The sequence below is a fragment of the Galleria mellonella genome, unplaced genomic scaffold, assembly GCF_026898425.1.
Source record: "Galleria mellonella isolate WM207_F2 unplaced genomic scaffold, CSIRO_AGI_GalMel_v1 utg35, whole genome shotgun sequence".
NCBI lineage: Eukaryota > Metazoa > Arthropoda > Insecta > Lepidoptera > Pyralidae > Galleria > Galleria mellonella.
Window position 1 is genome coordinate 4,307,546 of NW_026442082.1, and position 66,875 is coordinate 4,374,420.

The following is a 66,875-nucleotide window of genomic DNA, read 5'->3' on the forward strand; positions in this document are numbered from 1 at the left end:
ATATATTCTAGGATGGTTACTACTATAAGCCTTCTATCGTAGCAGGTTCTGTAAACATGCACTTCTTACTAATCTACGACAGTATATAATTAAGTCTACATAAAACCAATACTTGTAAATTTTTATTGTATTTCTGTTTTTTTTTTTTTTTCAATAAGTACATATTACAGAGAATTAACAATATTATATAAATTTATACAGTACAATAATGTTTTTTTTTCAAACTAACCTTTAAAAAATATGTGTAAACAGCGTGATTAATTTTTTTTTTCAATGGGTAAAAATGGTATAGTAACCCTGCCTGCGCTAACGGGATACGCTGGCGGAGCACCAGTGAAGGGTGATAGATGAGAATGAAAACAAGCCAGTTAGCTCATCATGATGAATTCATCTGGAATTAACCATGATAGTTTCCAGGGAGAACCGCGAGAAGGTAGACCTAGTTAGGTATATTACTAGCAATGCGATTCTCAGTCTCTATTACTAACAATCCCTTTCCCTCAGCGTGATTAAATTATAAACTGAAAAGAATTGTCTATTCTTGCTCTATCTAAGTAAACATTTTTAATCTATGGCGCGGCCATTTGTGGTAACGTCAAATTTTAAATTCGTAAACATTGAAACAAAAATTCGAACAATGTGCGACGTATTCCCCGAGTTCCAAACATGTTGTCTTATAATATCGTTGCGTCTCGGAATGCTATTTATTTCAGTGTTATGTATTGTAAGTTACTTAAATTTGTCATTCGTTTATAGATTAGGTAACTTCATCACGTTATTTTTCCCAATAGAATAGTAAATAGTATATATTTATATTTTTTACCAGAGGGACACTTTGTACAAAAATCGTTTGCTTGACACCTCTGTTCCATTTGTGTTTCAACCGTGAAACAGTTGTGTTTGCATGGCTGTGTTTCGGTTTGAAGGGTGGGACATGGCGTGAATTTACAGGATACAGAGAAATAACACCTGAGTCCTCAGGAATGGTAACGCATAGGAGGTATCATGAGCGAAACAGTGTACTCTGTTATGGCCATGGTACTGTTCATGCCTATAGGCGACAGTTACCACTTTTCATCAGGTGGGCCGTCAACTTGTTTACCATTCTAAATTGCATAAAAAAAATATTGACTACAAAAAATTATCAATTCATCAGCCGTTAACTGTCCGCTGCTGAACATAAGCCCCGCCCAAAAGGGGGGTTTGCCAGTAGTTGCCACGCTTGGCAGGCAGGTGCAGTTAGGTTTTGGTGATGATTTAAGGAGGTCGCTGCTGCCCATCCCTTTACCATAAGCTTCCTTAGTTGCCTCTTACGACACCCACGGGAAAAGATGGGGTGGCCTATTATATGCCAGGACCTGGACTGCTACGACAAACCATTGTTACAAAAGAGACAAAAAAATTACCAAAAGGTCCTTATTTATTTATTTTATACAAAAATACACAGCTCTTAAAAACACAACTTACATGCTAAGTCTCTTATGAATACAGCCAATAACGGATTTTATTTATACAAACAAAAATTATAATTCCAAAGCGAGGTAGGCAAGTTAGAGTGGGTGTATGCAAGTAATATAAGCACATGTATGAAAGAAAACATATATAATAATGAATGTCCATAAAGTCAGTTTCATTAATACATAAAATAATTAAAATCTATGTTGCTACAGTTCAGATATTGACAGCAATGATTAAGTACCAGAGGGAGACTTTGTACAAAAGTCGTTTGCTTGGGTACCTCTGTCGCATTCGTATTTCAACCGTAAAGTAGTTGTGTTTGCATGGATGTGTTTCAGTTTGAAGGGTGGGATATGGCGTAAATTTACAGGATACAGAGGAATAACACCTGAGTCCTCAATATATTGCTAGCAATGGAACTATTAGACCGCATTACTAACAATCCCTTCTCCCCACTTCTGTCTATACAGTTACAAACAAAACAAGAAGTAGCCAAATAGGTGCAATCATTCTGAATAGGAATATTTGGATAGCCGTGCGAAACCGGGGCGGAAAGTTAGTTAATAATAATGTAGTTCATTGCGCACATAACCATTCAGTTCAATGGTTATTTGCGCAATGAACTATAGAGAAAAGCATTTTGTAACGTAATAAAATTGATAAACGTTTCAATTTGCGTCGTGCTGATACATTTATTGTTGTTGGTTTGACGCCTTATTTACAATTTTATGCTGAACATAGTTTTACAAATGGACGTGTCGCATTCAATATGACGTGTATTATATACTTTTTTATTGTCAATGGATAATAATGTCATAGTAATCCCGCCTGCGTTGACGGTATACGCTGACGAGCCACCAGTGAAAGATGATAAGTGAGAATGAAAAGGCAGGTCAGTTAGACCATCGTGACGAATTCAACGATAAATTAGTCACGATGGTTTCCAGAAGGAACATGGGGAGGTCAACCTGACAGGTCAACCTATTCCGCATTACTAACTACCCCCCCCCCATCCTGTACTAATACACTTCATTAAATTGGCGGTGATATTTCGAAAAATGAATCTTTGTGTGTTAAAATAAATATGCATATCGATGCAACATTACCATATCAGCCGTTGGCTGCCCTCTGTTGAACATTAGTTGTCAACAGTAGTTGTCACTTGGCAGGCGGATTGGCAACCGCAGTTAATATTTGGTGATGTTTTAAAAGAGACTCTCGACCTATTAATTAAAATCACATAATTTACTGGGTACAGAGGAATAACACCTGAGTCCTCAGGAATGGCAACGCATGGGGGGTATCATGGGCGAAACAGTATACTCTGTTATGTCCATGGTACTGCTCATGTCTATAGGCGATGGTTACCACTTTCCATCAGGTGGACCGTCAGCATGTTTGCCATTCTAAGTTGTATAAATATATATATATATATATATATATATATATATATATATATATATATATATATATATATATAATCAATATACATCGCGTGTGGTCCCGGCATGGAATGGATTCTTCCTTTCCCGTAGTTGTCGTAAGAGGCGACTAAGGGAACTTAATAATTGAGGGAAGAACAGCAGCGTTTCTCTTAAAACGTCACTAAAGCCTAGCTGCGGTTGCCAACTCGCCTACCAAACATAGCAACTACTGGCAAAACACCCCACGCGATTTATTTCCAGGCCAATTAACAGCTGATATGATTTTTTTTATACCACTGAGGTGGCAAACAAGCATACGGCCCACCTGATAGTAAGTGGTTACCGTAGCCTATGAACACCTGCAATGCCAGAGGCATGATGATGAGCATTGATTACTACGTCAATGATAGATAAAGTTAAGTTTACTTAACAAGTAACTGTCCTTTAAGGTACTGACAAAAATCCAACTGGAAAATTCATCTCATAAATTTACTGAGAGTTTTACATCCACGTTTAAGGGTGGAGTGATAAAGTGCTTTCAAGGGCTAAGCCCTCTCGTTCACTTTACATCTAGATTAATTGCCGAAGTTGATTTTTGAATCGATAATGGCCGATGGCACGAACTAAATCTGGTAACGATCCTCATTCTAGATCAGTGTTTCCCAAAATTTTTTGTTCCCTTACCCCACTTGAACATATCTAAAATTTTTATACCCCATATATAATTTTTTCCGACAAAGTTTACTTGACGACTCTAATCGCCCAGTTGATATTTTGGTAACGTCCAACAAAATTATACCTAATAAATATTTACAGCATTTTTTTTTTATTTACTTTTTTGTTAAATTTGGCACAGATATCTACTCATAGCATTGCATTTAAATGGCTCGGAGCAAGAAGATTAAAATTGCTTCGAGTCCATTTTTATAATAGTTTATAATTGCCCCTCTTAACTATCAAATTACCCCCTGTGGGGCGTGGGCCTCACGTTGGGTAACACCGTTCTAAATGATGTACTAATTTTTATTTATTTATTTATTAAACTTTAATACACTTAGTGTAAATGGCGGACTTAACACTATATGGCGTTATCTACCAGTCGACCGTAGATAGAAATAACAGAAAATATAATTGACAACGTAACGAGAAAATAAGTACAAAAACAAAAACTATTAAATTGAAACAATAAATCTAAATAATATTTTTTTTATGCAACTTAGAATGGCAAACAAGCTGACGGCCCATCTGATGGAAAGTGGTAACCGTCGCTTATAGACATGAGCAGTACCATGCACATAACAGAGTATACTGTTTCGCCCATAACACCCTTCATGTGTTGCTATTCCTGAGGACTAAAGTGTTATGCTTCTGTACCCTGTAATTTCATTGTCATATCCCACCCTTCAAACCGAAACACAGCCATGCAAACATAACTGTTTAACAATATTTGTTAACCCACAGATGACTGGTGTAACGAGTCTTTGCGCCGTAGAACAAAATTTCAACGCCAGCTTCGATAACCTCAAGAATATTACTGATATCAAAAGTAAGATTTTTTTTATATCACAAAAGTGACAAGCATACAGCCCGTATGATGGTAAACGGTCACTGTAGCCTATGGACACTCATATGTTATATATTTACTTATTCCTAAGCAAAGCGGGGAAGGGAATCGTTAGTAATAGAGACTGCTAACCACATTGCTAGTAACTTATCTTTAAAAGAGATTTCTTCCAGTCTTCCGTCCATCAAGCATCAACATGATCAACCATAATCATGTTGATTTTAATTAATTAATATTCTAATTTTATTTATCCCAATTATTTATTTGTGGCCAGAGCAATTTACCTCTTCCATTCTTCTATATCCACAGTCGTATCCGCATTCACTCCTGTTCTGGCCATAACATCTTTCACATAGTCCATCCTTGTAGTTTTGGGTCTTACTCTACTCTTGTTACTATCCATACTAATGTTGTTACTATTTCCCAAATACTTTTCAGAACCTGAGGACGTGATATCTAGAATCAGTAACATAATATCGACGGGTATTACAACTGTGTCCTATCTATTTATGATCGGTGGTCTTGCTCTATTCTACGGCACTATATCGGTAAGTGGATTCTCATATTTAAAAATATATTATTATATTTTGTAGCTCCTGTAAATTTTAGATTGTGTTTCATAAGAAAAATCGACTTAAATCGTAATAAAACCACGGTGGTATTTTTATTTAAAAACTAAACTGCTGAACAGGTTTTGATAAAAATTCTAGAAACCAATCTGAATGTATATTTTTTCAGATAAGAAAAATATCCGAATTGATTTATAAATGACGGAATTATGAGACAATAAACGTAAAAAATTACCGTGTAAGTCCCGGCATAGAATAGACCACCCCTTCCTTTCCCGTAGGTGTCGTAAAAGGCGACTAAGTGAGGACGAGGGATGGGCAGAGTCCCTCTTAAAACATCTCCAAAGCTTAGCTGCGGTTGCTAATCCGCTTGCTAAGTGTGGCAATTATTATTAAGATATCTCAAGGAGGAAGCTTATGTTCAGCAGTGGACAGTTAAAGGCTGATATGGTGATGACGATGAGACATGAAAAATACAACTAATTTGAGTACCTCTTTTTTTTAAGTCGAGTGAAAATTTTCAATGTCTCTTTATTAATAAGGGTATATTATTCCTCCATTTGTGTACTGTAAATTTTTCTATTAAGCGTTACAGCGTTAAACATCTTTACAAAGTAACAGCCAACAATATGGGTATATAAGTATATACAGATTAAATTAGGTTATGAATTTTGAATGGCTTCCAAAAGAGAAATCTTAATTCGAAATTTTTTTGTTCAATTTTATCTTAACATTTTTGATATGATAGTGCTCAGGACTTTATATTCACACGAATTCACAATTTGAGTAATTCAAGTTTTTGAAAAGCTGTTGCATATAGCTAAGTTTCTTACGCGATCTTCTTAGTTGAAATTGCATTTCGAATTAGCGGTACAAATATAAAAGAAATTACTATTAAAAATTCTTAATTTAAATTTATTCAAATAATTAACGAAAATATACGAGAAGTAGCCGTAAATAATTTTAAAGTCAATTTAAAACGTTGGCTCCAGGAAAATTATTTTATTCGATAAAAGAATTTGTATCAAAGAGATTTTGACATTTTAATTATTCAAATAAATTAATTTCGTATATAAATAAATTTAAAAAATTTGACATTCTATTTACTATTTATTTATTTATTGTAATTAGAATTAATATTGTTACCGTGAGGTCTGAAATTATCTAAAATGTATTCACGGAAATACATTGTGCATGTTATTAAAAAAATGTGGTTAAATATGTGATACTATGACACTAATTAAGATCTGTTTCAACCATATTTATGCAAATTAATTATTATTATATAATTTGTTTCATGAAAAATCCCCCGACTTCAATTCTTAGAGTAGCAAAATCATTTATTTAAAAATAATAAAATTCAAAAACTAAAGAATTGAACCGATTTTGAATCGATAAAATTTCTAGAGGACAAATTAAAAAGTATATTATTTCAGATAAAATAAGAATTCTATGTGAAAAATTAAAAAGTATATTATATACTTTTTAATTTTTTCCCCTCAAAGAGAGTTGACGTCAAACAGGCGGGCGGTCGTAAAGCTAGAAGCCAAATCTTTTTGTAATATGGATATAAAAAATTTTATGCACGAAAAATTATTAATTCACTCTTACGCCACGTGCCCTTTTCTATCTGTTCTCCTTTAACCAAAGGTTATCTGTAAGAGATTGCCCTAGCAATAAGGTCGCCTTTTGTACCTTTATGTGTATATTTCAATCTGTATTTATGTTACTGTATTTCACTTGTCATTGTATATTTTTATTTATGGTGCAATAAAGAGTTAAATAAATAAATAAAACGTATTACGCCGACCCCAAATAATAATTGGGATGAGGATAGGAAGGTGATGATAAAATATAATAAGAATTTCTCAAATCGGTTTACAAATAGACAAGTTTTGAGATGACAAACATTAAAAAATATAACCGAATTGAGATCCACTTTTGTCGAAGTCGGTTGTAAACTGCTTGGTTTCTTTCTCTCAATAATTCTTTTTTTTTTACAACACAGGTGGCAAACGAGCATGCGGCTCACCTGATGGTAAGTGACTACCGCCGCCCATGATCACCCACAACACCAGCGGCATTGCAGGTGTGCTGCCGGCCTTTTAAAAAGGAATATACTCTTTTCTTGAAGGTTATGTTGTCGTATCGGTTCGGAAATACTGCTGCTGGAAGTTGATTCCAAAGAGTGGTGGAATACCGCCACTCAATATTTCAATAGTTTCAATAATTCTTCAGCTGTTCTTCGTATTTCACAGGGCGACGAAGGTGTAGTTCAGATCTTTGTTTGGCTGACGTTCCTGGGTGTGGTCATCGCGTATCTTTTGATTACTATGATCGCTGTCGAGTGTGTCACGCAGTCCAAATGCTTGCTCAGCGATATGGACTGGCTGTCAGGATCTGCGACACTGGTATTTGCTGCGTCATACCTTTGCGGTAAGCCCTTTACATCAATCAATTAATACATGTAATAAAATCGTAACTGGTTGCTGTCCGTACATTATCGATATATAAGAAAAACTATTATAGGGGCGTTTAATGAACGAAATATAACCCAAAACAATGATTTTTAGAATTTTTGTCTGTTTGTCTGTACGTTTGTGCACGCTAATCTCAGAAATGGCTTGACAGATTTGAATGCGTTTTTCGCTAATACGTTGCCATTTGCTCCACTTAACATTTAGTGTTTGTTTTATTTTAATCGGTTCATAAATAAAAAAGATATTACAATTTAAAGAATCACATATAAAATACTATAAAATAACCGATCAGTTGAATTGGCTGAAACTTTATAAAAGTATTAGGTACGTGATTATTATTTAAGTATATAATACAATATAAAACCCGATTCATGAAAAGTTCCAATGGGAATGATATACGAGAACTACATAGTTAGAAGCGGACAACGCCGCGAAAAACAGCTAGTACAATAATATATAAATAAAACAGCCAGTAAAACCAAGATGCTCGTTATTAGAATTAAATGGCAATTTTTTTTTTATACAACTTAGAATGGCAAACAAGCTGACGACCCATCTGATGGAAAGTGGTAACCGTCACTCATAGACATGAGCAGTACCATGGATAGAACAGAGTATACTGTTTTGGCCATGATACTTCCCATGCGTTGCCACTCCTGAGGACTCAGGTGTTATTCCTCTGTACCCTGTAAATTCACGCCATATCCCACCCTTCAAACCGAAACACAGCCATGCAAACACAACTGCTTCACGGCAGAAACACGAATGGGACAGAGGTACCCAAGCAATCGACTTTTGTACAAAGTCTCCCTCTGGTATTTTTTTTTAATTCCTTCCACACACCATCAAAATTATCTCCTGAAATATCGAAAAGAGATATAACATTGTCGTATTTAATATTTCATAAAACAGACAACTTCATTAAAAAAAATCTTACCTTATTTTTTATATTACGTCAAATTTTTCGAACAATCCATAACAATATTAATTCACTCAAAATTATTAATTATTCCTTACAATTATAATTTACTCCGTTTGATCTCTGTGTGGGTTCAAAACTCGTCATAAAGCATTAACCTTATCTAAAACTCGGACAAATTTAATTGTTAATTACATTACGTCAAGTCGGTAATCCATGTGGGGAATGGAGTAAGAATTAAGGTACCTCTGTCCCATTCGTGTTTCAACCGTGAGGCAGTTGTGTTTGCATGGCTGTGTTTCGGTTTGAAGGGTGGGATATGGCGTGAATTTACTGGGTACAGAGGGATAACACCTGAGTCCTCAGGAATGGCAACGCATGGAGGGTATCATGGGCGAAACAGTATACTCTGTTATGTCCATGGTACTGCTCATGTCTATAGGCGACGGTTACCACTTTCCATCAGGTGGGCCGTCAGCTTGTTTGCCATTCTAAGTTGTATAAAAAAAAATCCGAATGTCACAGTACACTTTCATCCTCAGAATATCGTAATACGAAACTACGAAAACAAAACAAAATAAACTAGTATAATAAGAGAAAAACTAATAATAGAATACGTACATAAATCAGTAACTTTAATAACAAAACAAAATATGTAGGGAGTAGAGGCCTTTTGCATTCTTTTCTCTCTCTCAACCCCACTTGAAAGGGGGAAAAGGATTGTTAGTAATGCAAACTACTAGTCCCTTTGCTAGCTATATATATATCCTGGCATGTCGACCTCCATGTAGTCCTAAATGGAAACCATCGTGCTGAAATATAAGTGTATTCATCACGATCGGTTAATTGACTTGCCTTATCATTCTCACTGTAACAAGTGTTGGAATTGTATGGATTGGTGTGGCAACACTGGACTTATAGATTATTGAAAATGGCTTCCTTGTACCACGTCTTGTATTCTGCTACAATAAAAGTATTAATAAAATAACACTATCTATCATTATAACATGGCGCAGTCGATGACTTAAACTGAAAAAAGCGATAGAAAGTGATAATAAATAAGTGATATTGAGTAAATAAATAAAAAAATATGGATTTGTTAAAGCCGCCGCCATCATTGTCGTTTACCGGCGACATTGCAGAAAATTATAAACGATTTAAGCAAAGATATCAGTTATATGTGAAAGCGTCAGGAGCTGATGTAAAATTAAATGATGAAGGACAAATAGCATTATTTCTTCACACAATAGGTGACGAGGTAATACAAATATATAATACTTTTGATTTAACCTCTTCTACAAAGTTCGATGACCTCATAAAGAAATTTGATAATTATTTCATACCCCAGAAAAATGAGTCGATGAATAAACATATTTTCTTTAGTAGAGTAATGAAGGAAGACGAATGCATCGACGATTACGTAACAGAATTACGTATATTGAGCAACGATTGTAATTTCGAGTCACTGCGAGACAGTTTAATTAGAGACCAGATTATTCGAGGAATAAGAGAGAAGAGCCTACGTGAAAGATTATTAAAAGAGCATGGTCTTGATCTAAATAAATGTATACAAATATGTAAAACGTTCGAAATAACTTGTATACAGATGCAGAAATTTGAAAAAGAGAATAAAATAGAGGTAGCAGAAGTAAAGAGAAACAGTAAGTATGAGTACAACAAGAACCAGTCAAAGGGAAAAAGTCAAACAGCACAAGGTAGACAATCTGAGGTATCAATACATAATGCAAGTAAGAAAAATAGTTCGTGTTATAAGTGTGGTTATAGTCATGGGTATAAATGTCCAGCATACAATGTACAATGTAGAAAGTGTGGACGCCGTGGTCATTTCGCGCGAGTGTGTAAAAATAAAAATAAAGTGCAAGTGATAAATGAATCCCTATCATCAGACATTGTGATTAGTTCTGTAGAGGTTGGAACAATAAATAAAAATGATTTATATGAGTCTCTTCAAGTAGGAAGCAAAATTATAGACTTTAAGTTAGATACAGGATCAGATTATAATGTGTTACCGTTGAAAATTATTAAGCAGTTAGGTTGTAATACAATGATTAAAAATAGTAATATTAAGTTACATAATTATGACGGGTCACAAATTAATAGTTTAGGTTTTATAGACTTGAGATGTAAACTGATCAATAATAGGCAAGTTAATTTGAGATTTCAAGTAGTAAAAGCAAATTGTACACCAATATTAGGTTGGAATACTATGAAACATTTAAAACTGTTTGAACGTAAATATCTGAGACAAATAAAATGTAATAAAAATATGCAGTGTCATGACATAATAAATAAGTATATAAAGATATTTGATACAAATAAAATAGGATGTATTAAAGGAATAGAATATGATATCAAGCTAAAAGAAGGTGCTCAGGGTAAAGTTGAACCCTGTAGAGGGGTACCAATTGCATTACATAAGCCATTAAAGATTGAATTAGATAGAATGGTACAGATGGGTATCATAGATAAAGTCACAGAACCCACAGATTATGTCAGTAATGTAGTTATTGTTAAAAAGCCAGATGGTAAATTAAGAATATGTATAAACCCAGGTAATTTAAATAATTGTATAAAAAGGGAACATTTTAAGTTACCCACGTTTGAAGAGGTGTCCTCTAAAATGACTGGAGCATCTATATTCAGCAAAATAGATGCAACAGCAGCATTTTTTCAGATTAAACTATCAGAAGCTAGTTCTAAGTTGTGTGTATTTAATACTCCTTTTGGAAGATATTATTTTAAAAGACTTCCATATGGCATAAGTTCTGCCCCAGAAATTTTTCATAGGCACTTCAAAGAATTGTTTGAAAATATTCAAGGTTGTGAAGTATTTATAGATGATATAGTTATATATGCTAAAAATAAAGAGGAACATGATTTTATTTTAAATAAGGTACTGTATACTGCGAAAGAAAATGGTGTAATATTAAATTTAAATAAATGTCAATTTGGAGTAAAAGAAATAAATTATCTTGGTCATATATTGTCAAAGGATGGGATTAAACCCGATCCTCAGAAAATTAATGCTATAATCTGTTTAGATAAACCTAAAAATGTAAAAGAGGTACAAACTGTATTAGGAATGATAACATATGTAGCAAAGTTTATACCTAACTTGTCACAAACATGTGAACCTTTAAGAAAACTCATTAAAAAAGATTCTGAATGGGTATGGGGTAAGGAACAGGAATTAGCATTTAAAACTTTAAAGGAAATATTAATATCAGCACCAGTTTTACAATATTTTGATCCGGAGAAGTCCTGTAAGTTATCAGTTGATGCGTCTAAAGATGCATTAGGTGCAGTATTGTTGCAAAATAATCTTCCTGTTGCTTATGCTTCAAAGGCAATGACTGAGACACAAAAAGTTTATGCACAAATAGAAAAAGAAATGTTAGCAATTGTCTTTGGATGCACACGTTTCCACCAGTATATCTATGGGAAAAGAGTGCAAGTAGAGAGTGATCATAGACCCCTAGAGACTATTTTTAAAAAATCTTTATGTGATGTCCCACTTAGGTTACAGAGAATGAGATTACATTTACAAAAGTATGATATAGATGTTAAGTATAGGCCTGGAAAAGAGTTATTAATTGCAGATGCATTATCTAGGAATTATATTAAAAGTAATGATGATATTAAGGAAAAAGAAATAGAGGCACAGGTAGGTATGATTATAGAAAGTATTCCAGTTAAATCTTGTAGATTAGAAGAAATTAAGAAAGAAACAGAAAATGATAGAGAATTTCATTTATTAAAAAAATATATTATAGATGGATGGCCAGATAATATAGAGAAGGTACCAGACAGTTTAAGAGATTATTGTACATTCAAAGAAGAACTTTTTGTATAAGATGATTTAATTTTTAAAAATAACTGTGTAGTAATACCAATACCAATGTCAATGAGACAAAATATGCTTGAACAGTTACACTACAATCATTTAGGTGTTGAAAAATGCAAGGCTAGAGCTAGATCATGTATATTTTGGCCTCATATGAATAAAGAGATAGAAAATAAGGTACAGAATTGTAATACATGTTGTAGATTTAAAAAACGTAATAGTAAAGAACCTATGACCATAAGAGAAATGCCTCATAAGCCGTGGTCAGTTTTAGGAAGTGATGTTTTTTATTATAAGGAAAAGCCATTTCTAATTATTGTAGATCATTACAGTAAATATTTTGAAATTATAAGTTTAAATAATTTATCTGCAGAAGTAACAATTGCTGCATTTAAATCAGTATTTGCTAGATTTGGTATTCCTGATATTTTATATTCAGATAATGGTACAAATTTTTGTAATCAAAAGTTTAGAGAATTTACTAAAAATTGGAATTTTACTCATAGAACTAGTAGTCCTACATTTCCTCAGTCAAATGGTCTTGCTGAGAGATATGTGCAAACGGTTAAAAATTTGTTTAAAAAAGCTGATTATGAAAAGAAAGACAAGTATTTAGCATTATTAGAGTACAGAAACACTCCTAATGTAGATATGGAGAATAAAACTCCTTCTGAATTGTTAATGAATAGAAATGTTCAAGGTTTGTTACCACAAAATTCATGTCCAAGTAATGATAATATAAAAATACAGACAAAATTGTATAAAAACAGTTTTAGACAGAAAAAATATTTTGATAAAAACACTAAAAAGTTACCAGAATTGAACATTGGGCAAAAAGTTATATTAGAATGTGATAAAAAACCTTTTACATATGCTGAAATAATTAAAAAAGATCATAGACCTAATTCATATAAAGTAATGTGTGAAAATGGACAAATGCTAGATAGAAATAGAAAGTATTTGCATAATTGTAAAGATCAGTCTAAGCTTATTATTAAAAAAGAAAGGAAAATAGATGTAGATTGTGATAGTGGTCAAAGTAAAGATTGTGATGATAAAGAGCAAACTGTAATTAAAGATAATAATATTGAGTTACAAGTACAAACTGAAAGTGACAACAATTAAAGTCATTACTTTACCACTAGGTCAGGTAGAATAGTAAAACCTCCAAGTTATTTAAACGATCATGTTTATTAAGTTCATTTATAGTTAAAGAAGGGGGATGTAACAAGTGTTGGAATTGTATGGATTGGTGTGGCAACACTGGACTTATAGATTATTGAAAATGGCTTCCTTGTACCACGTCTTGTATTCTGCTACAATAAAAGTATTAATAAAATAACACTATCTATCATTATAACACTCACCTATTGTCCCGCCAGTGTATACCGTTAGCGCAGGCAGGGCTACCATTCCATTATTCACCCTTTAGAAAAAAAACCACTTGAGACATAGCGTAAATATAGATAGATATAATAATAATAATAATAAAATCAGTGTAGGATAGGATATGGATAATTATTTATTTATTTATAAAAGTCACACCAACAATATGCTCACAACAATTAAGCATACAATGTGCAATGTTATAAGTAAGTAAAAGTGAAAAACTAATATTAAGAAATGCTTAAATCTAAGTTTACCTGAACAAAAATATCTCACTCCTCACTACCAAGCTTAAGGCCATATGAACACATCAATTAAAGGTGTATACAGCTCTCACAGATAAGCGTCAATGTACACTAACTAACAATTATACAATTAGAGAAGACCTAATTACCAATCCATATTATTAATAAGCCTAGTAAACTGCACTAAAGAATTACCAAAGGTGTCGATATCATGGTCAACGTTTACAGCTTTATTATACATTCTGTTGAGGGGAGAATTGGATCCTAAGTTAGTACGACAAGCGTATGTTGAAAATGTGTTAACTATTTTAGCAGTTCTAATATTGAAATTACGTGGTACTATAAAGCGTATATGATTTGATACCAGGCTTTACTTGTTTCTTATATCATAAGTACTGACTGGCCATTGCTGTCACTAAGCTGGTAAGGATAATAAAACGAATACTAAACTCAATACTGGATTGATATATAGATACTGGACTAGTGACTAGACTAGATATAAGACTGATTACTGGTTTGGATACTGGGCCAGTTACTGGACTGGACTATATATTAGACTACATACTGGACTAGATACTAGAAATCTACTGGTCTCTCCTTATAAGAAAACAATAATAATTTGGCTGGCAGCTTCGTGATTTATTAATTTTTTATTTACCAATTGGAATATTGCTAATGATTTTACCAAGTATAATTAAAAAATATTCTTTAGTGAAGGTGTTTTGTCACCATGCATGATCACCAATATCAGTCCAATATTTTCTAATTTGTATTATAGCATATTGTTAATCTAATACGTATGTTAGTTATTTCCATCTTCACCGTGTGCCATTAATTCCCTAAATTATTTTTCTTATTCCTTTACGTCTCAATTCGTGTGTTATCTTTAAATAACTCCAAAAAAAATATCCTTAATTCAATTATTTTTTTATACGTATGTTATATGATATCTATTCAAATTCTGGAGCAACTTTGATAAATTCTATTGTAACCGATAGGGTTTACTCCCATGTCGATCTCATTATAATTTTGTTACTAAAAAATCCTGCTTTTAAATACAGGATGTAATCGAAATTATTAGCATCATTTTAAGAGAGTGTTCTACCACCAGAGGGAGACTTTGTACAAAAGTCGTTTGCTTGGGCGCCTTTGTCCCATTCGTGTTTCTACTGTAAATCAGTTGTGTTTGCATGACTGTGTTTGAAGGCAGATTTGTACAACTCATCAGGTGGGCCATCAGCTTGTTTGCCATTCCAAGTTGCGGGATTTTTTTTTCCAAAAATATACGAGTCGAATATGAAACAAAAGTGGTAACCGTCTCCTATAGACATGGGCATAACAATGTATACTGTTTCGCCCATAATACCTCCCATGCGTTGCCATTCCTGAGGACTCAGGTGTTATATGCCTCTGTACCCTGTGATATTTTAGGAGGGGCACTACTGCCCACCCCTCGACTTTTATGTTCCCTTCGTCCCTTTTTACCATGCTTACGAGAAACGAAAGGGTAGCACATTCTATATTGGAACTACACGACTTTGTAACAATTAATACATATAAAATACATTCTAACACATTATTATGATAATAATAAAGTAATACTCTAAAGAGCTTATCAACATTCGTCCCTTTTATTTGTTCAATACGTTTCCAGTCGTAACACAAACAACACTTTTTGTAACCAAACTTTGTAAGTTATGCTCCAACTTCGACAGGCGTGCAGCTGCATTTCATTGCAAGTTCTCCCGCAATGATCTCGAGTTTATATATCTAATGTCTAATACTTGATCGCATATTGAACACTCGTATTTACCGCGATCGAAAAAAGAGATAATCAAATTCTCTCAATATACAGAACTCGGTATTCGTAAACGAGTTTTGAGTGCTTACAAAACTCGAATACTTTTCGAGTTTTTATCATACTATTAATTGTTTATGTTTACTTTACTTAGTTTTGAATTCGGGGATACCTGACTAATTTTGAACAGCACTGCGCGACCAGCGTGCTGTTTGTCACTGTACGCGTGCTATTTTAGCTAACTAACATAGTTTCGGTTGGGGCAATTTTACAGGACTATATAGTTGTAAGTAAAGCTGACATAAACTCATTCACTCATGGTAGTTATTAATCAATAATGTAAATGTAAATTGAATTCTCTTTTCTGCGCTAAGCCTTTCATTTGGGCCATTGGGTGTATCAGTCGAGGCTAGTAAAGCCAGCCCAGCTCCAGAACCAGTCTCCGTAAGGCCGAATACTCTTTAGGCCTTACGGAGCGACCACACTGTTCCGAGGATTTTTAAATATTGAGAGGCCACAGCTACACATTCCGGGTTTATGTGAACAGCAATTTTTTAGGCGATTATTCATCAATAAGCTTTATTATTTATGTTTTAGAATTTATTAATAATTTCCTCAATTAGCAAAAGAAAAATTCATAGATTTTTGAACATCTATATTACTATCATAAAAGCAAACTTGAAAGTCAATTGAAAGAGTACTCAAGTACCTATAATAAAATACTCGAATATCCGTACAAGTACTCGAGAACTTACTCAAGCCCCAAAACTCGAATCAAGATTCGATTTTTTCTCTAATAAAAAATACTTCATTACAAAAAAAGCTGTGTAGGCACATTACTGTTAGGCGACATCATACCATCATATTAGCCATCTAATGTCCACTGTTAAACATATGTAAGTCTCCCCCAAAAGGGAAGTTTTGCCAGTTGTTGCCACGCTTGACTAGCGGATTGGCAACTGCAGCTAGTTTTTGGTAATGTTCTAGGAGGAACGCTACTGCCCAACTCTCGACCATTATTATATTATATTACCAGAGGGAGACTTTGTACAAAAGTCGATTGCTTGGGTACCTCTGTCCCATTCGTGTTTCAACCGTGAAGCAGTTGTGTTTGCATGGCTGTGTTTCGGTTTGAAGGGTGGGATATGGCGTGAATTTACTGGGTACAGAGGAATAACACCTGAGTCCTCAGGAATGGCAACGCATGGGGGTATCATGGGCGAAACAGTATACTCTGTTATGTCCATGGTACTGCTCATGTCTATAGGCGACGGTTACCACTTTCCATCAGGTGGGCCGTCAGCTTGTTTGCCATTCTAAGTTCTATAAAAAAAAAAAAAAAAAATTATTTTCCTAATTCCTAAGTTTCCTTATTCACCTCTTACGACACCCACAGGATGAATAGGATTAGCCTATTCTATGCCAGGACTACACGACAATACTATTAGATGTATGATAACGTAATTACTTAAAATAACATATTCATATCCATTTAACATCGTGTGTACTCAACTTGAAATATCTGTTTTTATTAAAAGCCAGCTACCACATTCTAACTTATCACTATAAATGTTGATTCAGGCCCGAATTCAGAGGCATTCGTCTGTGAAATCTGTTTGGAAATCGAGACCCAATGGGTACAGAGTAATAACTTAACGAGACGCATCACTGGATAAATCTAATTTTCTTAATGCAGTCTGCAAGCTGTCTGGTGAAATCTAGAATATTGCAGGCGTAGTCGCGGTGGATTATAAGCATATATATATATATATATATATATATATATATATATATATATATATATATATATATATATATATATATATATATATATATATATATATATATATATATATGTAGACAAACTGTCATTCATACATATGTATATTCTAGCAGACTAGCGCCCCAACTTCGTACAGATAGACAGATAGTAAATATCTATTTTATAAAACTAATAGTATAGCTTTCTATAGGTGAAAGATTTATTAGAATCGGCTAAGTACTTTTTTTTATTTATCTCTTACAAATAATACAATAAAAAAAGCAAAATGGCGGGTCACCTTATATGACATAATGATATTTTAAATAGTAGAAGGAAAAATAGAGGCCAAAAGAGGAAGGGGAAGACCGAGGAATAACTAAATGGGACAGATAAAGGAAACACTAGCTGTCATGTCGTATAGAGAGGTCAAATATATGGCTTGGAATAAAGCTGGCTGGAAGAAAAAGGCATAAATTTGTTGTACTAACAAGAGAAATCTCTTAAATGAAAAGAAGAGTCTACTACAAGCAGAAATTCAAATCTTTTCTCTTTATAATAGTACCCCAAACTAAAACGCTCTATAAACCTATTTTAAGTATTAAAGTATTTTCTCACTGTCTTCCAAATATAAAATCTAGCGTAAAAGAGAAGGACAAAATACTTTAATAGCTAAAATAGGTTAATGAGAGTTTTGACGTTTATATGCAATATATGTGTTTTTAAATAAGATTATATTAATCAGAGAGAAATTTTGTACAAAAGTCATTTGCTTTGGGTACCTCTGTCCTATTCGTGTTTCTACCGTGAAACAGTTGTGTTTGCATGGCTATGTTTCGGTTTGAAGGGTGGCATATGGCAGTGAATTTACAGGTTACAGAGGAATAACACCTGAGTCCTCAGAAATGGCAACGCTAACAGTATACTCTGTTATGTCCACGGTACCGCTCATGTCTATAGGCGACGGTTACCACTTTCCATCAGGTGAGCCGTCAGCTTGTTTGCCATTCTAAGTTGCATAAAAAAAAGGGAAATCAAATTGTTAATTTAGAAGTAGAAAATAAATAGAAGAAGGAAATAAAAATAACTTGTTTATTGACCTTTCTTGTTTCAGTGTGGGTATATTTTATCAGTGTGGCCAACAGTTACGTAGTGCTTGGTGCTTAAGTACAAGACCTAGATCATCAGACAAAATAAATATTCACGAAATAAAATGAGATGAAATCATGTGTTTTGCAATTTATAACTTTTTAAAAGTGTATTTTTTATATTTTTTTTTTATTTATTTGTATTATACGTGCATATACACTGTTCATAATTATTTACAAGTAAATTTTTTTATATTTGCTATATACTATAGTAGTTTGCGGTACCAAGGGGGTAACAAATGAACAAAATCACTTTCATATTTATATTATTAGTAAGAATTCAAATAATAAATTCTGGAGTTCTCAGAAATGGTAAAGCATGGGATGGTATCATGGGCGAGACAGTATTCTCTGTTATGTCCATAGTACTGCTCATGTCTATAGGCGACGGTTACAACTTTCTATCAGGTGGGACGTCTGCTTGTTTGCCGTTGTAAATTACATAAAAAAACTATTAAGGATATATTTATATGTATATAATTATGTTTAGATATATCAGAGGTATCTCCATATTTAATATACCGACATTCGAAAAAGTAAAAACTTTTATAACTCGATTTTAAATAAGGAGAAATGTCTCAATTTGGTCGCATATTTTTATATTTGTTATCTCAGAACTCGATAGACCGATTTGGAAAATGATTGTTCACCTAACAGGACATACTTTTAAATTAACTCCCATAATAATTGTATCAAATTTGATTTTTAAATCAAAATTACAGGTTTACCATGCTTGAAATCGGTGTCTTTTTTTTTATTGTGTTACAAAACCTACTTGTCCTTAAATTATTTTCCTTCAAGTAAGAAATTATTTGATATTAATATATATGTAAATTAGACCGGTTTTATCATGGTTCATGGTGAAGCCGTACAAATACCGGTATAATGATAAATTTTATTTGCCATCTGACATTTCTTTTTACCCCTCACATAGAAACTTAGTCACCATGCAATTTTAATAATGTCAAAAATTCCCAAATACTGCCCGAAGGACCAATACTGCGGGACGTTTACAAAATATGTATGTACCTCAGTTTCGTAAAGTGATATAATATTTACCTAAGGCGAAGATAATAAATGTCAGAGAGGCCTAAGGATACGAGTATTTCCGCTTTTACGATCGACTTGTCACCTTTGAATAGACGATACAATAAAACTATTCGACCAATAAAACATTCTTTTGTTTTCGATTTCTAAATTCAAAAAATGAAAATAGCATATTTTTTTTTAATAATTGCGGGATGTTGGCAAACGACACGACTTCAAAGACAGCCTTACGTACTTTGCATAATAACTATTTGTGGAGTTATCCAAGCGTTACAACTGGAAGAGATTAAGGATAGATATCTAAATTTATATACATATCAATAGATAGATAAACTCTCTATTAGCATTAGCAAATACAAACAGAGAGACTTTGTACGAAAGTCGTTTGCTTGGGCACCTTTGTCCCATTCATATTTCTACTGTAAAACAGTTGTGTTTGTATGACTGTGTTTCGGTTTGAAGACGGGGATATGGCAGTGAATTTACAGAATACAGAGGAATAATACCTGAGTCTTCAGGAATGGCAACGAAGGGGGGGGGGGGGTATCATAGGCAAAACAGTATGCTCTGTTATGTCCATAGTACTGCTCATGTCTATAGGCGACGATTACCACTTTCCAACAGGCGAGTCGTTAGCTTGTTTGCCATTCTAAGTTGCATAAAACATAACACAAAAATAGTGAATACGGTAATAAAATAAGTGTTTAACATAAGCGTGATATACACAAAATGTTTATACATAAAATAATATGTCAAAATGTACCATATTGATACAAAAAGGTAATATCCCAATAAGTCTTAATGTAATTACTACGGGTTTAACTGAAATGTAATTTTGTCGGGAAACCTCGACTAGTGTCAAGACCATTTGGGCGGCTTAAGCGGCTGTGATGCGAGCGCGAGATATTTTGACATAATACGTAGATATTTTGTCACTGGCAATTCTACTTATTGGTATTAAAAAAAAACCATAAATTTAACCTCAAAACAGTAGTGCAGGGGGTTTTTTCAATATTAAAAGCATATATAAGATCGAAAAGATTAGCATAATCAATTTTACGACGGTCTGTTTGTACGATAAAACCGAATTTATCGGTTCAGTGAGAGCCGAGTCACGTAAATGGCGAAAAATAAAAAAAAAACATAGAAAAGTGAACTAAAAACATACAACTGTAGATTTCTGATAATATTATTTATAAAGTCATTTACATTAATCATGCACTGCTGGACATAGCTCCCCGGTCCCCAAAAGAGGGGGTTTTACCAGTAGTTTTTTTTTAATGGATGAAAATGAAATGGTAACCGCGCCTGTGCTAACGGTATACACTGGCGGGGCACCAATGAAGGATTATAGGTAAGGATGAAAATTTTACTAGTAGTTGCCACGCTTGGCAGGCGGGTTGGCAACTGCAGTTTGTATGCTGCATGTTTTAAAAGGAAGGGGTGGTCCGTTCTATACTGGGACCATACGGCAAATCAATATAATACTAGTTCTATAACTGTAGTTTAATAGTATTTAATTACAATACATGGGTGCCAATATGGAATCCCAGGGGGAAAAGGGATTCTTAGCAATGGAGTTTGACAGCCCCATTGCTAGCAATATGCCCTATCAGGTCAATCTACATGTGGTTCCCCCTGGAAACCATCGTGAACAATTCTCGTCTCATTCGTCACGATGGGCTAACTGACCTGTTTCATCCTCGTCTATCATCCTTCACTGGTGCCTACCGGTGTATACCGATAGCGCGGGTGGGGTTACCATTCCATTATCACCTATAAAAAAAATGGAATCTTCAAATATTTTAAAAGATATTTGGATAATTTAAAAACTATCGCTTATTTCAGTACATAGATAACACCGTTGTCCAGTGATCTACATCAAAAGTCCTTCGTGAGTATTGGAAATATGAAATTTTATGAACATGTTTGTTATTCGTTTACACAAAAAGTACTGAACGGTTTTGAATGTTTGGTGGATAGATATGTTATATACTAACATACGATATTTTAATCACGATATTATTATCACACAAATTGCACACCTATTTCTTAAAAAAATCACTTTCCATTTTCCTGCTGTTTACTCCGTTTGAGTCTTAGATTGCTATTTGCTCTTCTATTACAGTTGTTTTATTTAATTGTTACATACATACTATATAGTAATATTTTATGTATTTATTTATGTATAGATTTATTTATTTAATATATTAGCCTAATTATATGTTTATATTATATGAATATATCAAGTATTGCTTTTTTTTTCCTCTATTCAATAATGCACCGCCTACGTATTTCTCGGTTTGCCCAATGGTTGATTGGTAGAGAAAACCGTCCGGTGTTAAGTCCGCCAAATGTACGTAGAATTTTACTGCGCACTAAAGTTTAAATAAATAAATAAATATGGCTAGTATTTAGAATGTGAAAGTGTATTCGTTTGTTACCTTTTAACGCCATAAAAAAATTCGCATTAGGTACCATATTTAAGCGAATAAAGCCGCGGCTAAAAGCTAGTGTAATAATAATTGAGATTCTCCTAAATTTGTACAGTATAAAACACTTTGAAGTAAACCTTTTTCCATCCTCTTTCAATATTCCAATAATCTGAGTAAAATATTTTTATCCGATTCTATAACTTCACCGGTATTCGAATATAAAGTTTTGCCCTTTCAAATAATATGCACAGAGGGAGCGTATTTGCAAAAGGTATTTCTTCTCCTAAGGCGCTCCATATTTTTATATACTATACACCTATGGCAGGAAATAAGAACTTTTTAAGGCTGGTATTACACTGCACATTACGAGTTTTTATTACTAGCATATTCGCTAGCAATATATCAGTTTTAAAATAGATCTATACTCTTTATTGCTTCCTCCAAAAGATTGTAATAGTAAAGTTATTATAGATATAAATAATTACAAGAAATAATCACAATGAGAAAACAATGGGCGACCTTATCGCTAAAAGCGATATCTTCCAGGCGGCCTTTGGATGTAGAGGAGCAATTATAAACAATTTGATCGGAGGCACGATGAAAACTCTACTATTTCCAAATATGGAGATGTGATACAAGTAATAATGCAAATATATATCCCTACTCATTATTATACACACACACACACACACACGCGCGCGCGCGCGCACACGCACACGTACACGCACGCGCACGCGCACACGCACACGCACACGCACACGCACACGCACATGCACACGCATATAAAATCACTATATTAAGTATATTATGATTAATAATTATGATTGATTTATTTTATATGAAATCTCGTGTAAAATACATTTCAAATATGAACAGGTCATTATTAATTTTTAATCATGCATTATTCATAATTGCGGATTAATGTACCAATATTTATTATAAATGTAATATCAATATTCGAGATTAAATTGGTTTTTCGACAAGTTCCATTTAGAATCAGCCAAAGTGATATTGAACTACAATAAACTAGGTTTTTGCCCGCTACTTCGTACGTGTAAGTTTTTTAAGTCACTTAGAATGGCAGATAAACTGACAGCCCATCTGAGGGAAAGTGGTAATGTCTCTCCGTGTGTCGTCTCCTATAGTCATGAACATTACCATGGACGTAACAAAGTACACTGTATCGCCCATGATACCCACGCGTTGCCATTCCTGAAGACTAAAATGTTATGCCTCTGTACCCTGTAAATTCACTGCCATATTCCACCCTTTAAACCAAAACATGGACAGAGGGACACAAGCAAAGGACTCTTGTACAGTCTTCCTCTGGTAGATTCCAGAAGTCGGAACATTAATAAATAAACCACTTCTGGATAACGTTTCACTATAATACATGTACTTATATTAGAATGTATGTATTTTATATTAGATTCTCAAGAACACAATAGTGGAAACTGTATCCAATTTGGTTTAGCAGTTTTTGCGTACATACATACAGACAAACAGATAGACAGACAGATGAAATTTCTAAATATTATTCTTATGCCTTCTATTATCCTTATTAAGATCGCTTATATAAATTTTTCTTACATGTCTTACATGAACAGTCACTGGGGCAAATTCTGTTTCCATTAATCTAGAACTGTCTTTTGACCTACTATGTTAGTTTAATACCATACCATACCATATCAGCCATTATTTGTCCATTGCGGAACATAAGTTTCCCCCTGGGGGGGGAGTTGCCAGTAGTAGCCACTCAGGCTTTGGAGATGTTTTAAGAGGGACGTTGCTGCCCATCCCTTACCCTCCCTTAATCGTCTCTTACGACACCCACGGGAAAGGATGGGGTGGCCTATTCTATGTCGCAACTACACGGTTTAATTTAGTTTAATAATTTCTTAAATTAAATTTTATGGTTATATTAATATATAAACTAAAATTATAATAATTTAAAAATAAATTTATTTGAAACTTACTACATATTGGTCCTTGCAATAAAGATTACGCTGTAATTTCAAATTAAAACTGCATTTAGAGACATCATTTCTCTATAAAAGATTTAGAGAAAAAATTCCTCTAAATCCAGTCGACTCTCTAGTTACAGTTTGACTATGTTAGTAGAATTGCCAATATGGCGCTTAGGAATGTCGAAGAGAGAATGGTTGAAAGAAAAAGGGTCTCAATTTGGCTGAGTTTTTTTGTGACGCATACTCGTTTATGACACGATTGCGTCGCCAATTCTTGACCGATTTTTATTATTTCTTTTGCAAATGACTATCATTTGGTCAATGGTCTCTATTCTTTGGTCTATCTATCTTGGTTTGGTTCTATATTGGTCCGATTTTGTAACGATCGAAGCTGTCGTGTATCTTTGTGGAACAATGAATTGCTTATTATTAAATAAAATTTATATATGTATAATCATGCAATATTTATAATGTAGGATGTCAACGAAATATATCGTTCTAGCATGTCTACTAAACATCTTAGTGTATATCAAAACTAGCTATTTCGAAGCATAAATATTTATTTGAATAACTTTTTTTGACCACAAATGTATAAAAAGAATCCTAGTAAAGGTAAAAATGATTAAAGATAGTGTCCCATAAAAAATTTACTTCAATTATAACAAAAAAACCAGTAATTATGATCTAGAAGTTAAACTACTGAACAGATTTCGATAAAATTTCTATGGAAATAATCTATAAGTATATCCTTTCAGATAAAAAAGACTTCCCAAATCGGCTGAAAACTAATGAAGTTTTGTTAGTAACGGAGACAGAATTCTATTGCTAGCAATATACATATATATATATATATATATATATATATATATATATATATATATATATATATATATATATATATATATATATATATATATATATATATATATATATATATATGTATGTATAATGTTTAAATGTTAATAAAATAATTATATATATATATTCTTTATTGCACAGTAAAATTTTGTACAAATGGCGAGCTTAATGCCATATGGCATTCTCTACCAGCTAACCATTGGGTAAAAACAGAAAGCGTATGAAGGACAGATGTGGTGAAAAATATGTGACAATTATAGTAACACATTAAGGCAATACACAATATAAATATAATATACACATAAGAAATGCACATATAATACATAAACATTACTTTTAATATATATGGATAAACTAATACATATGAAATATATACATATATATATATACATACAACAACGGAAACAACGATAAGCATTATGAGATATAATAACTATTGAGTAACCTGTAACTAGAGCTGGTTTTGTTGACTCAACAAATAATTAAAAAGTCTTCTCTTATTTTAAAATATATGTATATATATATATACATATATATATATATATATATATATATATATATATATATATATATATATATATATATATATATATATAATTATTTTATTAACATTTAAACATTACAGTCATACTTAAAATAACAAACATCATCATGGGGTTTGTTTGCTCATTTATTTCCCTATCAACAGTTTTATTTTCTTGTTCCTTGAAGAGGAAGACTTTCGAATGACGTCGGAACAATTGTCAGTAATATAATAATAGCCATGTACAGTTCATTAAAATCTCCTTAATCAATTTTGTATGAATTCTTTTTTTAATAATCACGTGAACTCTCTTAAAAGTAAACAATATTTTTTATTAATCTAGCAAAGTAAAAAAAGTTTAGGTTAGGTAAGTCCAAATAGTCATATATATATATATATATATATATATATATATATATATATATATATATATATATATATATATATATATATATATATATATACATACATATATATAATATAAAGTACTATATAAACTGTCAAAAATACTTAATTTTAATAATTTAATGGTCGTAGTTTTGTGGAGTAAAACTAAAGTCACATAATCACCTTATAAAATAATATCGCATCTTATTTTCACGCACCATTCTTACTTTTCACTACCACTTGAATAACATTTTCTTCATCAACATCAGAAGGTGAACTGTCAGCATCGATTCCACCATTGTCCTCGTCATCCGAATCAGGATTGACTACAAATACTCGTGAGAATCGTCCCTCGCCTTCTTCAGAGTCGTCTGAATCTTCGTCTGACGTCACTGGTTCCTCAGGTACGTCATTTAATTGCCTGCTCTTCCTAATTCTTTTTTTGTCCATTCTTTGTACTGCACTATCATCAGAGTCACTCAGATCACTTGATTCGTCCGATGGAATTACTCCCTTTGTATTTATGTAATCTGGCATGGTGTTGACTTGTACAACAGCGTTATGTGCCTCACTGGTAACTTTATCGCGACTAACAATTTGTTTGGCTTTTAAATCAATAACTTTATCAATTTTATCAGTATCATTATCTAGAGTTCGTCGCCAGTAAACAATAGATAAGCATTGGAATGACTCACACTAACAAAAACATTAGGTCGTCATAAAAATATAAAGACAATTATTAATGTGGACTTTAATCACGTTTTATTTAACGCAAGACGTAAAATACAAGCAAAATAATATTTTATTATAAGAAAATAGTGACTTTATCATGACAAAATTAATATAGGACCGATACGGGATCCTGACAATTACAAAAAGAATTATAAAAATCGACCCAGAACTGACAAGCTACAGCACGTATTTTATGCTAAAAAAAATATAGCCGAATTGATAGCTTCCACCGTTTGGAGGTCGTTCATAAAAACAAAAGACAACTCCATTAGAAGGCCTATAAAGAAAACAAAGTTATGGGATTAAACTCCCTTCCCGGCATCTCAAAATTGAATTTATATCAACGTTTTCGCATTAGCAATATATTCATAAAAAATATCATCTCACACCAACAGTATGTCATTATTTGTTTATACAACTTAGAATGGCAAACAAACTGACGACCCACCTGATGGAAAGTGGTTACCGTCGCCTATAGACATGAGCAGTACCATGGACATAACAGAGTATACTGTTTCGTCCATAATACCCCCAGATGCGTTGCCATTCCTGAGGACTCAGGTGTTATTCCTCTGTACCCAGTAAATTCACGCCATATCCCACTCTTCAAACCGAAACACAGCCAAGCAAACACAACTGCTTCACGGTTGAGACACGAATAGGACAGAGGTATCCAAGCAATCGACTTTTGTAGAAAGTCTCTCTCTAGTAAAATGCGGTGCCATGCCATTTCATAAGTATAAATAGACAGCAATTTTAATATTAAATCTTATCAGTGTAACAATTGCTGGGAGACCAAATAAATTCCTGAGGACTAAGGTGTTTTTTTTAATAGGTGATATTGGTGTGGTAATCCCACCCGCGCTATCGGTATACACCGGCGGGGCACCAGTGAAGGATGATAGGTGAGGATGAAGCAAGTCAGTTAGCCCATCGTGACGAATTAAACAAGAATTGTTTACGATGGTTTCTAGGGGGAACCACGTGGAGGTCGACCTAATAGGGCATATTGCTAGCAATAAGGCTATCAAACTCCATTGCTAATAATCCCTTTCCCGGACTAAGGTGTTATGTCTCTGTACCCCGTTATTAAATTACTATACTTAGACAGAGTTTTGTTAAACACTATCTAGGTAAATAGCGTTTTGGATATTTTTTTGTAGTAAATCCGTGAATACTAACCATGTAACAAGTACGTGTATGAGAGAGAGAGAGAAAGAGAGAGAGAGAGAGAGAGATAGAGATAGAATACTCTTTAAGATGTAGAAGACGAAACATTTTTACGGAGTAATACACTTATACTTGTTGAAAAAAACTTCATACTATTATTCAAAGAATCCTCCATATTGAAAGCTAGTATTTACATTCTGTGCCTACTCACCTAACCCTCATTCATTCCAAACTACTGCCATCATATCCACGCTTGGCAATCAGAATAGAAATCGTACGTTCAGTGGAGTTGTAAAACTCAATTGGATTGAACAGCGACAATGTTTTAGGTACACCACTAGTGTGTTAGCAACTTGGCCAGCCTTTTTTAAAAACATATTTATTGTTTTTATTTTCTTCTTTTCATATTTCTTTTGATATATACTTTTAATATGAAAACTTTCTACAAAAGTCGATTGCTTGGGTACCTCTGTCCCATTCGTGTTTTAAGCGTGAAGCAGTTGTGTTTGCATGGCTGTGTTTCGGTTTGAAGGATGGAATATGGCGTGAATTTACTGGGTACAGAGAAATAACATCTGAGTCCTCAGGAATGGCAACGCATGGGGGGTATCATGGGCGAAACAGTATACTCTGTTATGTCCATGGTACTGCTCAAGTCTATAGGCGACGGTTACCACTTTCCATCAGGTGAGCCGTCAGCTTGTTTGCTATTCTAAGTTGTATAAAAAAAAACTAAATAGTAGCTACATACATGATTTTTATTGGTAAGTACTAATTAAGTTACTGACCCAGCGAACTTCGTACCGCCTAACAGTCGATTCTATATTAATTTTAGTTTTTTTAATACTTATTCTGCTACTCAAGATGTCGGGTCAGCTAGTAAAATAAAAAAGAAAAAAGGAAGTTAATAAGCCAACAATTACATTATGTCAAAAAATAAAAATTATAAAACACCTAAAATTCTTTTAATAGTCGATAAAAAATCACAATGAAAATTACAATTTCACATTTTTTTATTGTCACTCAATTGTTTCGCCTTCCCGGAACCTCTCCACTAACACTTGAACTTTATGATACGGTATTAAAGTTCAAATAGTCAATTTTTTTAAGTATTATTACGAATCGTTTTTTTTGGAGTATAGAAAATTGTTGTTTTTAGACTTTAACAGGCGATTTTTTCAATTTTTCTCTCCGCAAGAACCATCCTCGTACTTCAAGGAATATTTTAAAAAAGAATTAGAGAAATCGGTTCAGTTGTTCTCGAGATTTGCGCTTAGCAACACATTCAGCGATTCATTTTTATATATTAAGACACATAATACAGTGTAAATTTTTCATTTAAATTCCTTAGAGATTGCCAATAATAGTCTACACTAATATTATAAAGAGGAAAGATTTGTATTTTTGTGTGTATGTATATTTGTAATGAGTAAACTCAAAAACTACTTTGCCGATTTCAAAAAGTCTTTCACCGTTAGAAAGCTACATTCACCTTGAGTAATATAGGCTATATTTATTGCTAGAAAAGATTGTGGATCCTTACTAAAAGTTTAGTAACGTAACTCAAGGTGTAAAAAATTCTATAAAATATCTTTCGTCGCGTGCACTGCGGAAACTATTGGTGATAGAACAAAAGTATGTTCTACAATATTGAAGAAAATACCAATAACTACAAAAAACTTCGTGATACTATATGTCTAACTATTATGGCATACTGTTATGGCACAATAACCACTTTTTAAAATGTTGTAAAAATGTCCACCCGTACGAAGCCGGAATGGGCCGCTAGTCGACAATAAAAATTAGGTATGTAGTCAATATTTACCTGTAATCGCGTCACATTAAGTTTCGATCGTAAATTTAAAATACGTATAAACAAATCGAAAGGTTTAAATTAAATAAAAGAAACAGAATTCGACTATTTATCAAGGGGTTTTTTACTTTCGTATAAAGTGCAATATATTGATTCCCTCATACGTACTGTTACAATTTCACGACGATTTTTTTTATACCACCAAAATGGCAAACAAGCATGCAACCCGTCTGACAGTAAACGGTCACTGTACACCTATGGACGCCTGAAACAATAGGAATGTGATAATATATCCTTGTGGATTCCGCCTTATGTATAGAGGGGGGAAAGGGATCGTTAGTAATGCTGGCAATACACCCTATCAGGTCGGCCTCCACGCGGTTCCCCCTGGAAACCGTCGTGAATAATTCTAGTGGAATTTGTCATGATGGGCTAACTGACCTGCTTTCATCCTCACCTATCATCCCTCACTGGTGCCTCGCCAGCGTTATATATATATATATATATATATATATATATATATATATATATATATATATATATATATATATATATATATATATATATATATATATATATATATATATAACAAACAAACATTACTACAGATTACAAACAATATACCCTCTTACTGTTAAAAGCATCCATTACGTCTATGACACGTTTTTTAATATCTCACAAAGGAGGGCAGATTAAAAAATCTGGCGTGTTTAACAGTCAGCTGTTTGCATAAAACCTTTGTCGTATCCGAGGACGGGCGAGATATTTTTACATTATGCATTCGTACATAGAAATAGAATGGAGTTGGTGCGTCAAACTGAACTAGCATTATAGCTTAATGTATGCATCTTTAATCCTACTACTCTGTCATTATAAATGCAATGTTTGAATAGGTATATGTTTGTTGTTTTTTCATGCAAAAATTACAGAACGGATATAAATGAAATTTTGTACACGGATAGGTGACATCCTTACTTAATATATAGTATGCTTTATGTATTTGATTTACGCGAGCGAAGCCACAGGATACAGGTAACAAATTTCATGACTGGTTGAACAGTAAGGTGGTTGGTAAACAATTTTAGATAAGTAATACTAGATGGCGTTGAAATCGATATTTGTGGTTTTGTTGATTATTTTGTAATTGAAGATAATTTTAAGTAAAATTTCTAAATTGGCGAATGGCTTTTATTGTTACGTATAAATGTGAAGTTACAGATAATATGCGATCTTTTCTTAAATTAATTATAACCCACACAAACGATATGTTTTTGCTGGTTTATTATACAAAGTTGTACAATACAAGAGAATAAAGATAGAAATTACAATAAATTATTATTATATAGGTAAAAAATAAATAAAACCACCCGCCAATTTAGAAGTTTTGCCTCAAATTATCTATAATTACAAAATAATCAACAAAAACCGCAAGTCCCAATTCTAACGCCATCTGTGTAGCTATATTGTGTCCAATTGTGTTTAGCGACCAGCCATCTTAAACGCCATTCATAATTCATAATACTAGTTCTATCCCACTGCTTTGTCTGCGTAAATACATTTATAAAGTATTCTATATATTTATCCATGGAATTATTAATCCATGGAACACTTGATGTGCAACTGCGATTCGTTAGCAAGTATGCGTATGAGTCTACTGGGAACGCCTTATCCAGAACCAAGGGACTACAGATACCTTAAACTGCGGGATATCGTTAAGGTAACACATAGGATCTATGAAATGATGATATAAGGCAGGGGGAAGTACAAAAGATCCGTATGGGTCGACGTGCATCGGCTTAGCTGACCCCATATGCGAAAAAATAAGATAAGATAAGATTCTGTATATTAATTTGCTAATAAAGGGTCTACTAAATCCCATTTCTAACTACCCCCAATCAGCGGGGGGATTGTTAATTGTTAGCAATATGCCCAAGAAGGTCAACCTCCACATGGTCCCCCCTGGAAACCATCGTGCTGAATTCAAGTGAATTCATCACGATGGGCTAATTGACCTGCTTTTTCATTCTCACCTATCATCTCTCACTGGTGGCCCGCCAGTGTATACCGATAGCGCAGGCGGGGTTACCATTCCATTATCATTCATAAAAAAAACTACCCCCAATCATCCTGTTACTACGTTTATTACTAGCTATCTATAGATGATGCTTTAGGTATTCGGTCTCACTGCACAACGTATAAAGGATCTGGCATATAAATAAGTATTCTAACCTCTATACGAACAGGCCTCGAAAGTAATACTTTCTGTTTGTGTAAATTTAGACATGCTAATTCAGTCCTCGGCGCCGTTTCCTTCCTGTATTCATGCATTTGTAAGATGTTTTTTAGGCAACTAGAAATAACAAACTGACGGTTCACCCTGTAGACATGGGTAATACGAGTATAGATACCGATTTGATGTGTATATATTGGGTTCGTCTATGCATTGATAGCAGGAAAATGTCATCGCCCGTTTCGATATCGCACATATCGGTCGGATATCTATTTATTATTTTTTGGATAATAGACTTTTCTCAAACATGCTTGGAAATGTGAGCATTATTTTGACAATCTTCGTAGAGATAAATCAAAATTACCGTACTGGCCAGATACATGCGGACAGCGGCCGGTAAAAGTTGTATGAAAATTCGTATCTGTCGTGTTTTGCGGCCAGATAAATTACTATGTAAACTCATATTTGTCCTGTAATTTAAAAATGGAATGACCTTTCACTTCGAAACATGGCTACCAAGGAGGTAACTAATAAAAGGGTTTATTTAAATTTCGAACTGGCTTACAAATATAAAGCTGTTTATTGAAAAAAAACAAAGGAACGTTATAGCACGTGAAAAAATATTATTTTTCGGTATTCGTTATTGAACTTAAAAAGTAAAATTGTGTTTTTGATTTCCACGCATTGTTTGAGAAATGTACTATACAAACCTTGGCCATAACGACACATTGATGGACTCACGTATATTTTCCTAGGCTACGCCTCAGCCCACATTTGCACATTCGTCCATCAATGCCTCAGTTGCTGGCCGCTGCAGTAATGTACTATTAGATACAATATCTATATACTGATCTAATAACGAATATGTTAAAAGTCTGTTTCTATCGTGAAGCTGTTATTTGCATGACTGTGTTTTGGTTTGAAGGGTGGGATATGTCAGTGAATTTACAGAGTACGGAGTCGGATTACACTAGCGAATCAGCGAGTGATTTACAGTTAGTATTTTGTAAACACATTTTGTAATGGCGGCATAGTTTTTTTAATGGGTGATAATGGAATGGTAACCCCACTTGCGCTATAAGGTTACACTGACAGGGCACTAGTGAGGGATGACAGGTGAGGATGACGACGGTTTCCACGAGGAACCACGTGGAGGTCGACCTAATAGGGTGTATGCATCAATTAGACCCCATTACTAAAAATCCCTTTTCTCTATGGTGGCATAGTTAGCTGGAGTTAGTATGCCAAAATTTTTAGGAACTCACTTTTGTTTTCACGACTCATCTCACTTGTCATTCTCAAAGCTTGCAGATATAAATTTAGGGAAATTAAGTGGAATATATATTTAGGGAGAGTGAAAGTGAAGTGAGTTGTGAAATAAATTTTTTATACAACTTAGAATGGCAAACAAACTGACGGCCCACCTGATGGAAAGTGGTAACCGTCGCCTATAGACATGAACAGTACCATGGACATAACAGAGTATACTGTTTCGCCCATGATACCTCCCATGCGTTGCCATTCCTGAGGACTCAGGTGTTATTCCTCTGTACCCAGTAAATTCACGCTATATCCCACCCTTCAAACCGAAACACAGTCATGCAAACACAACTGCTTCATGGTTGAAACACGAATGGGACAGAGGTACCCAAGCAATCGACTTTTGTACAAAGTCTCCCTCTGGTAATTCCCCCTTAATCCCTTTATAGAAGGGACCACGGGAAAGTCTACCTGATAGAATATGAGTAGAGAACAATGGGACTGATAGTCCGTATTATTAACCTAATCCCTTCTGTCCAGAATAACATAGTCGCACTGTAAACATTACAGAATACACTGTGACGCCCACGATACTCCTTATGCATAACTATTATAAATATCATAAAAATAAAATCCATTGTATTTATTAGGCTCATAAGGTACTTCTTACTAGAAATCGAATACACGCCGGGAGCACTTAAAAAGCACTTAAACTTTGTTTCGTTGAAAAGGAAACTTCCAGAAGAAGGTACTTAATGCGACTTTATTTTCTTCTTGTTATGCTATTTTATACTAATAATAATAATGAATATTTATTTTTCATTCACAAGAAACAGATTCCAGTGCGTAAGTATTTAGGTTTTTATCTTAAAATGTTAGTCCATGCGAGAGTTCGGTGTCTGAATTAGGTCGAAACCTATACTTATTGATGTATATATTATTATATCAATGCAGATATTGTGGTGTAAATATTTATGGTATATTTAATTTTATACATGCCACTGATAGATAGATCTCCATAAGATTACAGTAATAAACTTATTATAATACTATTTTTATTTTTAAATATCATTCAATTGACATAAAAAGGTTTGCTGGAAGAAATCTCTTTTTAGAGATAAGCTCACCTTTGTACATTATGTTTAAAATTATTTGTTCTTAACAATATTTTTATATACAATAAAGGATAAAAAAAAAAATAACTTTTTCTAAATACAAACAATTACAAAAAGTGATCATATTGAGAAAAGTAGTAGGCGGTCATGTCACTAAAAGCGGTCTCTGCCACGCAACCTAGGAGAGATAAGTTATAAGTAGTAAATAGAAACAGTTTGATAGAAGACACGATAAAGTTTCTGTCATTTTTAAATACATATGTTACCCAATTACATATATCATCAATCTTAACAATTATTTGTGTATACTCTCGAATTGGATCCATGTTCATTTTATGACTAGTTTTTTTTTATTATTTATATTAATTATGTAATTAAATTTCTTTTTCTCTTGCAGAGCAAAATGTAATCATAATATCTTCTCTTCATTACATTGTTTCGTCTACATCTTTATCAGCTCATTTTCCTCGACCATTTTTTCTCCTAAAAACACGTTGTTTATTAAATTAAAAATGGAAGTGATGCCATCGCATAAATCATTCTCATATCATTTATTTGCAAAAAAATATATATAGAGTAAGCTTTATAGCAACTGGGATAATTGGCGGCAAATGAGAATAAGATAATATGTAGAATAATGTAGATAGATAGATAGACAGATACTCTTTATTGTTTCCACCAAAATATTACACTATTGTACTATTAAACTTATTATAGATACAAACAATTACAAGAAATAATCACAATGAGAAAACAATGGGCGGCCTTATCGCTAAGAGCGATCGCCTCCAGGCAACCTTTGGATGGAGAGGAGTAATTATAAACAATTTGGTGGGAGGCACGATGAAAAATTTTGTTAGTTCTAAATATGGGAGATGTGGTACATATAATAATATAAATATTATCCCTACTCATTATTATATTTGTAGAATATATTGTAGAATTATATATGTAGAATAAGATAAAAATATAATAAAATAATATATATCTCTCTTCGTCCTCTTCATTACTGAAGGTCGTGTCCTTGAAAGGTGTCTGTTGCCTCTCTTATGATGTTATTCCATTTTACACGGTCTTCAGCTTCTCGCAGGGCAGCTGCAATCGACAGTCCCGTAACAGCGGTTACCTGGTCCGACCATCGATTAGGCGATCGTCCGCGTGGATAATAATAAAATAATATGTATATTTAATTGTTTCTTTGACAATTTCCTTTATTTAAATTGTACAATATCTTTGTTGTTTCACTAGTTTCTTACGCTCGCACTAAAATATCTAAACGGTTGGTGGTGTGGTGGGCCATATTATTTATTTATTTAACTCTTTATTGCACCATAAACAAAAATATACAATGACAAGTGAATAATTCAAGTGAAATACAGTAACATAAATACAGATTGAAATATACACATAAAGGTACAAAAGGCGGTCTTATTGCTAGGGCAATCTCTTACAGATAATCTTTAACCAGGATAGTGAGTTCCCCCAAATATAGTTGACTGTAAAGATGGCTGGCTCATCTGTCATACTCGTGAACGGGTGCAGGCAACGAGTAGAATAGAATTACAGTATAAAATATAAATAACATATACAAAAAGTGTCCCATATTCGGCAAAAGGAACCGGCTCAGCTGATGCTGTGAGTGTCCCAGCGCAATGTGAACAGCTGCCAGTCGCTCTTTTAACAAAACAACCAAAGTGCAGAGTACCACTGTAAATTATAGCCTTATATATATATATATATATATATATATATATATATATATATATATATATAGTAATCTATAGCCCTAAGAAATAATAAACAGAGAAACAAACGGACTATTACATTTATAATATTAGTAAAGATATTATAAAGAAATGTACGTAATATAAAGAATGAATGCCCTCATCGGACCCGTATATTGGATATTACAATGCTTATCTTGCCCTCATACCCTAATTCCATCCGACCGTTTCATAATACCTCTGCCAATATTAATCAAATTTGGTTATTTAGTTTTGCATAACTCTGATATCAAGTAATCAGGTATAATAAGCTTTTCCTCTTTCTGATAAATATTTTATTTTATGCAACTTAGAACAACAAACAAGCTGACGCCCCGCCTGATGGAAAGTGGTAACCGCTTATATTAAATAAATATATGAATAGTCAGATATAAATAATAATAATAATTATTATTTATTCTTTATTGTACACAAAAAATTACAAACATATTATATAATATGTATTAAATAAAGATGTACAACAGGCGAGCTTAACTCTGTAAGAGTTCTTTTCCAGCAAACCCTGAGTGGAAAGGAGCATTAATTACTGGCGGGCAGTGTGCGTACAATAATAGAAGGAAACATTATAGATGTTTCTATTAAGATATAATAAATATGTTGACATATATACAAAGTAACTCATATAATTAAAATCAAAATACATACATATCTGTATACAATAATATATATATATATATATATATATATATATATATATATATATATATATATATATATATATATATATATATATATATATATATAATATAAACAACATAAACTATAATATGTATACATTATAGTTTTTTTTTAATGAGTGATAATGGAATGATAACCCTGCCTGCGCTATCAGTATACGCTGGCAGGGTACCGGTGAAGGTTGATAGGTGAAGATGAAGACAGGTCAGTTAGCCCATAGTGATCAATTAAACAAGAATTAACCACTATGGTTTCCAGGTGGAACAGGGTGGAAATCGATCTGATAGGGTATATTGCTAGCAATGGGGTTGTTTTTTTTTTATACAACTTAGAATAGCAGACAAGCTGACGTCCCACCTGATGGAAAGTGGTAACCGTCGCCTATAGACATGAGTAGTAACCATGGACATAACAGAGTGTACTGTTTCGCCCATGATACCCCCCATGCGTTGCCATTCCTGAAGGCTCAGATGTTATTCCTCTGTACCCTGTAAATCCACGCTATTTCCCACCCTTCAAACCGAAACACAGCCATGCAAACACAACTGCTTCACGGTAGAAACACGAATGGGACAGAGGTACCCAAGCAATCGACTTTTGTATAAAGTCTCCCTCTGGTTGATTGTTAAATCTCATTTTTAACAATCCATTTCCCCCCTATATTTTATAATTATAGTCTCTTTATAAATACTAGTGGTCGCCTCGTGGTCGATATTCGACCATAACATAGATACATATCATTTTTGAACAGTCATTTTTTCTATAAGTCCACCGCCCAGTACGGAATGCAATTTCATCTGAGAAGAACGGGCAAGAAACACAGCTGTTGCTTTTTATTGTTATGTATATTAATATATATTAAATCACCAGAGGAAGACTTTATACAAAAGTCGTTTGCTTGGGCACCTCTGTCCCATTCGTGTTTCTACCGTGAAGCAGTTGTGTTTGCAAAACTGTGTTTTGGTTTGAAGGGTGGAATATGGCAGTGAATTTACAAGGTACAGAGGAATAACACCTGAGTCCTCAGGAATGGCAATGCATGGGGAGAATATCATGGGCGGAACAGTATACTCTGTTATGTCCATGGTACTGATCATACAATATCTATAGGCGACGGTTACTACTTTCCGTCAAGTGGGCCGTTAGCATGTTTGCCATTGTAAGTTGCAAAAAAAAATACTGTAATAGATTTTTTTATTTATATTTATTTTAAATTTTATCTACCAATACAAATACGTTACCTTTATTTTATTAATCTACAAAAATAAAGAAAATGAAAGCTTTAATATTTTTGAAAATTCAACATTCACCGAAGTACCTGTAACAAACTATGGAAGGACGAAACCTTTGCAATATTTAGACTTAAGAAAATATACCTTAAAATAACACGTATTAAGTTTAATTTAGAATACCTGTATTAAATTTTAGAGAGGCACCTTTAAGTGATAATACGAGCATAAAAGTAAATTTGGTTTTACGACAACACTCTCGTATGTAAAATCATTTTACGGACATATAAAAGTATTATTTATGACTTCAAAAACCTGTATTTGTTGCGTTATATTTTTTATGTTATGTAGAAACGGTAAGTAAGGTCCCAATGGGCGTTTTTATAATTTATGGTAACACGGTACTATATCGTATTATTTTATCGTCACGATATAATAGAACAGCAAAATGTATGCAAATTTATAAATAAGTATTTCATTTGCTTCGACAGCATTACGATATCGTGGACGTGTACAGAAATTTAAAAGCGTCCTATACAATTGCATAGGTATAATTGGCTTTTTTATTATATCGTGACGATAAAAATGTACGATATAATTTTACGTTAAATTCATTAAGTATAAATTGACAATTGCCCCCTACAGTGATCGTAGGTTCTTAAACTACGCCTATAAACATATCTAATAACATCGTGAATATGACATACGTCGTCTACATAATCTGTTAGGTTTTAAAACAAGCAATTTTCTATTATCCTGTATAATATAAAACTAAAATCATTTAATATATTTTAAAACTTATCAGTGAAAAAACTGTATAGTAATATTGAAGACTAAATATTTTGTCATATTTCAATTCATGTCTCTTTGGTGAAAATGTCTAATTTTACTTAAAGAAAACAAAGCAAAAGGATGTATTTTAATTTCACTAAGAATAGGTAAATTAAGACAATGTTCTACAAAAACAAAAATCGACTTTAATTGTGGCAGAATGAATTATTTTGATTAAAGAGCTAAATTACTGAACTGATTGTAAGAGAGACTTTGTACAAAAGTCGTTTGCTTGGGTACCTCTGTCCCATTCGTGTTTCAACCGTGAAGCAGTTGTGCTTGCATGGCTGTGTTTCGGTTTGAAGGGTGGGATATGGCGTGAATTTACAGGGTACAGAAGAATAACACCTGAGTCCTCAGGAATGGCAACACATGGGGGTTATCATGGGCGAAACAGTATACTCTGTTATGTCCATGGTACTGCTCATGTCTATAGGCGACGGTTACCACTTTCCATCAGGTGGGCCGTCAGCTTGTTTGCCATTATAAGTTGTATAAAAAAAAATTATGGAACCAAACTCTACCCTTTTAGATAAAAAAAGAATTTTCCAAATCGGTACACAACTGAGTTATTAGGTAACAAATATAAAAAAAATACAAACGAATTGAGAACCTGCTTCTTTTTGAAGTTACTTAAAAATAGCTTTGTATTAATTAAAATTAACTTAGCCATATAGACAATAATATATGTACATAATTAAAAACATACATGTGAGACGTAATAAAGATGAACTAGATTATCAGATAAGGTTATCTTGAGGATTAGCCATCATTAGCCGTTGCATCTAATCGCAATATCGCCTTGTTCTATTGTCTACATGTTTACCAATATTGGCAGACGGGTATCTATGTTTGATGTGAAGCAATAGTGAGTGTTGCCAGATTGGATATTTCTTCGTAATTTTTGGAAAAATAAAATCCTTGGAGAAAATTTTGTAGAAAAGTGAAATGGACTTGAAGAAATTTGGATAATTTTTTGAACAGTTTTGTATTTGTAAAGTGTATCATCATCGTCATCATTTCAGCCATTATCCGTCCACTGCTGGACATAAGCCTCCCCCATAGACTTTTTTTTATACAACTTAGAATGGCAAACAAGCTGACGGCCCACCTGATGGAAAGTGGTAACCGTCGCCTATATGTTAGACATGAGCAGTGCCTTGGATATAACAGAGTATAATGTTTCGGCCATGATACCCCCCATGCGTTGCCATTCCTGGGGACTCAGGTGTTATTCCACTGCTGTAAAGAACGGTCCTGAGCCACCTGCATCCACTGACTAGTGGTGGGTCGTCCTACACTCGGAAAGAAGAAGTATTTAAATACAATAAAATATATAAATGAAGGTTGCATAACAGAGGACAAGATAAGAGAAAGAAAGAGTGACATAAAAGTAAGATTTTTTTATGTTCGCTTTATGTTACATGGCAAACCGAAGTGAAAAACGGAAGTGAAAGTTTTTAATTGGGTAAAAATCATAAATCCCAACTGGCAACTCTGGCAGTACACGTAAACACCTAAAGAACTACGCAATAATGAAACGAACGATAAATAAAAGCTACGCAATAATTAATGTAGTATAAAAATAAAAAAAATAATACTCAATTAATAATACGTAAAAAATAAATAATTATTTTAAAATCAGTATACATTTATAAATGTAATAATCCAATTTAATACATATTACATACTTACGCCACGCCCTCTTAAAACATCACCAAAGCCTAACTGCGGTTGTCAACCCGCCTGCCAAGCAACCAAGTAAGTACTGGCAAAACCCCCTTATGGGGGGAGACCTATGTTCAGCAGTGAACAGATAACGGCTGATGTGATAATAATGACCATACTTACATTTGCAAAATCACATAATACTATTATTATAAATACGAGAAATTGTGAGGATGGATGGATTTTTTACTCTTGTTTGAGGCTTGTTACTCTTGCACGTAAAAACTACTAAACAAATTTGAACGATATATGATACATAGAATACTTTATGTACCTGAACCTGTCGCAAAATATATAATAAAAAAATTTGATCTACAAAAATAACGACTTTAATAATAGCATATTTTTTTTTTGTTGGGTGTAAATGGTATTGTAACATGGTGATATGCTGGCGGAGCACCAGTTAAGGGTGATAGATGAGAATGAAAACAGGCCAGTTAGGCCACCATGATGAATTCATCAGGAATTAACCATGGTAGTGTCCAGGGAGAACCGCGAGGAGGTCGACCTGGTTGGGTATATTGCTAGCAATGGGATTCTCAGTCTCCATTACTAACAATCCCTTTTCCCCCAATAATAACAGAATGTTAAAATGTAGTATGTTAAATACTACCAACAGAAAATAAACCCTTCATATTTTTGTAGATATCTATCACAAACAAATCAAATATGGTAAAACCAGTTATTTTAATTTAAAAACTAAACTGCTGAACCTATTTGGATAAAATTTCTATGAGACGACTCTGTAAGTATATCCTTTTAAATAAATAATATAATAATTTTCCAAATCTATTTACAACTGACGAAGTTATGACTTAACAAACATAAAAAAAAATGCAAGCGAATTGATAACTTCCTTATTCTTGAAGTCGATTGAAAATTAGCGAAGTCACAGACAGCAGTATTCTTGATACACATGACTGCGTAAATCGAGAAACTCCCCTCCTTTTTCAACATAGTTAAAACGTTTCCTTTCGGTACGTTTACTGAGTGAAATTACTATTTCCTCGAAAAGAGGATAAAAAATTCAACCCTCTCTATTAACTTAACAGCTGTTACGCGGGAGGCTAAAATTTTATTGTCATTTGTCAACCCATGTTGTTTCGATAAAAACATTCCACTTTTTAAAATTCATGCTAATGACTTCGGTTTCACTTTATAAAAGACACTAGCGACCCATCCCGATTTCACACGGGTAAATATGTAGGTAGAAGATCTTTTTTTATACCACGAAGGTGGCAAACAAGCATACAGACAGTCTAATGGTAAACGGTCGCTGTAGCCAATGGATGTTTGTAACGCTAAGTTATATGCGCGTTCTTGTCCCTAAAGATAACCTTAATACACCCTTTTTGAAGAACTCCATACTCCATACAAGAAATACATTAATTCAATAAAAAAAATATTACGCACACTACCACGCATTTAACACACACACACACACACACACGCATAAATACCTACATTTTTTGTTTATTGTTAAAGTACCACAGGGTCAAATTGAGAATAGATTAATATTGTTTGTCTTTAATATTACTTGTCTATAGTCTTATTGATTGTCAGATATGGCCATAAGAAATTCATTTATTACAATATATGTTACGGTCGAATTTCGACCACTGGGCGACCACTATGTTTTAATTATTTACTCAAAATACAAGAGGATTGCAGGATTACGTTTAAATGTACTTGCGTACGGATGGTGTACGGTTGTACTATGGCCCTTATCTTGCTCGACCCTTATCTAATGCCGAGGGCCTCATATCCGAATAAGCTCCAAAACTAATGGGAATATACTGTGTTTACAATTTACATGTATTCTGGGTGATATTGCATTAATTAGTGTTCTTCTAAGGGAGTGGTTTACCATAAGAATAAGTATTCCTCACTAGCTGTGTCCCAGGGCTTCGCCCGTGCTCGTATCGTGATGTTAAATAGCCTGTAACCTGAATTAAGCTATCAAATCTAAAAAGATTATTTCAAATCCGATTGATAATTCTAAATTTCATATCATATTAATCGTTAACTATCCACTGTTGACCATAGGCCTTCCCCTTAAGGGGGGTTTTGTCAGTAATAGCCACGTTTGGAAGGCGGAATGGCAACTGCAGTTGGGCTTTGGTGGCGTTTTAAGAAGTACACTGCTGCCTACGAACAGTACCATGGATATAACAGATTAAAGATTATTTCCAAAGCTTTACTGTTTTGCAATTGTAAAATTTAGGTGGAGTGAGAATTTAGGTGAGGTGAAAATTTAGGTGAAGTGAAAATTTAGGTGAGTTCATAGTGAAGTGAGTTGAGAAATAAGTGCAAATTTTCACAGAATATCATAGCTGGTTTCAGCACGTTTAGTACAGAACTATAAACTATTTTATACATTAACTTTTGCCGGACAACTTTTTATTAATAGTTTTTGAAGGTAGGTAACTATTTCTAAATAGCGTCTGAAGATAAAACATACACCGGTTTTCAAGTTAGATCTTCAGTAATATAAATGTGGAAGCCGTTGTCAATTTGGCGCAACAGTTTTTGCGTGATTTGGAATTTATTGGTCTTGTTAAGCCAACCTTCACTAATTCGAGATGCACTATAAGAATAGAGCCATATTTATTTAAAATATTAATATATTTAAATAGGTTTTCATCAACTTATTACCTAACCATAGATAAAATGATAGCCTCGAGAGATGTGACCACTACTAAGGGGCCCTGAAACGGTCAAACCACAAAATTCGATATAGAACTTTACTCTGTGGTCAAACGGTTTGATTTTTGGTTTGAGTTAAACTATTTTAATAGTTTACATATTACTAGCTATGTTTGCAACTTTAATTGAATAGAAAGTAATACCTTTCTCTATGCCATTCCAAACACAATATACAGATACTCTTCAGTATTCTCTCCAAAATATTTATTTATTTTTTTGTTTATTTATTCATTAGTACAAATATGTGTACATGGCGGACTTAATGATAAAAGCATTCTCTCCCAATCAACCATAGGGAAGTGTCAAAATGCACGAATGCGGTACTACTAATTATTGATATACATACATACTAAAATTACATATATAAACGTATAAATATATATGAATAACAAATATACTTACACATATATGATATATACACGAATTTAGGAACAATATAAAGCACTTACTGCTCGGATAAAGATAAAAAGTGAGCGTGAACGCTTTTTTTAAAAGACGGTTTAGTCGGTAGTGTCTTAATGGCATCAGGAAGCGCGTTCCAGAGCCGTGAAGAATGTAGGAGAAAAAAGTTTGAAGCGTAACCTGTACGGTACAATATTATCATCATTATTAAAATATAAACATATATTAATAAAATCCTGCCTACCCCTACGGTGGGTAATATATAGCAATATATATATTTTAGTAACAATATCTATATACTGGTCCAATAACTAATATATTAAAAGAGTGTTATTTAAAAAATAATATTGTATAACAGATTTTTAACATATTTGGAAACAGATATCCGACCGATATGGGCGCTATTGAAACGGGTGATGACCTTTGTTCCGCATCATCAACACCCAAAGAAACGTTATACAGGGGTCGGCAACCTCCGGCTCGCTAGCCACATTCGGCTCTTTGGACGTGAAGTTGCGGATCTTAAATTTCGTACGCAAATATTATTGGTTATAAAAAAAAATATAAAAGTCCTTCTATATCAATTAACGAGGATTAGGCACCAAACTTTATTTGTACAGGTACTATATATATATATATATATATATATATATATATATATATATATATATATATATATATACACATACATCGGATCGGTATCCATATTATTTACTCCTACTACCTAATATACCTACCATAATACGCGTATATTAAATTTCACAAAATGGAATACTTTATTTGCTTTGAAAAGATGATTAACAAAGTTCTTATCGAATAAGTAATAAATATTAGTCGAGCCGTTAAATCAGCAAGAGGTAACAAACAAACTCATATACATATTTGTAATTAATAAGAATTTATTACGCTATTTTATGAAATATGTCAAATAATAAAAGGTTCAAAGTTGTTCAATATACAATTCAATAGAGAATGTCAATCAAATTCAGTTTCGATCCAACATTATTATAAACGCAAACCCTTTGACCGTCTTTGAGTAAAATGATAAGAATAGACAGGGAAAGTTTTTTTTTATTATTTTTTATTTATTTAACACTTTATTGCACCAACATAACATGATTTGTTAAAACAATTTTCAATACGTATAGTGTAGTACAAAAGGTGGTCTTATTGCTAAGCAATCTCTTCCAGACAACCTTTGGGTAGAAAGGATTAAAGCATAAGTAGGTAGGTGGAGCGTTAAAAAAGTTAATGAAAGATGAGACTGGATGGAAGTGGCAATCATATACTTTCTTCGTGACTCCGTGTGTTTCCCTTATGCGGAGCTATCCCGGAATGGTTACACAAATTTTTCCTATTTGAATTTTGGAACATGACATAACTCACGCGACATATGTGTCTGTGAATGCAAATTTTTTATACAGTGTTTGCAATTTGCAAGCCCTGACCAAAATGGCCAGTGATATTGTAATAAAAGAAAAAAGTTTAATATGTTAAGAGCGTGAAGAAAATGAATCCTGGAGATGATGATATTAGCACCACTTTCTACCATCGTACGGCTCACCATCGTCAGGAAGTTCACTTTCATACCCTATAGCCTAAATGGTCGCGTACAGCCCGATTTCAAAGATGTTTTCTCCCACGAACACTCAGGTTATGGAATGAGCTCCTTGCCAAGAATCACTCATTGTTACAATATAGTGTGATGTCCCTAACTTCCGAGGTAGGTATGAAAAAATATGTGTTTCAGGAATTAGTGCCCTCTTCTATATGTTGTTGTTTTACATTTTTAGTGAAACAAATAAGTTTTAGTGAAATAAAAAGTTCTAGAGAAACAATAATTTATGGCTTCAGTGAAATTGTATGTGATGGAAATGTATATGTGTGGGTATGTGTATGTATGATATGCGAATGGGAAATGTAAAAGTGTATGTATATGTTTTATTTCTAATGGATGAAGATGGAATGGTAGCCCCGCCTGCGCTATCGGTATACACAGGCGGGGTACCAGCGAAGGGTGACAAATGAGGATGAAGGCAGGTCAGTTAGCCCATAGTAACCATTCGAACAATAATTAACCACTATGATTTCCAGGGGGAACTGCGTGGAGGTCGACCTGATCACTAACAATCCCTTTCCCCCCTGTATGTATATGTTAGAAAGATAAATGAGTAGATGGATTAATTGCTAAATAAATAGATTTTATTTGTTGAGAGGTAAGTTTTTTAGTTGTTGTTCCATCTTTTTTTTTGAAGTCTGTTTATTTATTTTTTTTTTAATTTATAAACACAAACGAAGCGTTGAGGAGTAGGTATAATTATAAGATTCACGGAATATTTATTACTATGGTAGGATGCGGTAGCATGTGGCGCCGTGTACCCGGTAAATGTACTTAACTTATTAACGCTTAGTTAGTGTCCATTTGTTGGAAAATATAATAGAAAATACTGCAGTCGATGATACATATTCTTATTTCAAATGTTTAAACTAATGCACACACAAACACACACGCAAATTTTACTGCACCAAATTATATGCAGTTTCACAATTGTGTTTTAAAAGGTCGATCTTAAAATTTGATATACGTTTTATCATGACAGAAAGAAAGAAAAAAAAAAGAATTTATTACATACGTTATCCAGAAGTGAACTATTTCAATGTTTTATTTTAAATTCACGTGCACAAAGTCGAGGGCGAAAACTAGTATACGATAAAAACAAACATTATACGTGCACTAAGCGAAAACTGTTCATTATAACAGTTTAGCCCAAATGGGACCATATTCCGTTACAGGCTGTTGTTCGCAAAAATAACGATAACGAAACGATTGTTACCAAAAATAACGATAAACGTTCCATTTCAACGCCTTTTATTTTACTTTACTTTTTGTTCATTTGAATTTTTATCTTCATTCTCGCTCGTACGAAAAGCTGTTATGAATTTCTCTTGTCGACTTCGAGAATGGTGTTTATCGCAACATTTGTGTTTTTATGGTAGATAAATAGATAGATAGATAATTTATTTGCATTACTTACTTACAGCACACAAATTACAACATACATATACAAAAAAAGTGAGGTAACATAAATGATAAAAAAAAAATACATAAAGCTAAATACAATTTTCGTTTGTGAGTGTGCCATAGCAATACAAAATGGCCACAGCTCAGTTTATTGCTTCGCCCTCAAAAGAGCAAAGCACTGATATTCTGTTGCGGCCAAAGGGGAATAGGGTAACAATAAAATAAGACTACCAGATTATCCATACAGTAAATAGATAGATGTACAGTACAGTATCTTGTCGAGCTTATATTAGAAACAAAATTTCAAATCAATGTTTTTTGAAAAGGATTATCAGTAATTGGAAACTCTAGTTTCTATTATTTTTTACAATATATGGTTAACAGATCGACCTCCACAAGTTTCCTCTAGAAATCATTGCAGTTACTTCCTACTCAATTTGTCACGAATTCATCCTCACCTAGCATACCTCACTGGGATCCTGCTAGCATACCTATATCATTAACATGGTTATATTATGTTAGCCGTAAACTGACCACTCCTGAATATAGATCTTGCCCTATTACAGGGTTTTGTCAGTAGTTGCCACGCTTGACAAGTGGATTGGCAAACGTAGTTAGGCGTTAGTGATGTTTTAAGAGGGACGCTGCTGCCCGTCCCTCGACTATTAAGTTGCCTTTGTCGTCTCTTACCCCTAATAGAGTGTCCTAATCTATACCGAGACCACATGGCGCTTATATGTATATGTATATAATAATATCATTAACATATGCGTATATTTAGGGGGGGAAAGGGATTGTTAGTAATGGGATTGCTAGCAACATACCCTATCAGGTCCACCTCCACGCGGTTCCCCCTGGAAACCATCGTGGTTAATTCTCACGGAATTCTTCACAAAGGGCTGACTGACCTGCTTTCATCTTCACCTATCATCTCTCACTGGTGCCCCGCCACCGTATACCGATAGCGCAGGCGAGGTTACCATTCCATTTTCACCCATTAAAAAAAAACATATGCGTGTCTTTTCCTCGAAAAAAAATCACAAACCGTCTAGCTGTCATCGTCTTCATAACGAATAGTGGACTATATAATTAACTACGATGGATTTCAGTAAAAACCACGTGTAAGTCGTCTTGTCGAGGTATATCGTTAGCAATGAGGTCACTGGACCCTATCAATCTTCCAACAATCTTCTTCCTGGCGGCTTAATACAGATTTACACTTCGAACTTTCCTTCTTTTGCAACAATAATCTATTTCATAAACTTTACGAAAACGGCTCACCATCGACAGGGAGTTCACCCTCATACCCTACAGCCTAGATGGTCGCGTACAACGCAGTTTTAGAAATGTTTTTTTCCCACGAACATTCAGGTTATGGAATGAGTTCCCTGTCGAGGTTTACGCAAGAGACTACAGCATGAGGTTCTTCAAAAAACTTCTTTACCCCCCGTAAAGAAGTTTTTTTTAAGGATCGACAACACGGGTCACCATTCCATTATCATCCAGTAAAAAAAATACATAAGCACAGAGAATGTTTATATAGCAGCGAAATATACGTAGCCTTAGATTAACATTCAGATCTCTAGCACACAGAAATTTACTCATTTTGTAATATTTGGTACTAAATTGCCAAACACATTTTATACGTCGTAAAGTCATAAAACACTGAGCATATGATAACTTCTCACTTCATATTGTCTGAACGCCTGCTATGCCTCCGAGCGATCCCCAAGCTGATCACCTGTTTGGCAAACTTACATTTACAACAACAACAAGTAATATTAGATCTTTACACACGGGAATAAGGACTAAAGTAGCAGCAAATCAAAAGTTCGACAACCAGCCGACCTATTTTGAAATTGTAATAAATACTTGTCAAAGTAAATGTAACTTTATTGCAGTGTAATAAGAGTTGAAATAGAGTGATATGTAAACTTCCAGATCCAGTCCCAGTACAGTGTTGGCTGATCGAAAAATATTGAACTCTGAAAATGGCTAGGATTAAGTTTATCCACATGTTTTATCGACTTATCATTGCAACTTGACTGATTGAGTTAAAAAAGGAATTCTTTATTTGGTTGTACTTTTTTTTTATATTTCATAATTCCATCAGTTGTAAACCAATTTGGAAAATTCTTTATTATCCAAATTGGTTTTACACCATACTTATTTTTACAAAAGAAGCACGCATATATACATATGCGTGCGTGTGTCAAATACGTGGTAATGTGTGTAGTGTTTTTTTTTTTCTTTTCTTATTCATTTAATGTATTTTTTAAGCATAATTTAATAATATATTAGCATACTACACTCCCTCTCTATATAAACTATAAGGGTACGAATTTTCATACTCCTCCGTTCGCGCAGCGTTCGTAAAAATACAAATTTTTGGTTTTTGTTTTTGAATTGATTAAAAACTAATTCGAATTAAAAGTCCCATAATATTCTGTGATGAAATATAGAGAAGAGAACCCATTAATTCGCAGTCATCCGCGAACTCCGGATACCTCGGGGCGTTCATTTCCGCCGCGCGGAATTTCCGCCGATGTGATTCCGATGCGGATATTCGAAATAGATCTTATATAAGTCCAGCGTGACTGCTCAGCAAAACTGTTTTGAGTATCGTCTGCATCATGTAATTATTCATGGTTAAATAAATAAATAAATAAATAAAATTAGGGGGTTATGCCAGTAGTTGCCACGCTTAACAGGCTGGGCAACTATTGAACAACCAAAGTTAGGCCTTTACGGTTTACAAAGTTAGGTTTGTGGAGGTGGTACTCATAAATAATGAGAATAATTCAAGATATAAAATGTAAACTTGTATATTGAATCTACTGCCTAGCACAGAGGTTGTATCGCGAGTGTGTATAAGATAAAACATTCAAGTTACGTTGATTAATTTAGGTCACTTACGTTAATTACTACTTTCAAACTTTTTTACCGGTTACTTACTAGACGGATCGATAGACGGATGTCTATCGATCCGTCTATCGATCCGTCTATCCGCCCGTCCATCGATCCGTCTATCCGTCCGTCTATCCGTCCATCTATCCGTCCGCCTATCCGTCCATCGATCCGTCGGTCTATCCGTCTGTCTATCCGTCCGTCTATCCGACCGTCTATCCGTCCGTTTATCCGTCCTTCGATCCGTCCGTCGATCCGTCTGTCGATCAATCCATCGATCCGTCCGCCGATCAGTCCGTCGATCCGTCCGTCGATCCGTCCGCCGATCAGTCCGTCGATCCGTCCGTCGATCCGTCCGCCGATCAGTCCGTCGATCCGTCCGTCGATCCGTCCGCCGATCAGTCCGTCGATCCGTCCGTCGATCCGACCGTCGATCCGTCCGTCGATCTGTCCATCGATCCGTCCATCGATCCATCCATCGATCCGTCCGTCTATCCGTCCGCCTATCCGTCCGTCGCTCCGTCCATCGATCCGTCCATCGATCCGTCCGTCTATCCGTCCGCCTATCCGTCCGTCGATCCGTCCATCGATCCGTCCATCGATCCGTCCATCGATCCGTCCATCGATCCGTCCGCCTATCCGTCCGCCTATCCGTCCGTCGATCCGTCCGTCGATCCGTCCGTCGATCCGTCCGTCTATCCATCCATCGATCCGTCTCTCGATCAGTCCGTCGATCCGTCTGTCGATCCGTCCTTCTATCCGTCCGTCTATCCGTCCGTCTATCCGACCGTCGATCCGTCCGTCTATCCGTCCTTCGACCCGTCCGTCGATCCGTCCGTCGATCCGTCCGTCTATCCGTCCACCTATCCGTCCGTCGATCCGTCCGTCTAACCGTCCATCGATCCGTCTCTCGATCAGTCCGTCGATCCGTCTGTCGATCCGTCCTTCTATCCGTCCGTCTATCCGTCCGTCGATCTGTCCGTCTATCCGTCCGTCAATCCGACCGTCTATCCGTCCGTCTATCCGTCCGTCGATACGTCCGTCGATCTGTCCGTCGATCCGTCCGCCTATCCGTCCGTCTATCCGTCCGTCTATCTGACCGTCTATCCGTCCGTCTATCCGTCCATCAATCCGCCCATCGATACGTCCATCAATCCGTCTATCCGTCCGTCGATCCGTCCGGTGCGTGCGTGCGTGCGTGCGTGCGTGCGTGCGTGCGTATGTATGTACGTATGTATTTATTTACTTGTTTGCTTATTTATTTATTACATCAACTGGATGTGCTTTACTGTCTTCCAATACGCTCACACAGGAAATCATCAGTACAATATAAAAAAGGAATAATACATATATATTATATATTATATATACATATAAATTTAATTTCTAAATTTCTGCATACCAACGCCATGTGGTCATTCGACGAAACTCCAGCAAGTTGGAGGCAAATACATCCAGTTGTGGATACCGGTTCAATCATTGAGTAGTTTCAATTCAAAAGATAGAAGAGCTTGCTTAGGCAATCCTGTTCTTCGCAATGGAACATCAAATAATTGTCGTCTACGTGCTTGCATGTAAATAAATAAATATGTATTTATGTTGTTGATATACCTAAAAAAATAAATAACATAGTACATCTATAAGGATGGGAAATTTTTGGATACGCAAGCATAATTTCTTGATCCTCAAGAATAGGGACCTTCGGCGTCACAGTATGTTCCATGATATCCACAGTGTTGTTTATTTCTATAGAAGATAGTTAGTTGTCATAAGATGGACTGTCATTCCATGTTACATATATCATGCTTCCGATCAAACTGTTTATAATTACATCCAAAGGTACATACATACCTAGAAGAGATCGCCCTTAGCGATAAGGCTGCACATTGTTTTCTCAGTTTTTTTTATAACACAGGGGTTAAACGAGCCAGCAGCTCACCTGATGGTAAATGACTATCGCCGCCCATGATCACTCACAACACCAACGGCATTACAGGTGTGCTGCCGGCCTGTTAAAAGGAATATGCTCTTTCCTTGAAAGTTATGATGCCAATATGAACATTTTTTGTAATTGTTTGTATCTATAATAAGTTTACTATTGTAATCTTTTGGAGGAAACAATAAAGAGTATCTATCTATCTATCTACGTCATAACAGCTGTTACAACTTTCGTGTTTGGGAAGAAAGGTCATTGGGAATATGATTTAGATTTTGATAAAGAACAAATTTTGTTAGGATTAAACATAATTTATTAGGTCCAGATTGGACAGGTATCAGATAAGTCGATAACCAGATAACGGATCTTATAGGACTAAATATCCTGAACATCGGTTTCTACAGAAACAGAGGATTTCTCTATCTATTACGGTCAGGTCTTTGTACTTTAGATGGTAATCGCTACTAGACTAATGAACCCAAACCAGCTCTCACATTCTGAATTAAGCTGGACTAAGTTAACTCATACAAGAAACAAATAGGTCTAAAACGTGTCCGTTTATAGGAAAAACCTCATTAGCTACTTCTATAACTAAATGTGCAGGCGACATATTTAGAACCCTACTATTTTTTAAATATATCATGTTATACCAGAGAATTGTGAACCGTGTAATCCTGGCATAGAATGGTCTACGTTTTCCTTTCCCGTGAGTGTTCTAAGAGCCCTTCTCATAAAACATCACCAATGCCTAACTGCGATTGCCAACACGCCTGGCAAAGGGGGGAAGGGATTGTCAGCAATAGAGTTTGACAGCCCCATTGCTAGCAATATGCCCCATCAGGTCAACCTCCACGTGGTCCCTGGAAACCATCGTGAACAATTCTCGTTGAATTCGTCACGATGGGCTAACTGACCTGTTTCATCCTCGTCTATCATCCTTCACTGGTGCCTACCGGTGTATACCGATAGCGCGGGTGGGGTTACTATTTCATTATCACCTATAAAAAAAAACTACTGGTAAAATCCCCTTTTTAAGTGGATAATTAAGGGTTGATATAAAGATGAGGATGAGAGTAGATCAACAAAATACAACAAAAGTCGAGTAATTACGATATGTCCTAATTTAATCCCTTTTCACCCTTTCTCTGTATAAATTGAAGTACTACTCATTTCTCGAGTGATGACCTAAGTACGATATCGTTGTTGTATTTCCCCTCAATTCAATGGCGGCCTCTGCTCTCATTATCCCTTCTCTCTCTCATAAATTCCTTTGCATTTCATAAATTAGCTATCGTTTATTGCGTAGGTCTGGTAAACAGTTGTAATATTTTATAGTTATTTCTAATTAAATATGTCTGCAATTAGAAATTTGTTGAATTGAAGACAAAATTAACAAATACCTGGCAGCTTTTATAGCCAACCTTCAACGTAAAGCTACAACATTATTCTTGTTTTGGTATCAAAATATCTACTAAGCAAGTTCTTACGGAATGTTTCAATTTATATTAATTTGTAAGTACCTAAGGTTATTTGCGTTTGATACGAGATCCAAAGTTTACAGTAAATCAAATTGAGATTAAGATTAAGAAAATTTCTATTAACCGAATTGGAATTTTAAAAATAGAATATGTCTGTAGGTACATTCTCTATGGAATAGAATAGATTTTTTTTATGATTTTACTGTCTTAATTCACTATCTAATTCAGAGTGTAATTTCACTTAAGATGAATGGAGAAAAAAGTCGGTTGTTTTTTTTTTCGAAACGGTAAATTTTTAGAAGTTATAATTTTGTGTGAATAAAAATTATTAAGCGGTACCAAAGTCAAATTCAAATTATCTTTTTTCAAATAGGACGGTCTGGTCCTATTAATTTAATTAATAAATAAAATAATAATACCTATACAATTTATAAATAATAATAACCGTATGGTCTCGGCATAGAATAGGCCACCCCTTCCTTTCCTATGGGTGTCCTAAAAGACGACTAAGGGAGGGCGAGGGATGGGCAGCAGCGTCCCTCTTAAAACATACCTAAAATCTGACTGCGGTTGCCAATCCGCCTGCCAAGCGTGGCAACTATTGGCAACCCCCCCAAGGGGAGGGTTATGTTCAACAGTGGACAGTTAAGAGCTGATATGATGATGATGATGATACAATTAAACAATAGCAACAAATAGGTCGTTAACTAAATCGATATATCGTGGAATGAAGAATTTAATTTAATCATATTGAATATAACAGTACAGAAGGAGACTTTGTACAAAAGTCGATTGCTTGGGTACCTCTGTCCCATTCGTGTTTCTACCGTAAAGTGTTTGCATGGCTGTGTTTCTGTTTGAAGGGTGGGATATGGCGTAAATTTACTGGGTACGGAGGAATAACACCTGAGTCCTCAGGAATGGCAACGCATAGGGGGTATCATGGGCGAAACAGTATACTCTGTTATGTCCATGCTACTGCTCATGTCTATAGGCGACAGTTATCCTAGCTTGTTTGCCATTCTAAGTTGTATAAAAAAAAAAGAGAAACAAATAGACACACAAATAGAAGTAGATTGATAAAGTATGAATGGATATCTAAATAAATAAAAATATCTATAATATTTTTTTTCTAATAGGGAAAAATGGGATAGTAACCCTGTCTATGACATCGATTTATCGATCGATCGCTGGCGCGGCATCAGTGAAAGATGATGATAGGTAAGGATGAAAGCTCAGTAAGATCAGTTAGCCCATATTGAAAATTCCACAAAAAATAAATACGATAGTTTTCAGAAGAAACTGCATGGAGGTAGAATATGTTGCAGATTTATTATCATTAGAGTATGTATTCTTTACTGCACTTGTAAGTTACATATAAAATAATCTATTTATAAATGTTGTGAGCAAGGGTGGACTTATCTCTGACAGAGATCTCTTCCAGTCAACCCAATACAGTGAGAAAGCATGTCGTTAGCGGGCAGCTGAAGTGCTACAACTATTAATACATAAACAAATATATAGTTAAATAAAATATTAAAATATATAATAAAATATTACATAAATACATACACTATAAATACATATAATACCTACCTACTTATATAATAAATGTTAAAATAAATTAATATACTACTTACATTAGAAATTTCGTTTAATGATTTTAAAATTTGACAGTTCAATTAGAAAAATACAAAAAAAAAAATTACTCAAGGGAAAGAAAACGCTATGCATGTATGTTATGCATGTATTTGTTTATATTATTGTATATATGTGTTGCTATATAATAGTATATATATATATATATATCTACAGTAGTGGGCCACTTATACTTTGTCTTTTTTTAAAGTCGCCTTTTGTATTACTTTCCAATAAAAATTTACTGATTTTTTTAATAATGCAATAAATTGTAAATAAATACATAATATATAGGGATATAAGTAGGTGTGGAATTCCCTCCTATTTCACGACATTTTTAGAATGGAGACAAGATTCTCAGACTAAACCAGTTAATTAGATTTTTTTCTTTCTTTTTGTTAAACATTATTGCACAAATTGTATGTATTTGTCTAAACTTTTTTCAAATACTCGCAAGGTTGACTTCGAGACATCTCTATTTGAGATAAGTACGCCTACATACCTACCAGGTATTATTTTATGTACTAAGTTCTTGTATTTATTCAATAAAGATTTTTAAACAAACAAAACCATTTCGTGAATTACACGCCCACTGATCATAACGCCTACCCGTGTTTCTTATTATTTATGATAGCATATTTATTTAATTTTAATTAACAGCAACATTAAATCACAAATTTAATAAGTGTCAAGTTGTGAAGTTGCTAATTTTGACATCTAATTACAAGTTGACTTAACTAATTATACGATAGATGGAATAGAATAGAATAAATATTTATTTATTTATTTATAAAAGACACACCAACAATATGCTCACAATAATTAAGCAGACAATATACAATATTATTAGTAAGTAAAAGAGAAAAACTACTATTCAAAAATGCTTAAATCTGTTTACCTGAACAAGAATATCTCACTCCTCACTACCAAGCTTAAGGCCATATGAACACATCAATTAAAGGTGTATACAGCTCTCACAGATTATTATGGTTAATTCCTGATGAATTCATCATGATGGGCTGACTGGCCTGTTTTCGTTCTCATCTGTCACCCTTCACAGGTGCTCCGCCAGCGTATCTCGTTAGCGCAGGCAGGGCTACCATACCATTTTCACCCATAAAAAAAACACTGTATACTGTGTCACTCATGCGTTGCCATTCCTGAGGGCTACGGTGTTATACATCTGAATTCTGTAATTTCATTGGCATATCCTTTACTCAATTGCTTCTTACTATTCGTTAGTAGAAGTTTCAGAAATAATCCGCACATACGTGTATATATATTTTCGACTATTTGCTTTAGATACGTGCCACCCTTTTAATGATCCAAGTTATTTGTAAACATACATTTTCATATGAATTACTCACCAACTTCTAAATATTTCGACCACGTATTAATGAAGAAGAATCCAATATGTCATCTCCCTTTCATCCTCTGGACATTGTAAATAGTAATGTCAGATTAGTTTTCTTTTTTTTTTGTTTTGATCAAATATTTTGGGACTTTTGGAGAAAAATGTTCATTAATGATTTTGGGTTAATTATTTTGGAATTTGCAAATTGTATCTTGCATATCAGCCTTTAACTGCCTACTGCAGAACATAAGTCTTCCCCTTTGGAAGGGTTTTGCCAGTAATTGCCATGTTTGGCAAGCGAATTGACAACCGCAGATTTTAAAGATATTTTAAGAGAGACGCTACTGCCCATCCCTCACCCTCCCCTAGTCGCCTCTTACGATACCGACGGGAAAGGAAGGGGTAGCTTATTCTTTCCTGGACCACACGGCCAGTATCTTATCTTGCATATGCAGCAATATAAATTGCAAATAAAGTGCATATATAAATAATTATAAAAAATGCGACATTAATTTACTGAGTATAGAGGAATAACACCTCAGGAATAGCAACGCATGGGGGTATCATGGGCGAAACAATATACTCTGTCATGTTCATGGTACTGTTCATGTCTATAGGCGACGGTTACTACTTTCCATCAGGTGGGCCGTCAGCTTATTTGCCAATCTAAGTAGCATAAAAAAAAATCTTATTTCACGGATAAGGCAGAAATATTCATGCAGACGACTTTTGTACAAAGTCCGTCCTCCGATAAATAAATAAGACTAAAGTATACATAAATTATGCACAAAAACACCAGTATTTTTCCACGAATTGTTGTTGTTTTAATCCTGACCGGCTATGCCCTTTAATGCCCTTAGGGATAACGCCCTATAATTATGTTCGATGGAGTATTGGTATTAACTGCACGGAATTACTGCTGATAAATTTTTAATCGGGTCTTATACAAAAGGTCACTCAACAACTTATTCTCTGACCGGTTCCCGTATATATTATCGCTCTCTCTCTCTATATTTTAAATAAATATTTAATTCTAATATATAAAATTCTCGTGTCGCGGTGTTTGTTACCAAACTCCTCCGAAACGGCTTTACCGATTTTTATGAAATTTTGTGTGCATATCGGGTAGGTCTGAGAATCGGTCAACATCTATTTTTCATACCCCTCAATGATAAGGGTGACCTATCCCCAAAAATTTTTTTTTTTATTTTATTTTATTTTTATTTTAATATGATTTAGCATTGAAAAATACATACAATTTCAAATTTTCACGCTTTTACAATCAACTCCTGATAAATAAATAAATAAATATATTGTAATATTTGTACATTGACTGTGATCAAACTTAGGCTTTAGAAAATTTATAAAAAAGCCCCTCTAGAAGGGAATTTACGTTTTAAGCACACGTTTTATGGCTCATTATTCTTTATTTTAGTTATTTATATCGACTTTACTAATGATTTAATTAATTAAATCTAATTAAATTATATAAAAAAATAAAATAAATACTAATTAAATATTTTACTTGCAATATGTCTAATGTAAATTATATATAATATAGATTTTGCAATATAACATCATATTCGTACATTCATATTATAATATACATATATACCAGAGGGAGACTTTGTACAAAAGTCGATTGATTGGGTACCTTTGTCCCATTCGTGTTTCAACTGTGAAGCAGCTGTGTTTGCGTGGCTGTGTTTCGGTTTGAAGGGTGGGATATGGCGTGAATTTACTGGGTACAGAGGAATAACACCTGAGTACATGGGAGGTGTCATGGGCGAAACAGTATACTCTGTTATGTCCATGGTACTGCTCATGTCTATAGGCGACGGTTACCACTTTCCATCAGGTGGGCCGTCAGCTTGTTTGCCATTCTAAGTTGTATAAAAAAAAAATATAATCATATTATTATACATATTCATGGTTATTCTTTATTTCATTTTAATATTACTTCGCAATAAATTGTAGAAGAGCACATTTGTTCTTATAGTTCAAGTACTTCTAGTTCTTAGTAACTGTAATGTTTCTCGAACTTGATTCGAATGAAATTCAAACAGAATTGTACCAGTGTGCCGTATATCACATACATTACTCTCAAACTAGTACTGTCAACAAACTAACTGCAGTAAATCATACTTGTGAACTAATTTTACATCGAAACTAGTTCCACCTGCATGTATGTATGTGTTGTTGTAATATGAACACTCAGACTATTTATATAACGTCTATATTAAAATAATCCATTTTTTTACAACACAGAGGGCAAACGGGCAAAGGGCTCACCTGATGGTAAGTGACTACCGCCGCCCATGGTCACCCACAACACCTACGGCATTTCAGGTGTGCTGCCGGCCGAATTTTTAATTTTAGGAGGCCGAATTCTCTGGAGAATGGAACACTTTATTATTGTCTTACTATGTAATGTTTCAAATTAATATAGTAACGGAATTTATTGTAAGTCATTTTTTAAAATTGATTTGCTGAGTGCATTGTAAACGGTATCTTTGTGAATTACCTGTAAACCGATTTGGATTATTCCTTCCTTAATAAACAAGAAGTATTTTATAGTAGTGCTAATAATATTAATAATTTGTTAATTACGTAAAGTTACTAATATTGTTCGACAATTGTGGACCGATTTTGATGTTTTTTTTTCTTGCAATAGATAAGATTTAGACTTAGATTAAAAATCTTATTATTTATTTATTTATTTAAGGCAAACAGACAGCTAGAACAATACATAATTATACACTTAAATAGTAATTCGACAGTCATTAAAGTTTACACAAATGTAATACAAGTGAAGGAGACACAAAATTAAACAATACTATTTAATTGAAAACTTTTTTTTATACCACTGAGGTGGCAAACAAGCATACGGCCCACCTGATGGTAAGTGGTTAAACTACAGCAACTATGCCATTAATAATGCTCAGATTTTAACTTACTAAAAACCAATAAATCTATAATTTTTTTAAATTAAGGGCGAAAAAACCTTATTATTCTTTGTATAAGACATTATACTCTTCTAGTCAAGGAAAAGTCCACTAACACACAACCACCTGTAAAGGAATACAGATTAGCGTAATTTACCAAATGAACTTAACTACATTAGGATGATTTGGGCTGTTAAACTTGGATCTTTTACATCTATTTGGGTGTTGTGAAAATAAAGGCGCATTTAGACGAATCCCATTACTTTCACCTTACTCACAGACAGAGATGGCGTTATAATTTAGCCTTGTTTAACAAATTCCAAATGAGTTTACACTTTTTTCTAAAAAAAAAAACAAAAAGACTAGACTCGTAAATACACACAGCTATGACCAGAACGATGTTTCATAAACAAAATACGTTAAAAATTTGAATTTAGAATGCTAGTGGATTTTACTTCTCAACAGTTTTTTGTGTCACAAATAAAATGACAGATTTATTTATTATCAATTGCAAAGAGAATTGTGTTTTTCGTTTTGGAGCAAAATTTGCTTACATATACGAGTAATACCTTGTACTGGGTAATGCTGTTAGTACACATACAGGTTGTTCCTTCTTCTTTTTTTAGAATATCAATTTCTCTTTTTTTATTAGTTATAGGTACTTAGCAACACACGTGCTGAACATTACAATCGGCAAGTGACTGTCTATACAAATATCACAGGAACAAGACGACAAGATGTTGCGAGAAGGACAGAACGAGTAACACCGCTAGCCAATGGACGTCGGGCGGGAAAGAGACAGCGCCACTGCGGTTAGAGTAGGATGAAGTAATGCTTGCCTATAAATTGCGGAGAATTCTGTAAATAAATCAGTCTAAACTTATCGGCCTTTCCCTTCACATCTACTAATAGTACGACCCCAACAGTGGTGACCCACCGACGACCATAAGCGAGATCCAGTCTCAATATGGAAGAACATCAAGAACAGAAACTTGACATGAACGCTGTATCCATACAGTCAAGATTATTACCATTTTGGAGGGATATTCCACGGGCTTGGTTCATCCAATTTGAAGCCGTCGTAGACCCATTAAAGACATCCGATGACCAAAAATGGCGCTATGTACTGCAGCAACTTCAATCTCAAGATCTGCAACACCTAACAGACATCCTTTATCATCCACCAGAGAAGGACAAGTACGCAGCATTGAAGAACCGGCTACTTGCAGTTTACGACAAATCTGACGTCAGAAACTTCCAGCAACTTATCAGTGGGTTAGAACTTGGCGATCAGAAACCCTCACAACTCCTTAGAAAGATGAGAGAGCTCGGAACCGGAATGATAACCGAAGAAGGTCTCAAGATTGAATGGTTAAACCATCTACCAGCCCAAGTGCGCGTAGTACTATCTATCAACACCGAATCGGCGTTAGACACGCTGTCCGCTATGGCCGACAAAATGGTTGAATACACCGGGTCCACTGCAGTCAACGAAGTCTCCAGAAATGGACCATCGGCAACACAACTCGACGTCTTCGCTCTTCAGATCGAAAAACTTACATTAGAAGTGGCAGAACTACGCGAACGTTCGCGCGACCCAAACGCGAGACGGCAATACTATCGCTATCCCGCTCGCTCGCGCTCCCAGTCTCGACCACGTAGAAGAGATACGACTCCGAAACCAGGCAGAGAAGACACGTGGGAATGCAAATACCACTACAGATTTGGTGACAAAGCAAAACGATGTGAATCACCGTGTTGTAGAAGAAAGAAAACCACCACATCTTTAAACTAACTCCGACACCGACCGTAGCGGACGTCGGTGTCATCAACACTAACAACTGCCTATGTGTACACGATTACGACACACACGAACGCTTCCTCGTGGACACAGGCGCTGATATATCAATATTAGCAGCAACAAACAAGAAAAAACGTCAGCAATCGAAAGCGCCTTACAGACTTTACGCAGCAAATAATACGCCAATCAACACTTACGGCGAAAAAACTATTAAACTTAATCTTGGACTCAGACGCTGTTTTCAATGGAATTTCGTCATCGCTGATATCAAGACATCGATACTGGGCGCCGATTTCCTACGACATTTCAAACTTCTAGTAGACCTACATAACAAAAAACTCATAGACAAGACCACTGAACTGTCTATCAATGCACTACAAATCACAAGTAATTCTGAGTCATCAATCCACATAGTCAGCAACGATCAAGCCTATCGAGACATCATCAAGCAATATCCAGACGTACTACGGCAACAACCACTCAAACAATATGCGAAACATAACGTCGTTCACCGGATAGAAACTAACGGTTCCCCCCTGCACGCCCGCCCCCGCCCCCTACCGCCAGATAAATACAAATTGGTGAAAGAAGAGTTTCAGCGCATGTGCGAGATGGGCATCTGTAAACCGTCAAAAAGCCCATGGGCTAGTCCACTCCACGTAGTGAAGAAAAAAGATGGCACACTACGGGTTTGCGGGGACTACAGAAGATTAAATGCTGTAACATTACCCGATCGCTACCCAATACCTCGAATTCAAGAATTCACTTATCAATTGAATGGCAAGAAAATTTTCTCCAAATTAGATCTGAAAACAGCATACTACTCCATACCTACAGCTGAAGATGCAGAAAAGACGGCCATCATTACACCATTTGGCCTCTTTGAGTTTAACGTCATGCCGTTTGGATTACGAAACGCAAGTCAGACATTCCAGCGTTTCATGCACGAGGTCCTAAACAACATAGAAGACTGTTTTTGTTTCGTCGACGACATTCTTCTATCATCCGAAGATGAGACATCACATAAAGAACTCATTCATCAAGTTCTCGCAAGACTCGACGAGTATGGAGTAACATTAAACATCGACAAGTGTGAATTCGCTAAGAAAAAATCAATTTCCTTGGTTACGAGGTATCGGCAAATGGAATTAAACCTACAGAAGAACGAGTAGAAGCCATATCCACGTACCCAAAGCCGAAGAACATCATCGAACTCAGGCGATTCTTAGGCATGTTAAACTTTTATCGTAACTGCCTTCCACAACAAGCAGAACTACAGAGCGAACTCAACAAGTATCTCCATAATCAGAAGAAAAATGACAAGACACCAATCAACTGGACGCCTGAGGCAGCAACTGCATTTGAAAATTGCCGCCAAAGCATTTTACGTGCCGCAACACTAGCCTACCCAATCCAAAACAGCAAGCTCAGCATCATGACCGACGCCTCCGATCAGTGTCGGCGCAGTATTACAACAAAATGTCAAGGGAACCATTCGACCACTGGCATTTTTCTCGAAGACGATGAGTCCAACGCAACGCCGCTACAGCGTCTACGATCGAGAGCTACTAGCGATGTACTCAGCTGTAAAACACTTTCGTCAATGGATAGAAGGCGGTGATGTAACGATATACACAGATCATAAACCACTCTCGTATGCGCTTACAAGAACTATCAACAGCAGCGACACACCGCGGCGGGAACGACAACTACATTTCATTAGCCAGTTTTGCTCAAAAATACTATACATAAAAGGAGAAGAGAACGCTGTGGCCGACGCTATGTCACGAATAGAAGAAATCAATTGTCCATCAACCATCGATTTCAACAAACTAGCATACGACCAACAAGAAAATGAGGAATTAAAACAAATTCGAAAAAAACCCAATCTAAAATTCTCCGAAATTGCTCTACCTGGGATGAATCAACCAATCATATGCGAGACCTCCACTGCATCGCCAAGACCGTACCTACCTAAACAATATCGTTTTGTTGCATTCAAAGCTCAACACGATCTGTGTCATCCAGGGATACGAGCGACAAGAAAAATCATGAGTATGAAATACTTCTGGCCGGGAATGAATCACGACGTGGGAACATGGACGAAGACATGCATCAACTGTCAACAATCAAAGATACATCGGCACGTAGTGACTCCGCACAACGAATTTCCTTCGTCACAACGATTCGAACATATTCACATCGACATAGTCGGACCAATGCGACTGTCACGTGACTGCCGATACTGTATCACCATCATCGACCGTTGTACGAAGTGGCCTGAAGCGATTCCTGTTTCCGACATCACAGCAGAAGTTGTCGCAAAAGCACTGTATGATAACTGGATCGCACGATTCGGATGCCCGCTCCGCATATCCACAGATCAAGGTCGACAGTTCGAGTCATGTCTCTTCACTGCATTAATGAAGAAACTGGGCATTACAAGAATACGTACAACGGCGTTCCACCCACAATCAAATGGACAGATCGAAAGATGGCATCGTACAATGAAAGCTGCACTTATGGCTCGACAAGCATCAACGCAGTGGGTAGACGAGTTACCTACTGTGCTATTAGGACTACGAACTGCGCTTCGAGCGGACAATGCCCTAAATCCCGCACTCATGACCTACGGCACAACGCTGCGTGTTCCATCCGACTTTTTCGTGCCCACAGAGTCAAAAATCAGCGATGCAGACTTCATGCGTCAGCTAACCAAGACAATGGCAACATTGAAACCAGTAGCTCGTTCCAACCGCTCGCAAGAAAAACCATTCGTCTATAAGGATTTAGCTACGTGCACACACGTCTTTGTACGAAACGACACCGTACGGGCACCGTTAACACCACCTTACGACGGCCCGTACAAAGTACTACAGCGCTACGACAAGTATTACAAGATACAGCTACCATTACGCACGAGCGTTGTATCATTAGACCGCCTCAAGCCCGCCTACATTTATGAAGACTCGGACGACTACACAGCTTCAAACACGACGAGTACGAGTACTACTGCTATACCTGTTCTTGTTTCAACACAGCCTCAGCGACCATACATCACAAGATATGGCAGGAGCGTCAAGCCAAATATACACTTCGCTACAGGGGGAGTCATATAGGTACTTAGCAACACACGTGCTGAACATTACAATCGGCAAGTGACTGTCTATACAAATATCACAGGAACAAGACGACAAGATGTTGCGAGAAGGACAGAACGAGTAACACCGCTAGGCAATGGACGTCGGGCGGGAAAGAGACAGCGCCACTGCGGTTAGAGTAGGATGAAGTAATGCTTGCCTATAAATTGCGGAGAATTCTGTAAATAAATCAGTCTAAACTTATCGGCCTTTCCCTTCACATCTACTAATAGTACGACCCCAACATAGTTTTAGCTAATATTTTTTTTTTCTCAGGAAAGAATATATTTCTCGAGTCAATATTAATAGATACTAACAATATATTTAAGGAATGGATTACGTTAATTTAAGTACTGTATATACCGCCGTATTGTCTTGGCATAGAATGGGCCACTCCTTTCTATCCCGTGGATGTCGTAAAAGGCAACTAAGAGAACTTAATTGTAGAAAAATGGGCAGTACCGTCTCTTTTAAAATATCGCCAAAGCCCAACTGCAGTTGCTAATCCGCCAGCCAAGCGTGGCAATTATTCGAAATACCTTCCTTTTGGGGGAGGCCTATGTCCAGCAGTGGACAATTGATATAATAAAAAAATATTACGAATATAAAATTACATATAAAATAAAGAATAAATAATAATAATACGATCGTGTTCTAAATTCAAATAGTGTTAATAAATTATAAACGTCGTTCGTCAAAATAACTGTTATAAAATTTATTTCCTTCGACAAAATCAATGTCTATCTATCTATCCTATTTAAGAGCTGCGCTCTTGTCGGTGGAGCTTTTGCCACTCGCTACGATTTTCAGCGAGTCTCTTCACTTCTTGATACGACACGACACCAACTCCTTCCTTGATCTGCCTGATGTAACTATGTCTCGGTCTCCCTCTCCCCCTCCTTCCTTCTATCTTACCTTCTATCAATCAATGTACTATCTAAAATCAATGTACTCTTACAATATTTTACATAGTGAAACATCAAATTTTCACATGAGACTTGACAGTCAAGATCGATTTGTGAAGTTTCCACGAGGCCCCCGGGGGATTCGCTCGGGAAGTTTTCAAATCGATCTATAATTTACATTAGCTACGACATTGCAAACTTCATCAGGTGCGGCGGAAACTTGTGCGCGGCAATAATGAAAAAAATCTCTCGAAATCGAGTACTTTATCAAGCGACAGCTTATAAATCCTGAGTTCTTTCTTTTATCCGCCATCTTGAAATTTATGATGTTCTAGTACTTTAGTGAATATAATTGATTACTCCACTTTAATTCCCGTTTTTTTTTTTAATTCCTACATTTTTTAATTCGCATGTGGTTCCAGCGTAGAATAGGCCACTCCTTACTTTCCCATGGATATTGTAACAGGCGACTAAGGAAGGGCGAAGAATAGGCAGCAGCATCCTTATTAAAACATCTCATCTCCAAACTCGTCATTTTTTTTATACAACTTAGAATGGCAAACAAGCAGACGGCCCACCTGATGGTAACCGTCGCCTATAGACATGAGCAGTACCATGGACATAACAGAGTATACTGTTTCGCCCATGATACCCCCCATGTGTTGCCATTCCTGAGGACTCAGGTGTTATTCCTCTGTACCCTGTAAATTCACGCCATATCCCACCCTTCAAACCGAAACACAGCCATGCAAACACAACTGCTTTACAGTAGAAACACGAATGGGACAGAGGTACCCAAGCAATCGATTTTTGTACAAAGTCTCCCTCTGGTCATCTCGAGACATTTCCGGTATCGAAATAATAGAACAAAACATCGATGCCGGATCCCTGGATTTGCCAATCATTGCCTCGGCTCCTGTTCTTTGTGAGAGGCACAATAAAGTTCGCCTATAAAGCAAGAGTATTTTGCTACACGCTGACCTCAATCATGGCGGAATTGTTTTGTTTTAAAAACTAGATTACTGATTTTAATGACATTTCGTTGGAACCAATCTGTAAGTGTATACTTTTAGATAAAAAAAAAAATCTAAATAGGTTTGTTACTAACGGAAACACATAACAGAGTACACTGAATCGCCTTTAAGACCATACGATGCCATTCCTGAGGACTAGTGTTATGCCCCTGTACCCTGTAATTTTATAGCCATATCCCACCCATTGACAAAGAAAAATGCCTTTTGTGTTCTTTCTAAGCAAACTTAACTATTAGCGCATTGTTGCCTGCTGTTTATAGTTTACCAACTTCTCGGGCAGGATTTTCTTAGAAGCGGTCAAGCGTGAGTCGACTTTATGTATATTGCATTTGTATATAATTTCTGAAACCTCGAAAAATATAAATTACTAGTGAATACACCATGTACCCTCTTGTATTCCGTCACGCGTATACAATAGCGAGGACAGGATGCGTTAAATACTGTAGCGCTAACCATAAAAAAAAACCTTGAAAAATAAGCATAATACAAAGTTGTTCACGCTTGTTGCATAAAGATCTTGAGAATCAATACTCAATAATGTCACTGCCATATCTTAAACTTCAAACCAAACCATAATATTCGAGCCATTTATAGAAAAAGAAGTTAAAAAATGAACAAATAATAAAATTATTCTTATGGTACTGCTCATGTCTATAGGCGACGGTTACCACTTTCCATCAGGTGGGCCGTCAGCTTGTTTGCCATTCTAAATTGTATAAAAAAAATATTTTTATTTATAATGTGTGAAAATGGAATGGTAGTCCCTGTCAGTTTTATACCATCAGTGAGAGTGAAAATGAATGCAGATCAGTTTTTTTTTTTGGTGGATGAAAATGGTATGGTAACCCCGCCTGCGCTAACGGGATACGCTGGCGGAACACCAGTGAAGAGTGATAGATGAGAATGAAAACAGGCCAGTTAGCCCATCATGATGAATTCATCAGGAATTAACCATGATAGTTTCCAGAGGGAATCGCGAGGAGGTCGATCTGGTTGGGTATATTGCTAGCAATGGGATTCTCAGTCCCCATTACATTAATTCAAGTATTAATTATACGAGGTTTGTGATCGTTTGGTAACCACTGCGATGGGGGGGGGGGGATGACTTGGTATTGTTAGTAATGGGGAATACCAGTCCCATTGTCAACAATATACCTTGTCACGTCAACCTCCACGTGGTCCCCCCTGGAAATCATGGTGCTGAA

The 66,875-nt window shown here is 35.0% G+C and overlaps 2 protein-coding genes across 2 annotated transcripts; both read left to right on the forward strand.

Annotated features, from left to right (window-relative positions):
• Positions 1–637: 637 nt before the first annotated feature.
• LOC116413465 (uncharacterized) lies at positions 638–18,713 on the forward strand. Its single transcript, XM_052896860.1, has 5 exons — positions 638–724; positions 4,344–4,428; positions 4,885–4,994; positions 7,274–7,451; positions 18,582–18,713. Exons 1-5 carry the CDS (start codon positions 638–640, stop codon positions 18,632–18,634), a joined length of 513 nt encoding a protein of 170 aa, XP_052752820.1. The 3' UTR covers positions 18,635–18,713.
• Positions 18,714–31,186: 12,473 nt separating this feature from the next.
• Positions 31,187–50,330, forward strand: LOC128201106 (circumsporozoite protein-like). The gene is made up of 2 exons (XM_052896823.1): positions 31,187–31,264; positions 49,503–50,330. Exons 1-2 carry the CDS (start codon positions 31,187–31,189, stop codon positions 50,328–50,330), a joined length of 906 nt encoding a protein of 301 aa, XP_052752783.1.
• Positions 50,331–66,875: the final 16,545 nt, after the last annotated feature.

Excerpts from the sequence above, each read along its gene's own strand:
- LOC116413465 (XM_052896860.1), top strand. The coding sequence starts at position 638 with ATGTGCGACGTATTCCCCGAGTTCCAAACATGTTGTCTTATAATATCG. Across the intron at positions 4,429-4,884 it reads GAATATTACTGATATCAAAA|AACCTGAGGACGTGATATCT; the intron begins GTAAGATTTTTT and ends AATACTTTTCAG. Across the intron at positions 7,452-18,581 it reads TGCTGCGTCATACCTTTGCG|TGTGGGTATATTTTATCAGT; the intron begins GTAAGCCCTTTA and ends TTCTTGTTTCAG.
- LOC128201106 (XM_052896823.1), top strand. The coding sequence starts at position 31,187 with ATGCGTATGAGTCTACTGGGAACGCCTTATCCAGAACCAAGGGACTAC. Across the intron at positions 31,265-49,502 it reads AACTGCGGGATATCGTTAAG|ACGGATGTCTATCGATCCGT; the intron begins GTAACACATAGG and ends ACGGATCGATAG.